We start from the raw sequence: 72,089 nt of genomic DNA, 5'->3' as shown, positions 1-72,089 counted from the left end.
AGACTGACAACAGCAATCTATGGAGAGACAACTCCCCTGGCAGGGGACTTTTTACAAGTTCTTTATTTTAAGTGCTACGAGAGTGCAACCTGCATTAAATTAAAGCTTGTGACTTGGACTTTCAATTTTTACACATTTTCCACCCAATTGGGCGACTTTTTACAATTTCTACATTTTAAGTCCTCAGCAATTTGTACACAGATAGCGCCTGAGAATTATATTGTTACTAACACCCACGCACGCACCCCCACCCCACACACGTAGGACTAAACAGACAGACCGTATTATATCATAATTGGAAATACCAGCGTGAAGCGTTAAGGCTGTTCCAGTTAAATTACATACCCATTGACACCTTTAATACGCTTTACGACGAATGTATTCCGTTAAAGAAATGTACTGGTAATAGAAGAAAAGAACCAATATCGCCATGGATTACGAAGGGATTGTTAAAAAGTATTAACAAAAAGAATATGTTATATAAACAATACATTCAATCTCCAAACGACAAACAATTTCAAATATTCAAAACATATAAAAATAAGTTGCAAATGCTTATTCGAAAATCAAAACGCAAATACTTCTTTACCAAGTTTGAGCATGCTAAAAATAATATGAAGCAAACATGGAAAACAATTAATAATATTATTGGACGAGGAAAGAAACAATCTGCACAGAGCAAATTTAAAGCTGAAGATGGCAGTTCTATTACCAATCCTAAAGAAATATCAAATCAGTTCAATTACTTTTTCGTAAACATAGGCCCTAAGCTTGCATCAAATATCCAAAACACAGGAAAGCAATATTTCGCTTATCTCAATGAAAACAAGACCAGTAATATGTATATGAAGCCTATTGTTGAATCCGATATTGTAAAAATAATTGATAAATTCGACATAAACAAAGGTGGAGGTTATGACAATATTGGCAATCTAATCATTAAAAAAGTGTGTAATGAAATTGCCAAACCTCTTAATATGATATTTAATTTGTCTATATCTACTGGGATTGTTCCTGATAAATTAAAAATAGCAAAAGTCATACCATTATACAAAAAAGATGATGCCGAGGCATTCTCAAACTATCGTCCAGTTTCTCTCCTACCGTGTTTTTCAAAAATTCTTGAAAGGTTGGTTTTTAACAGATGTACGGATTACATTGACAATAAGCAAATCCTTAACCCCAAACAATTTGGCTTTCGGTCAAAACATTCCACCTTTATGGCTATAGAGCAAATGGTAGACAAAGTTACTGCAGCAGTTGAAAGAAACGAAACAACTATTGGAATATTTCTGGACTTATCAAAAGCCTTTGATACAATCGATCATAACATACTCTTACATAAATTAGAACACTATGGCTTTCGTGGTATTGTGTTAGAATGGTTCAGAAATTATCTAAGTAACAGAAAACAATATGTTTATTATAATTCTTATGAATCAGAATCACACGATATTATATGTGGTGTTCCACAAGGATCAATCCTGGGGCCACTTCTATTTATACTCTATGTTAATGATATAACTAATGCATCTAAAGTACTTGAATTCGTCCTTTTTGCAGACGATACCACCATTTTATACTCCCATAAAAACGTAGAACGCCAGACAAACCTTGTTAATGAAGAGTTAAAGGAAGTAAGCAATTGGTTTAAAGCTAATAAATTGTCAATTAATGCTACCAAAACAAATTACATGATACTTGGCACACCCAAAATGACATCGATGAACCAAGACCTGCAAATCACACTAGATCACACGGCTTTAGAAAGAGTGCATCAAACTAAATTCCTTGGTGTACTAATAGACGAATGTCTCACTTGGAAATGTCACATAGATTGCGTATCTAGAACAATTTCAAGAAATGTCGGTGTCATGAATAAATTGAAACATTTTGTTCCAAGTCGTATTTTATTTACACTTTATTGTACGTTAATATTGCCTTATTTGAATTATGGAGTACTTTTATGGGGAAATACATGTAAAACTTACTTAAATAAAATTGTAAAAATTCAAAAATGGGCTATTAGAACTGTGGCAAACGTTCACTATAGAGACCACACAGTGCCATTGTTTGCTAATTATAACATATTAAAAGTTGAAGATATGTACACACTGGAATTAGGTATATTCATGTACAGGCACTCTATAAATGAGCTGCCCTGTTCATTTGATAATTATTTTACCAAACGTTCTGACATACATAACTACAAGACACGATATGTAAATGACCTAAATCTAACCAAAAAATAAGAAAGTCTTTTCTGATCATGCTATACGTACAAGAGGTCCCATTCTTTGGAATTCTTTAGATAAAAATCTGAAAGCTTCAAAATCTGTTAAACATTTCCGTAATCAATTCAAAACAAAACTGATCTCTAAATATAATTAATCTTTTTCGTGAGCACCCCCCCCCCTCCCTTGTCTTTTTGGTTATGTTATGTAATGTTGATTTATTTTGTTAATTTCATTTGATTTCAGGAAAGGCTAACTTTCAGACCTTTTTGGTCTTCCAGCCTTTTCCTCCATATGTACCGTGTTTTTATATATTTTTTTGTAATGTCTTTGATTTTTATGGAAATAAAATATGAATGAATATGAATGAATGAATGAATTGGCTGTTCCATTTAATTTACATACTCCCTCTGAAATGCCCCCCAAAAGGCTGTTCCGTTTAATTTACATACTCCCTCTGAAATGGCTGTTCAATTTAATTTACATACTACCTGAGTAAGAGAGACTGACAACAGCAACCTCATACTCCCTCTGGAATAGTTTCCCTAATCATATTGCATAGCCTCACTGTGAGTAAGAGAGACTGACAACAGCAACCTATGGAGAGTAAGAGAGACGACTCCCCTGGGAGGGGACTTTTTACAATTTCTTAATTTTAAGTGCTACGACAGTGCAACCTACATTCAATTAAAGCTTGTGACTTGGATTTTCACTTTTTACACATTTTCTGCCCAATTGGGCGACTTTTTACAATTTCTTTATTTTAAGTCCTCAGCAAAATAAAGACTGTAAGTTTGGGTACACCGATAACATGCGGGTATAGCCGTATTTGTGTACAAATATATAGCCTTCTAGTTATACCTGCATGCAGCGCATGCAGGGTATCTTCCCATTCTGTGGTTTCTTCTCCATCTCCTTCTCCTCCTTCTCCTCCTTCTCCTCCTTCTCCTCCTTCTCCTCCTATCAAACACATCATTCTGTCAAGGCTAGCGCTAAAACTACAAGGGCCCCAGGGTCCATATGTGATACACTTATGGGCCCTACCCCGTAGATGTGCCTTTTGCCCATCGCGGCCCCAGAGGTCAAAGGTCACGGGCCCCAGGGGCCCCAAATGTAAAAACACAAACCATGCTGTTTCTCATCAGATGGAGCAACCTCAGGGCCGTGAGTTGGTACACTGATAGCCCCAGGGGTACTCTATAAATACAAGTATACATGAGCCCCATATGTTATATATTATGGGCCCCAGGGCCCCAAATGTTAAAAAATAAGGGCAACAGATTGACAAGCCTAGCTCTAAAGCTACAAGGGCACTAGGACTCATATGTTGCACATGTATAAGCCCTAAATTGTAGATGTGCCTTTTGCCCATTTTGGCCCCAGATGTACAAGGCTAGAGGCCCCAGGGGCCCAAAGGTTAAAACAAAGGGCCGGCTGTTTCTCAGCAAATAAAGTAGCTACAGGGCTCAGATTTGGTACACAGATAGGTCTTCAGTATTATATTGTCATATGTATATATGAACCCCATATGTCACATAATATGGGCCTCTGGGCCCCAAACGCTAAAACATAGGGCCGGCCGTTACTCTGGAAATAAAGCAGCTTTAGGGCTTAGAGTCAGTACACATATTGCATCTTAAAATCACATTGTTATATGTATATGTGAGCCCCATATATTACATTATATGGGCCCCAGGGCCCCAAACGCTAAAACATAGGGCCGGCTGTTACTCAGTAAATAAAGCAGCTACAGTGCCCAGCTTGAGTCTACTGATAGCACTAGAGAATTAAACTTCAACATATGTCCATGGACCTCATAAGTCAAATATTATGGGCCCAGGGCCCCAAATGTTAAAACAAAGGGCCGGCCGTTTCTCATCAAATAAAGCAGCTTCCGGGCTCAGAATTTGTACACAGTAGCACCTGAGAATTATATTGTTACTAACACCCCAATACCCCCCTCCCCACACACGTAGGACTAAACAGACATACCCGTATTATAATTATTAATATAATAATTGGAAATACCAGCGTGAAGCCTTAAGGCTGTTCCAGTTAAATTACATACCCATTGGCTGTTCCATTTAATTTACATACTCCCTCTGAAATGGTCCCAAAATAGGCTGTTCCGTTTAATTTACATACTCCTCTGAAATGGCTGTTCCATTTAATTTACATACTCCCTCTGGAATAGTTTTCCCCTAATCATATTGTATAGCATCACTGTGAATAAGAGAGACTGACAACGGCAATCTATGGAGAGACAACTCCCCTGGGAGGGGACTTTTACAAGTTCTTTATTTGCACGAGAGTGGAGCAAATAAGGACTGTAAGTTTGGGTACACCGATAACATGCGGGTATAGCCGTATTTGTGTACAAATATATAGCCTTCTAGTTATACCCGCATGCAGCGCATGCAGGGTATCTTCTTATCCTTGGGTTTCATCTTCTTCTCCTCCTTCTCCTCCATCAAACACATCATTCTGACAAGGCTAGCGCTAAAACTACAAAGGCCCCAGGGCCCATATGTGGTACACTTATGGGCCCTACCCCTGCAGATGTGCCTTTTGCCCATCTCGGCCCCAGAGGTCAAGGTCACGGGCCCCAGGGGCCCAAATGTAAAAACACAAACCATGCGTTTCTCATCAGATGAAGCAGCCTCAGGGCCGTGAGTTGGTACACTGATAGCCCCAGGGGTACTCTATAAAAACAAGTATACTTGAGCCCATATGTTATATATTATGGGCCCCAGAGCCCCAAATGTTCGAAATAAGGGGCAACAGATTGACAAGGCTAGCTGTAAAGCTATAATGGCACTAGGGCTCATATGTGGCACATGTATAAGCCCTAAATTGTAGATGTGCCTTTTGCCCATTTTGGCCCTAGATGTTCAAGGCTAGGGGCCCCAGAGGCCCAAATGTTAAAACAAAGGGCCGGCCGTTTCTCAGCAAATAAAGTAGCTACAGGGTTCAGATTTGGTACACTAATAGGTCTTAAGCATTATATTGTTATATGTATATATAAGTCCCATGTGTCACACAACATGGGCCCCAGGGCCCCAAACGCTAAAAAATAGGGCCGGCCGTTACTCGGTAAATAAAGCAGCTACAATGCCCAGCTTGAGTCTACTGATAGAACTAGAGAATTATACTTAAACATATATACATGAGCCTCATAAGTCAAAAATTATGGGCCCCAAGGCCCCACATGTTAAAAACAAAGGGCCGGCTGTTTCTCATCAATTAAAGCAGCTTCTGGCTCAGAGTTTGTACACAGATTGCACCTGAGAATTACATTGTTATATGTACATATGAGCCCCACATATTACATAATATGGGCCCCAGGGCCCCAAACGCTAAAACATAGGGCCTGCCATTACTCAGTAAATAAAGCAGCTACAGCGCCCAGCTTGAGTCTACTGATAACACTAGAGAATTATACTTTAACATATGTACGTGGGCCTCAGAAGTCAAATATTATGGGCCCCAGGGCCCCAAATGTTAAAACAAAGGGCCGGCCGTTTCTCATCAAATAAAGCAGCTTCCGGGCTCAGAATTTGTACACAGATAGCACCTGAGAATTATATTGTTACTAACATACACCCACCCACCCCAAATACGTAAGACAGATCCGTATTATAATATTATATGATGGTAATGGAAATACCAGCGTGAAGCGTTAAGGCTGTTCCAGTTAAATTACATACCCATTGGCTGTTCCATTTAATTTACATACTCCCTCTGAAATGGCCCCAGAATAAGCTGTTCCTTTTAATTTACATACTCCCTCTGAAATGGCTGTTCCATTTAAATGACATACTCCTTCCGGAACAGTTTTCCCCTAATCATATTGCATAGCTTCACTGTGAATAAGAGAGACTGACAACAGCCACCTATGGAGAGTAAGAGAGACGACTCCCCTGCGAGGGGACTTTTTACAATTTCTTTATTGTACGTGCTACGACAGTGCAACCTACATTCAATTAAAGCTTGTGACTTGGGCTTTCACTTTTTACACATTTTCTGCCCAATTGGGCGAGTTTTTACAATTTCTTTATTTTAAGTCCTCAGCAAATAAGGACTGTAAGTTTGGGTACACCGATAACATGCGGGTATAGCCGTATTTGTGTACAAATATATAGCCTTCTAGTTCTCCTTCTCCTTCTCCTTCTCCATCAAACACATCATTCTGTCAAGGCTAGCGCTAAAACTACAAAGGCCCTGGGGCCCATATGTGGTACACTTATGGGCCCTACCCTGTAGAAGTGCCTTTTGCCCATCTTGGCCCCAGAGGTCAAGGTCACGGGCCCCAGGGGCCCAAATGTGAAAATACAAAGCACGCCGTTTCTCATCAAATGAAGCAGCCTCAGGGCCCTGAGTTGGTACACTGATAGCCCTAGGGGCACTCTATATTTACAAATATACAAGAGCCCCATATGTTATATATTATGGGCCCCAGGGGCCAAAATGTTACAATATGGTGCAACAGATTGACAAGCCTAGCTCTAAAAGTACAAGATCACTAGGGCTCATACATGGCATATGTAATGACCCTAAGTTGTAGATGTGCCTTTTGCCCGTTTTGGCCCCAGATTTACAAGGCTAGGGGCCCCAGGGGCCAAAATGTTAAAACAAAGGGCCGGCCGTTTCTCAGCAAATAAAGTAGCTACAGGGTTCAGATTTGGTACACAGATAGGTCTTTAGTATTATATTGTCATATGTATATATAATCCCCATATGTCACATAATATGGGCCCCAGGGCCCCAAACGCTAAAAACATAGGGCCGGTCGTTACTCAGTAAATAAAGCAGCTACAATGCCCAGCTTGAGTCTACTGATAGCACTTGAGAATCATACTTCAACATATGTACATGAGCCCCATAAGTCATATATATTAATGCAGGGCCCCAAATGTTAAAAAACAAAGGGCCGGCTGTTTCTCATTATATAAAGCAGCTTTATGGCTCAGAGTTGGTACACAGTTTGCACCTGAGAACTACATTGTTATATGTACATATGAGCCCCATATATCACATAATATTGGCCCCAGGGCCCCAAACGCTAAAACAGGGCCGGCCGTTACTCAGTAAATAAAGTAGCTACAGTGGCCAGCTTGAGTCTACTGATAGCACTAGGAAATTATACTTCAACATAATTATGTACATGGGCCTTATAAGTCAAATATTATGGGCCCCAGGGCCCCAAATGTTAAAACAAAGGGCCGGCCGTTTCTCATCAAATAAGGCAACTTCCGGGCTCAGAATTTGTACACAGATAGCACCTGAGAATTATATTGTTACTAACACCCACACACCCATCCACCACACACACGGAGGACTAAACAGACAGATCGTATGATATCATAATTGGAAATACCAGCGTGATTCGTTAAGGCTGTTCCAGTTAAATTACATACCCATTGGCTGTTCCATTTAATTTACATACTCCCTCTGAAATGGCCCCAAAAAACGCTGTTCCGTTTAATTTACATACTCCCTCTGAAATGGCTGTTCCATTTAATTTACATACTCCCTCTGGAATAGTTTCCCCTGAATCATATTGCATAGCCTCACTGTGAGTAAGAGAGACTGACAACAGCACCCTATGGAGAATAAGAGAGACGACTCCCCTGGGACTGGGAACTTTTTACAATATATTTATTTTAAGTGCTACGACAGTGCAACCTACATTCAATTAAAGCTTGTGACTTGGACTTTCACTTTTTACACATACAATTTCTTTATTTTAAGGCCTCAGCAAATAAGGACTGTAAGTTTGGGTACACCGATAACATGCGGGTATAGCCGTATTTGTGTACAAATATATAGCCTTCTAGTTATACCTGCATGCGAAGCATGGACGGGTATATTCCCATTCTGTGGTTTCTTCTCCATCTCCTTCTCCTCCTCCTTCTCCTCCCATCAAACACATCATTCTGTCAAGCATAGCGCTAAAACTACAACGGGCCCCAGGGCCCATATGTGGTACACTTATGGGCCCTACCCCCGCAGATGTGCCTTTTCCCCATCTCGGCCCCAGAGGTCAAACGCCACGGGCCCCAGGGGCCCAAATGTAAAAAACACAAACCATGCCGTTTCTCATCAGATGAAGCAGTCTCAGGGCCCTGAGTTGGTACACTGGTAGCCCCAGGGGTACTCTATAAATACAAGTATACATGAGCCCCATATGTTATATATTATGGGCCCCAGGGCCCCAAACGTTAAATATATGGGGCAACAGATTGACAAGCCTAGCTCTAAAGCTACAAGGGCACTAGGGCTCATATGTTGCACATGTATAAGCCCTAAATTGTAGATGTGCCTTTTGCCCATTTTGGCCCCAGATGTACAAGGCTAGAGGCCCTAGGGGCCCAAATGTTAAAACAAAGGGCCGGCTGTTTCTCAGCAAATAAAATAGCTACAGGGCTCAGATTTGGTACACAGATAGGTTTTCAGTATTATATTGTTATATGTATATATGTACCCCATATGTCACATAATATGGGCCCCTGGGCCCCAAACGCTAAAACATAGGGCCGGTCGTTACTCTGTAAATAAAGCAGCTTTAGGGCTTAGATTTAGTACACAGATTGCACCTGAAAATCACATTGTTATATGTACATGTGAGCTCCATATATTACATTATATGGGCCCCAGGGCCCCAAACGCTAAAACATAGGGCCGGCCGTTACTCTGTAAATAAAGCAGCTTTAAGGCTCACAGTTAGTACACAGATTGCTCCTGTAAATCACATTAATATATGTACATGTGAGCCCCATATATTACATTATATGGGCCCCAGGGCCCCAAACGCTAAAACATAGGGCCGGCCGTTACTCAGTAATTAAAGCAGCTACAGTGCCCATCTTGAGTCTACTGATAGCACTAGAGAATTAAACTTCAACATATGTCCATGGGCCTCATAAGTAAAATATTATGGGCCCCATGGCCCCAAATGTTAAAACAAAGGGCCGGCCGTTTTTCATCAAATAAAGCAGCTTCCGGGCTCAGAATTTGTACACAGTAGCACCTGAGAATTATATTGTTAATAACACCCACATATCCCCGCCCCACCGTACACACGTAGGACTAAACAGACATATCCGTATTATAATTATTAATATAATAATTGGAAATACCAGCGTGAAGCGTTAAGGCTGTTCCAGTTAAATTACATACCCATTGGCTGTTCTATTTAATTTACATACTCCCTCTGAAATGGTCCCAAAATAGGATGTTCCGTTTAATTTACATACTCCCTCTAAAATGGATGTTCCATTTAATTTACATACTCCCTCTGGAATAGTTTTCCCCTAATCATAGTGCATAGCCTCACTGTGAATAAGAGAGACTGACAACAGCAATCTATGGAGAGACAACATCCCTGGCAGGGGACTTTTTACAGGTTCTTTAAGTGCTACGAGAGTGCAACCTGCATTAAATTAAAGCTTGTGACTTGGACTTTCAATTTTTACACATTTTCCACCCAATTGGGCGACTTTTTACAATTTCTATATTGTAAGTCCTCAGCAATTTGTACACAGATAGCACCTGAGAATTATATTGTTACTAACACCCACGCACGCACCCCTCCACCCCACACACGTAGGACTAAACAGACATATCGTATTATATCATAATTGGAAATACCAGCGTGAAACGTTAAGGCTGTTCCAGTTAAATTACATACCCATTGGCTGTTCCATTTAATTTACATACTCCCTCTGAAATGGCCCCAAAAAGGCTGTTCCGTTTAATTTACATACTCCCTCTGAAATGGCTGTTCCATTTAATTTACATACTACCTAAGTAAGAGAGACTGACAACAGCAACCTATGGATAGTAAGAGAGACGACTCCCCTGGGAGGGACTTTTACAATTTCTTTATTTTAAGTGCTACGACAGTGCAACCTACATTCAATTAAAGCTTGTGACTTGGACTTTCACACGTCACACATACAATTTCTTTATTTTAAGTCCTCAGCAAAAAAGGACTGTAAGTTTGGGTACACCGATACCATGCGGGTATAGCCGTATTTGTGTACAAATATATAGCCTTCTAGTTTGGTTTCTTCTCCTTATACCCGCATGCAATAGCATGCAGGGTATCTTCCCATCCTGTGGTTTCTTCTCCTCCTCCTTCTCCTCCTTCTCCATCAAACACAGCATTCTGTCAAGGCTAGCGCTAAAACTACAAAGGCCCTGGGACCCATATGTGGTACACTTATGGGCCTTACCCCGTAGAAGTGCCTTTTGCCCATCTTGGCCCCAGAGGTCAAAGGTCACGGGCCCCAGGGGCCCAAATGTGAAAATACAAAGCACGCCATTTCTCATCAAATGAAGCAGCCTCAGAGCCCTGAGTTGGTACACTGATAGCCCTAGGGGTACTCTATTTTGCCAAATATTCATGAGCCCCATGTGTTATATATTATGGGCCCCAGGGGCCCAAATGTTAAAATATTTTGCAACAGATTGACAAGCCTAGCTCTAAAAGTACAAGATCATTAGGGCTCATATGTGGCATATATATGGGCCCTAAGTTGTAGATGTGCCTTTTGCTCGTTTTCGCCCCATATGTAAAAGGCTGGGGGCCCCAGGGGCCCTAATGTTAAAACAAAGGGCCGGCCGTTTATCAGCAAATAAAGTAGCTACAGGGTTCAGATTTGGTACACAGATAGGACTTTTAGTATTATATTGTCATATGTATATCTAACCCCATATGTCACATAATATGGGCCCCAGGGCCCCAAACGCTAAAACATAGGGCCGGCCGTTACTCAGTAAATAAAGCAGCTACAATGCCCAGCTTCAGTCTACTGATAGCACTTGAGAATCATACTTTAACATTATGTACATGAGCCCCATAAGTCATATATATTGGGCCCCAGGGCCCCAAATGTTAAAACAAAGGGCCGGCCGTTTCTCATCAAAGAAAGCAGCTTCCGTGCTCAGAATATGTACACAGATAGCACCTGAGAAGTATATTGTTACTAACACCCACACACCCATCCACCCCACACACGTAGGACTAAACAGACAGATCGTATTATCATAATTGGAAATACCAGCGTGAAGCGTTAAGGCTGTTCCATTTAATTTACATACTCCCTCTGAAATGTCCCCAAAAAAGGCTGTTCCGTTTAATTTACATACTCCCTCTGAAATGGCTGTTCCATCTAATTTACATACTCCCTCTGGAAAAGGGACTTTTTACAATTTCTTTATTTTAAGTGCTACGATAGTGCAACCTACATTCAATTAAAGCTTGTGACTTGGACTTTCACTTTTTACACATTTTCTGCCCAATTGGGCGACTTTTTACAATTTCTTTATTTTAAGTCCTCAGCAAATAAGGACTGTAAGTTTGGGTAGACCGATAACATGCGGGTATAGCCGTATTTGTGTACAAATATATAGCCTTCTAGTTATACCCGCATGCAATAGCATGCAGGGTATCTTCCCATCCTGTGGTTTCTTCTCCTTATACCCGCATGCGAAGCATGGACGGGTATATTGCCATTCTGTGGTTTCATCTCCTTCTCCTCCTTCTCCTCCTTCTCCTTCTTCTATCAAACACATCATTTTGTCAAGGCTAGCGCTAAAACTACAAGGGCCCCAGGGCCCATATGTAGTACACTTATGGGCCCTTCCCCGCAGATGTGCCTTTTGCCCATCTCGGCCCCAGAGGTCAAAGGTCACGGGCCCCAGGGGCCCAAATGTAAAAACACAAACTATGCCGTTTCTCATCAGATGAAGCAGCCTCAGGGCCCTAAGTTGGTACACTGATAGCCCCAGGGGTACTCTATATATGGGCAATTCCACGGTAACTCGTGCTACACTTTATGGCGTCCTTTTACATACTTTGTGCTCCAGCTTTTAAATTGATTTGATTGGAATCTGTATTTTTTGTATTTTAATACCCAACATTCAAGGCTAGATCCTCATAGTATTGCTAATTCAGGATATCAACTTTTGTATGTATGGGACAGCTGTAAAAATCGGTAACTCGTGCTACGAGCAGAGGACATGCTTAAAAATCACTCAATTTTATTTTGATGGTGTGCTAAAACAAAAAACACTAAAGCCTTATTGATCATATGATAAGTAATTGCTATAATAAGGTTTGTTTTGGTATACCTTAAAAAGTTGTGCCCCTCATAGTTTTACATTGACTGGCAAAAAACATGGTAACTCGTGCTACGGTAACTCGTGCTACAGTTTGTCCGGCCATATATAAAATGGTATTGTTCATCTAAATGTCAAATTTTTTTTGATAACAATTCCAAATTGGAATCTGTATTTTTTGTATTTTAATACCCAACATTCAAGGCTAGATCCTCATAGTATTGCTAATTCAGGATATCAACTTTTGTATGTATGGGACAGCTGTAAAATCGGTAACTCGTGCTACGAGCAGAGGACATGCTTAAAATCACTCATTTTTATTTTGATGGTGTGCTAAAACAAAAAACACTAAAGCCTTATTGATCATATGATAAGTAATTGCTATAATAAGGTTTGTTTTGGTATACCTTAAAAAGTTGTGCCCCTCATAGTTTTACATTGACTGGCAAAAAACATGGTAACTCGTGCTACGGTAACTCGTGCTACAGTTTGTCCGGCCATATATAAAATGGTATTGTTCATCTAAATGTCAATTTTTTTTGATAACAATTCCTCAACAACTGGTGTAATGATCAAATAACTCAATCTATGTACAAATAACCCCCCAAATAACCCATCTATGCACAAATAACACTATTCAGTGTATGTACCAGCATACAATGTACCACACACATTACATACAAACATCCCAGCCTTACATACGCCTTGCTTGATCCTGTTTGGATATTTTATTCTAGGGCTTAAATTTAAACAGTTAAATTGAACAGTCAACAATTGATAAAACTTTTACTTCCATGTTATTTGACTCTAAATTCCCTCACAAAACTTGTAATGTTCATGGTTATTTGCTCTGTAAGTTTTTAAAAATTGCTTTCTGAGTTATAGAATGTTTGGTCATCTTTTGGTTGAGACCATTTCCTGCTTGGTGCAAATACTCTAGTTTGCCCGATTTCAATCACTTCACTAAGCTGGAAAATGAGCCTCATTACACTCAACAACAAACCAATTTCCAATACAAATCTCAGAACCACACACATCTCAGTATCACCAATGTCACTGTGGCTGTTAATCTCAGGATTTCCAGTATCTATTTTGTTTGTTTGTTTTATTTCTTCTTTTGCCTCGGTTACTCATTCAGTGGATGTTTAAAGGTATCCTCTGTTCTTCCATGAGGCCCATATTAATTGATTGGTTCTTAGGCTAGATCCTAGGGGGTGGAGGGCTAAAAATTTTGGTTGCATCATTTTGACCAGGTATTGATAGTGGGATATATGCTAAATAGCATGTTTTTTTTAGAGAGACTGTACAATGTAAAGTATTTGAGCTTTAAAAAAAAAAAGGACTTTATTGGTGTGTGCAAAAATTTGGTATAAATAAATTTACACTATTTTGTCACATGATCGGGGTGGAAACTGGCTCCTTGAATCTTATCTCTATCTTTGCCTTCCATATTTTTACTTTAATTTTCCTGCGACAGGAGGTCACTTTTCTCTTTAATTTTTGGCCCCCACACATGTGTGGTTGCCTGGTTGTTTGTTTGTTTGTTTCTTTGTTTGGCTGTCCGGGCGGAAGCAAATTCATTAATCCACTGTACAGCTCCAACACAATAACTACAAACTTGGTACCGGTATGGTGATATAATAATGGTGGCTTGATGTGCTGTGTAGTTTTGTGTTATGTTATTTGCATATTTATGAATATTAATGAGCTTATTTACAAATTTTGCCTACATTTTCATTAATCCACTTTGCAGCATTATAAACACAATAACCAATCAACTTCAAACTTGGTTTGGTTGGATATGGTGGCCTGATGTGCTGTATAATTTTGTGTCATGTTATTTGCATATTTATGAATATTAATGAGCTTATTTGCATATTGCATTTTTTTATTTTTATTTACAAACCTTTGTTATTTACATACTTGTGTGTGGGGGTGTGTGTGCGTGCGTTTTCACCTACGAACGAGGACACCCACTTGACATTTCACTTATAAACTGCAGACACACACAAAAACGAGGACGTCCTCGTTTTTTTAACGCTTGCAGAGGGCGCTATACAGCTCAAAATTGCATGGGGGTAGGTCCCCAATGCCGGTAATATGTCGAGGTCCTCGGTCAGTCGATTAATTGTCATGTTTTCACACAAAAGTCCACGGTTATAATGTGAAAATTCAAATGTATAAGGTCCTCGGTTTTACTGTTAAAAGTTAGATGTCCTCGTTTGGCGGTGGATACGAGTAGGGGTGTGTGTGTATGGGCACCTTAATTACGAACTGCATAATTCTAGTTTGTCATGGGGCAGGCTGCCCCCCCCACACTGGCTACACTGCTGCTAGAAAGCTGTTACCAATATCATGGTCACATATAAATGCATATTCATGTAGTTGGGAGATCCTCTATTGCTGCCAAGTGGTAGATTTTGCATTACCTTTGCTGGTACAGGGGGAAGTGGGCTATGGTAACTCGTACTACATCGGTAACTCGTGCTACTGGTAACTCGTGCTACAGTTTTTAATGGGTTATTATTATGTGATGGATAGTGTTTTGTATATTAATTTGGCCACGCGTTTTGAGCTCGCCACCCAAAAATGGTGGTTTTGTTACGCTTTTCCAAATCAAGACTCGTTCAAATTGTTATATCTCTGCTTAAACAAAAGGTATTGTAGTGTGTTTGGTGTCATGTTGTAGCTAAATGAGTGACCTAACAGACCTCCAAAGGAGAATTGTTTATCAGCTAAGATAGTGGAGTTAAAATTTTTTGAGTTAAGAATGGCCGAGGTGGTTGTTGCGGCGGTGGCGGTTGTGGCGGTGGCGGTATGTACAAAGTCTATGAGAAATATAGATTTTGTGTGTGCATGTTGAATCAACTGATCATATCTTTGCATCCATATGGGCTACAGGCATGGTTAAGAGCTCTTGTGAAAGGTTATTAATTATGCAAATTGTTTTTAATCATTTTGAACTCTTTATGATTGGTTTAGTCTATAAAATACAAACCTTTACGTACAAAACTACCCGTTTTCATACTAAACACTGTAGTAAGCAATGCGGATGTCTTCAAAATCTAAAAGTTGCTGTAAATATTTAATAACTTATCCTATCATAGTCAAAGTATACATTTTCTGAGAGGAAATTTGATGAGGAATCTAAATATGGACTTACTTTTTCTGTATTGGTTAGGGGTAAAATGTTTCAGTTCAAAATATGTTGAATTGTAAAAAAATTTGAACATATTTTGGGACACCCTGTATTCTGAGATTACCAAACAGCTGTGATTTTTCTTCTTCCCCAGTCAGTAGGACCCCCCTAACCTCTAACCAAATCAATGTTGTTTACTTTCAGTTTATAACTGCAAGTTAGTAATAAGCAATGCATTAAGTGACCCATTTTTTATTTGGAATTTTTGTATTCCACCCTGTATAACTTCAAGGTCACCCTGTACAATGAGTTGAAATGTGTATATTTGAATTGCTTATGCCTTCAGCTTTTCAAAAATGTATACTTTTGCTAGTTTAGGGTTGATAGTTGTGAAGATATTCTAATTTGAAACTTGATTGGTGTAAAAATTCATAATATTTGTGATGTAACGCTAAGGGTGGTGAGTTCAAAACACACGGCCATTTCTTATTTTTACTCAAGGCACTACTAGTAGAAGGAAAATAATAAGTGGCATCAATTAAATTGCCAACATTTTGAAAATATATACAAAAATGCATCTTTCGGTAACTCGTGCTACGCCATATTTAGTGCTATGAAAACGCAATGAAAGAAAAAAAAAAGTTACCAATACCATGGTCACATATAAATGCATATTCATGTAGTTGGGAGATCCTCTATTGCTGCCAAGTGGTAGATTTTGCATTACCTTTGCTGGTACAGGGGGAAGTGGGCTATGGTAACTCGTACTACATCGGTAACTCGTGCTACTGGTAACTCGTGCTACAGTTTTTAATGGGTCATTATTATGTGATGGATAGTGTTTTGTATATTAATTTCTTATTTTTACTCAAGGCACTACTAGTAGAAGGAAAATAATAAGTGGCATCAATTAAATTGCCAACATTTTGAAAATATATAAAAAAATGCATCTTTCGGTAACTCGTGCTACGCCATATTTAGTGCTATGAAAACACAATGAAAGAAAACAATTAGTGGGGGATTATTTAAAATGTGTTGGATGTTTCTTGAAGACCATATTTCAGAGATATAAAATGTATCAAATTTAAAAGAAAAGTGCCCATGTTTAATAAAATAGGCCCACTTGGAAAATATCTAAGTTGAACAGGAGTTTTTCACTTAAAATACACTCTCCAAAGAAACTTAAAAAAAAAACCCAAAATGTTAGAAAAATGCCGAAAAAAGCTTATAACTTGAACCTTACATCTGTTTGGAATAATGTAAAAGTTAAAAGCAATATATATTGGCAATTTCATTTTTTTGAGTCATGTCCACTTTTGCTTGGAATTGCCCATATACAAGTTTACATGAGCCCCATATGTCATATATTATGGGCCCCAGGGCCCCAAATGTTAAAATAAGGGGCAACAGATTGACAAGGCTAGCTCTAAAACTATAAGGGCACTAGGGCCCATATGTGGTACATGTATGAGCCCTAAGTTTTCAATGTGCCTTTTGCCCATTTTGGGCCCAGATGTTAAAGGCTAGGGCCCCAGAGGCCCAAATGTTAAAACAAAGGGCCGGCCATTTCTCAGCAAATAAAATAGTTACAGGGTTCAGATTTGGTACACTAATAGGTCTTAAGCATTATACTACTATATGTATATATGAGCCCCATGTGTCACATAATATGGGCCCCAGGGCCCCAAACGCTAAAACATAGAGCCGGCCGTTACTCTGTAAATAAAGCACCTACAATGCCCAGCTTGAGTCTACTGATAGAACTAGAGAATCATACTGTAACATATGTACATGAGTCTCATAAATAAAATATTATGGGCCCCAGGGCCCCAAATGTTAAAACAAATGGCCGGCCGTTTCTCATCAAATAAAGCAGCTTTAGGGCTCACAGTTTGTACACAGATTGCACCTGAAAATTATATTGTTATATGTACATGTGAGCCCCATATATCACATTAAATGGGCCCCAGGGCCCCAAACGCTAAATCATAGGGCCGGCCGTTACTCAGTAAATAAAGCAGCTACAGGGTTCAGATTTGATACACTAAACGGTCTTCAGCATTATATTGTTATATGTGTATATGAGCCCCATGTGTCACACAATATGGGCCTTAGGGCCCCAAACCCTAAAACATAGGGCCGGCCGTTACTTAGTAAATAAAGAAGCTACAATGCCCAGCTTTAGCCTACTGATAGAATTACAGAATTATACTTCAACATATGTACATGAGCCTTATAAGTCAAATACAATGGGTCCCAGGGCCCCAAATGTTAAAACAAAGGGCCAGCCGTTTCTCATCATATAAAGCAGCTTTAGGGCTCAGAGTTTGTACACAGATTGCACCTGAAAATTACATTGTTATATGTACATATGAGCCCCATATATCACGTAATATGGGCCCCAGGGCCCCAAGCGCTAAAACATAGGGCCGGCCATTACTCAGTAAATAAAGCAGCTACAGTGCCAAGCTTGAGTCGCTTGATAGCACTAGAGAATTGTACTTCAAGATATGTACATGGACCTCATAACTCAAAAATAATGGGCCCCATGGCCCCAAATGTTAAAACAAAGGGCCGGCCGTTTCTCATCAAATAAAGCAGCCTCAGGGCTCAGAATTTGTACACAGATAGCACCTGAGAATTATATATATTGTTACTAACACTCCCACCCCACCCCACACACATAGGACTAAACAGACAGATCCGTATTATAATATAATAATTGTAAATACCAGCGTGAAGCGTTAAGGCTGTTCCAGTTAAATTACATATCCATTGGCTGTTCCATTTAATTTACATACTCCCTCTGAAATGGCCCCAAAATAGGCTGTTCCGTTTAATTTACATACTCCCTCTGGAATGGCTGTTCCATTTAATTCACTCCCTCTGGAATAGTTTTCCCCTAATCATATTGCATAGCCTCGCTGTGAATAAGAGAGACTGACAACAGCAACCTATGGAGAGCAAGAGAGACGCCTCCCCTGGGAGGGGCCTTTTACAATTTCTTTATTTTAAGTGCTACGACAGTGCAACCGACATTCAATTAAAGCTTGTGACTTGAACTTTCACTGTTTACACATTTTCTGACCAATTGGGCGCCTTTTTTACAATTTCTTTATTTTAAGTCCTCAGCAAATAAGGACTGTAAGTTTGGGTACACCGATAACATGCGGGTATAGCCGTATTTGTGTACAAATATATAGCCTTCTAGTTATACCCGCATGCGAAGCATGGACGGGTATATTGCCATCCTATGGTTTCTTCTCCTCCTTATACCCGCATGCAATAGCATGCAGGGTATCTTCCCATCCTGTGGTTTCTTCTCCTTCTCCTTTTCCTCCTTCTCCTATCAAACACATCATTCTGTCAAGGCTAGCGCTAAAACTACAAAGGCCCTGGGGCCCATATGTGGTACACTTATGGGCCTTACCCCGTAGACGTGCCTTTTGCCCATCTTGGCCCCAGAGGTCAAAGGTCACGGGCCCCAGGGGCCCAAATGTGAAAATGCAAAGCATGCCATTTCTCATCAAATGAAGCAGCCTCAGGGCCCTGAGTTGGTACACTGATAGCCCTAGGGGTACTCTATATTTACAAATATACAAGAGCCCCATATGTTATATATTATGGGCCCCAGAGGCCCAAATGTTAAAATATGGTGCAACAGATTGACAAGCCTAGCTCTAAAAGTACAATATCACTAGGGCTCATATGTGGCATATGTATGGGCCCTAAGTTGTAGATGTGCCTTTTGCCCATTTTGGCCCCAGATGTACAAGACTGGGGCCCCAGGGGCCCAAATTTTAAAACAAAGGGCCGACCGTTTCTCAACAAATAAAGTAGGTACAGGGTTCAGATTTGGTACACAGATAGGTCTTTAGTATTATATTGGCATATGTATATATAATCCCCATATGTCACATAATATGGGCCCCAGGGCCCAAATGTTAAAACAAAGGGCCGGCCGTTTCTCATCATATAAAGCAGCTTTATGGCTCAGAGTTGGTACACAGTTTGCACCTGAGAACTGCATTGTTATATGTACATATGAGCCACATATATCACATAATATTGGCCCCAGGGCCCCAAACGCTAAAACATAGGGCCGGCCGTTACTCAGTAAATAAAGTAGCTACAGGGTTCGTATTGTTACACAGATAGGTCTTTAGTATTATATTGTCATATGTATATATAATCCCCATATGTCACATAATATGGGCCCCAGGGCCCCAAACGCTAAAACATAGGGCCGGTCGTTACTCAGTAAATAAAGCAGCTACAATGCCCAGCTTGAGTCTACTGATAGCACTTGAGAATCATACTTCAACATATGTACATGAGTCCCATAAGTCATATACATTGGGCCCCAGGGCCCAAATGTTAAAACAAAGGGCCGGCCGTTTCTCATCATATAAAGCAGCTTTATGGCTCAGAGTTGGTACACAGTTTGCACCTGAGAACTACATTGTTATATGTACATATGAGCCCTATATATCACATAATATTGGCCCAGGGCCCCAAACGCTAAAACATAGGGCCGGCCGTTACTCAGTAACAGTGGCCAGCTTGAGTCTACTGATAGCACTAGGAAATTATACATAACTATGTACATGGGCCTCATAAGTCAAATATAATGGGCCCCAGGGCCCCAAATGTTAAAACAAAGGGCGGGCAGTTTCTCATCAAATAAGGCAGCTTCCGGGCTCAGAATTTGTACACAGATAGCACCTGAGAATTATATTGTTACTAACACCCACACACCCATCCACCCCACACACGGAGGACTAAACAGACAGATCGTATATCATAATTGGAAATACCAGCGTGATGCGTTAAGGCTGTTCCAGTTAAATTACATACCCATTGGCTGTTCCGTTTAAATTACATACTCCATCTGAAATGGCTGTTCCATTTAATTTACATACTATTTACTCTGCAATAGTTTCCCCTGAATCATATTGCATAGCCTCACTGTGAGTAAGAGAGACTGACAACAGCACCCTATGGAGAATAAGAGAGACGACTCCCCTGGGAGGGAACTTTATACAATATATTTATTTTAAAAAGGCATTTCGTGATCCAAAGCCTCATCCCCCCACTTTTCTCAAAAAAAGTTGAGATTTTAACATCACTGGAAACCTCTGGCTACATAATGTTTATGTACACAATATTTCTTGCAGATTATTTCGTTTAGCAAAGATATCGTGAAATTTGAATTTCGTTCTGGTGCACCAGAACAAAATTACAACGCATTGTCTATGGAGCAGTGTAATACACATAATCATGCATAACTCGCGAACGCAAAATCGGAATCAACTGAAATTTTGGGAACAGGTTTTTTTCGTGGATATCTAATAAAAAATGACATAAATAGAGGATGCTAGGATCACGGAATACTCCTTTAGGTGCTACGACAGTGCAACCTACATTCAATTAAAGCTTGTGACTTGGACTTTCACTTTTTACACATACAATTTCTTTATTTTAAGGCCTCAGCAAATAAGGACTGTAAGTTTGGGTACACCGATAACATGCGGGTATAGCCGTATTTGTGTACAAATATATAGCCTTCTAGTTATACCCGCATGCGAAGCATGGACGGGTATATTGCCATCCTATGGTTTCTTCTCCTTCTTATTTTCCTTCTCCTATCAAACACATCCTTCTGTCAAGGGTAGCGCTAAAACTACAAGGGCCTCAGGGACAATATGTGGTACACTTATGGACCCTACCCCGTAGATGTGCCTTTTGCCCATCTTGGCCCCAGAGGTCAAAGGTCACGGGCCCCAGGGGTCCAAATGTGAAAATACAAAGCACGCCATTTCTCATCAAATGAAGCAGCCTCAGGGCCCTGAGTTGGTACACTGATAGCCCTAGGGGTACTCTATATTTACAAATATACAAGAGCCCCATATGTTATATATTATGGGCCCCAGGGGCCCAAATGTTAAAATATGGTGCAACAGATTGACAAGCCTAGCTCTAAAAGTACAAGATCACTAGGGCTCATATGTGGCATATGTATGGGCCCTAAGTTGTAGATGTGCCTTTTGCCCATTTTGGCCCCAGATGTACAAGGCTGGGGGCCCCAGGGGCCCAAATTTTAAAACAAAGGGCCAGCCGTTTCTCAACAAATAAAGTAGCTACAGGATTCAGATTTGGTACACAGATAGGTCTTTAGTATTATATTGTCATATGTAGATATAATCCCCATATGTCACAAAATATGGGCCCCAGGGCCCCAAACGCTAAAACATAGGGCCGGTCGTTACTCAGTAAATAAAGCAGCTACAATGCCCAGCTTGAGTCTACTGATAGCACTTGAGAATCATACTTCAACATATGTACATGAGCCCCATAAGTCATATATATTGGGCCCCAGGGCCCCAAATGTTAAAACAAAGGGCCGGCCGTTTCTCATCATATAAAGCAGCTTTATGGCTCAAAGTTGGTACACAGTTTGCACCTGAGAACTACATTGTTATATGTACATATGAGCCCCATATATCACATAATATTGGCCCCAGGGCCCCAAACGCTAAAACATAGGGCCGGCCGTTACTCAGTAACAGTGGCCAGCTTGAGTCTACTGATGATATAGGTTACAGGTTTATGGTATTTTTTCATGCGCATGATGTAAATCATAGGTTCCAAATTGTGTTCTATTTTGCAACTATCATTGCCATAAATTATGATTAATGAACCCACATAAATCAAACATCAAATGAGAATAATCGAGCTTCTATTATTCAAAAGGGCTAAAAACAGGAGGGGGCATATACAAGATGACACAATTTCAAAATATTCTGCATTTTACAAATGTGACACGATCTGGTCCATGGGGCCAAAGGAGGCATTTTTGACAATTGAGTTACTGTAATTATTATGTCATACAATAGGCTATCATTTATAGAAAACACCAGAGGGCTAGCATACTTGGTTCTAAAATTTTTTGATATCTATTTTCTTATGTATTTTATTGTTTTTTACTCCATATTTTTACCTTTATCTCAGTTTCAAATTTGCCGTCTTTGGCCCCCCATTGATATTATAGTCCCGTTGCTATTGTTATAAAAATTTATTTTCTCATAATCTCCATTCGCCATCGTAGTGGGACGTCAAAATCGATCGTTTCCAGGTCAACTGGTTCATGCTCTCTGTGTTCGGAACCACGATAAAAATGATCACATCATAAAGTCAATTGGTTACAAACCATGCGTGAATAAGTTACTAAAGCTGTGTTCACACATGCACTTTTTACCGGTATAATTTTATCTAGGCTTATGTCGATCGAATTAAATATTTCAGCTAATCCCTTAGCGCGTCCACATTTGTCGGCAATAGCGCTATACGCTGTCGAAGTTACGTAATAATCGGATTAACTACCATAGCAATAGGTGAATCGTGCTGATTACTTGCACCTGTAAGATTAGTATCTTTGAAAAGACCAGTATTGTATTCAATCTATATGTTCAAAATTGTTTTCACCTATTGCTTTGGTAATTAATCCGATAAATTGCGTAACTTCGCCAGCGTATGTCCGACGTGTTATGTCCGATAAGCCTATTACCGGTCATAAATCCCTCCTTTCTACATGACCATCATCAGAAAATTTAACCCGATTTTAAATTTTTTCACTGAAAATTCACTTTCAATACTGGGGAAACATAAAAAAATTGGCTGGAGTTGGAAACGCCCCACTTTAGAAAAATTACAGACAATGCGGTAGGTATGTCATGCAAATTCAAAAGTTCCAAAATTCAGACCAATTTTGTATTTTGTGTAGGTTCTTTTATTATTATTATTATTATTATTATTATTATTATTATTATTATTATTATTATTATTATTATTATTATTGTTATTATTATTATTATTTTAGTTTGACAAAGTAGTCACATTTTACAGTAGACTTAGCTCTATATCGCAGTTTATACATGTAGGCCCTACATGGTGGACATCTTTGAAAAATGACAAAATAAAAAATAACAATGACTCCCATCATCATGCTATTTTTTTCCGGGGGTCCCAAATTTGCAAAAGTCGGCTTCAATAAAATTGCGACCTCGTCTATTTCGTCAGCAAAGATTTTATGCCCCCCCCCCCCACCGTTTGCACCCCCCAAACAGGCATCAGTCTTTTGGAATAAAATAAACACACTATCTGTAGTCATGTTGTGTTGTGACTCCCTACACTTTGGTCATCTAAAATATTTTATGACACCCCCTATTTTTCTTTCCGTATATTTGGGACCCCCAAAATCATCATATAAAATCCAATTACATGCCTTTCTGTTATCATGCTTATGGCTTAATAAATGTCATCTCCATCTACTTCCAGGGCCATACTGCCCCCCCCCACACTGAGCCCTCTGGAGGGTTTACATTTGCTACCCCCCCCCTAAAGACTCGTGTAGGTCATCCCAATAAGGATGGTCAATTGCTCCTGCGCCTGAACTTTTCACCCGATCATGGAGGGTGCGATGGAGAGTTTTCAGTGCCTTTATCTTAGCATGTATCTGCTCCCCCGACCGTATGGGGAATCCCCCTTGTCATGTAATAGCGTGGCTATCTCCTCCCAAAGCTTTTTTTTTATCCCAGAAATACTTTCCGTGTCTCTCCAAATTTGGAGGATAGCCAATGTTCCCTTGTCATTCCAATTGACCCCTCTATTGCGTTTATTTATATTAATATTTGCAGCTGCAGCCATGATGACATCATGCAGTAAATTACTCTGCTCAGTGGCGTAGATTTCTTTTTTGACATTGGGGGGGGGGGCTGGAGTTGGAAAAAAAATCAAGTATAGTCAATCCAGCACCTTTTGGCGACAGAATAAGTTTTCAGTTCAATTGTGCGCGAAGCGCGAAAAATTTTGCTATTTTGAAGCTAAACTGATGAAATAATGGTGTAAAAGTAGAATAAATTGAAGCGCGCGAAAATTTGCACTTTTGGGGCAAAAACCGGGGGGGGCACTTCAATTTGAAATGGATATAGGTGTAGGGCTGGCACTTTCGCACTAAGGGGCATTCGGTGAGAGCAAAATGTAAAAAATATGGGGTCATTGGGTGAGAGCATGATTTTTGGCATTCGGTGAGAGCAAAATGTAAAAAATATGGGGTCATTGGGTGAGAACATGACCTATTTTTGAAATGGAATCTTTGGGTGAGAACCGAAAAAGCGCCACAGAAACCGCGAAAATCGAATTTTTAGTTCTAAATGGCTTCAAATTTCATTGTTTTTTCAAAATAAGTAACAAAATCAGTGATAAATGAAAGTTGCTGCTCAAATTGAACTTGTAAGGGTCTTTGGGTGACAGATCAAATGGAAAAATAGGGGTCTTCGGGTGACAGAGCCGGGACAGAGCATGTGTTCGTAAAAAATATGGGGTCTTTGGGTGACAGCGATGCTGAAAAAGGGTCTTAACAGCCCTACATACGCGTCACCTCCAAAGTTGAAGTGCCCCCCCCCAAAAAAAAATGGGCAAATATGAGGTTAATTTGGTCAGAAACCCATTATCAGGGGTCAACATGGGGGGTGATTGTATGGACCATCCCCCTGGCAAAATATTGGGGATTTATCCCCCCCATCCCCAGGATCTACGCCTATGACTCTGCTTAAAATTTTGCGCGAGTGATATACTCACAGTTATATCCGACAGCCCAATAGTGCTGCATGTCCACACGTAATTACTATTACCGGACGTAACGTTTCGATCGGTCTTAACAGCATTTAACCCTGGTCATCTTCAGCCTTAAATTTTCGGATTTAAAGCACATTACGTCGGATATAGTAATTTTTTTTATATCCGACGCTCATTCACACTGCCACTTATATCCGATACTATTACCGACGTAATTTAAGTCCGACTGTGTGAACAAATTGTCGGATTTAAAGCAAATTACGTCGGATGTAGTTATATTACGTCGGATATAGTTAAATCCGACGCTAATTCACACTGCCACTTATATCCGATACTATTACCGACGTAATTTAAGACCGGTAATAAGTGATTTAAGTCCGACTGTGTGAACACGACTTAAAGGTGGGCGTACACGAGGCAATTTCAATTGCAAGGCCCATTACTTAGTTGGTGAGATTATGTGCTCACTGACCATGAAGCTGAGCAATTGATCAAAATACAAGAAGAAATGCTGGGCCTTGCAATTCCTTGAGCGTGATCATAGGTTTGGGGATATACTCAAAACATAAGTAGTGGTTAATGATTTTCGTAATCATATCAAAATGGCTCATGTGTTGTCCTGAAAGCAAAATATTGCCACCCTCTCCTGAATATCTGTACAATTTTCCATAAAGAAAAGGCTAAGGAAAACTAAGATTAAAAGGGCTAAACACCACCACCAACAACCACATAGGCATACAAGTGTATAATGTACATTATCATGTTGTGGATGGTGAATCAAGCCGGACCCTAGACTGCGGAACTCAGTCCTCAATGTCCAATGATAGTCAGTCACTTATCTTTTGGTCGTTATATGACTATCATTTGAGGACTGAGTTGTTACCATACATCTTCTGAGGTGCAGTTTCAGACAATAGCTCGGGATTATAGGGGCAGAGGTTCCCGGTGGGTTCAGTCTTCACTGACAATGTGTACGCATGATGGTTCCAATTAGGGGTACTTTTCAAGAAATGTCCTCGGAATTTTCGAGGACAAAATTGTTCGCGATTGTCCAAATTAGGGGTGTTTTGGAGCAAAATTGTCCTTGAAATGAAAAATAGGGTGTATTTCTAGGACTTTCGTCCGCGTTTTACTGCTACAGTTTTCGTTATTGTCCTCATTTCCCTGTGAAATAGGGGGAAAATTTAAAAGCGTCCTTGAAATGGTAAAAATAGGGGTATTTATTTCGAAAAAATGTCCTTGATTCCTCGTGATAAGGGGGTGAAATGAAAATGCATCCTCAAAATGATAAAAATAGGGGAGGTTTTTGGGGGCAAAATTGTCCTTGATTTCGCGCAAAATAGGGGGTAAAATTGCTGCAAATGTCCTCGATTCCCCGTGAAATAGGGGTCATTTTCAAATCCTGGAACGGTCATACGCCCTACCTTTAAATACAAACTGAACCCACCGGGCAGAGGTTATCTTTTGAATTCTTTCATGACCACTGAAGCATAGTCAACCCTGTCAAGGACACTCGGCGTGAATTGAAAGACATGTCACTCGCCACAAAAGAATGTCAAAGGTCATACGACACCAATTTGGTGTACTTCCGCACCTCGGAATATGATGCTTAAAGTCTATGTCTGGCTGGACCCTACACATTCACAAATGAATGCAGTGACCAGTCGGTGTTCACTCAGCTGATTGTGTTCAAATTTGAAAATCTCCACGATATTGAAACTGAAAGCTTGCATGTCAGATGATGCTCAGTATGCTCGTAAATGTTGCATAAAGAATTATTACATACAGAATTCCAGCTGGCTTAAAATCTTTCTCACACAGATTAATGTTTTTGGAATACTTCCACGGAATTATAATGCAAAGTCTAAATCTTTTAAAACTTCAACATTGTCGCATGGTATCAAAATCACACTCAAAGCTGTAAGCACTTGATCATTGTCTTTCTTGGCTCAAATGTTCTTTAGAAAGTTAAAAATATAATATATTTGCACAACCTAAAAAATTAAAGTTGGAAAGCTTCCAATTGGAGAAATCAAAGTTTTCTCGGACAAACTTTTATTCGTCTTCAGTGAAAGCATGAATAGCATAACACCGTAGGATTATAAAATAGATAATGTGGACTAAATTTAATGAGATACACAAACTTTAGGAAGCGGTGAGCGAGTATGAAAAAAGTGCCTGTTGATCAAACTTGGAATGAACTGCATTGATGCGCGCATTATGTAATTTTTATTTTTTTTGCAACCAGTAAACCGAATCAAATAAAATTTTCGTATGTGATGCACAATAAAATAGGCTTTGCGCCGCATTTTAAATTTTGTGATTCTGATATCTATTTCTCGACTTCGGTTCAATTTTATTTACTCGGTAATTCTGGGACACCCCGTATAGCCCAAAAAAGGAAATAAGTTCTTTTGGTTCCTGTTGTTTTGGAAACTCTTTAATTGCTCATGTCTTTGGAACTGGTTGTTCAATTTAAATGGGGGTTTCTGCAAAATGCAGCTTTGCAAATATCTTATATGAAACTGAAATTTTAATATTTTCGAGTTCCCGACTGATTTTGTCTGATTGCATGACATTTTATCAACATTTTATTAAACCTCCCCCTAAAACACTTTTCGTCACTGGCTCAACAGATAACGCAATTCAATGTTATAGCAAGGCGAATGTGGAAAATCTGTTAAAACTACCTATCCAAGCACATTTTTTGACCAAAATGTAGGTTTTAAAAGTCAAAACCTCAAGTGTTCTTTACAATATTTTTCATATTTTATGTCATTAAATGAAAAAGCACACTTATATTGTGCATATACTAGAGTCACTAGAATGAGCAATGGTCAATTTTCTTTATATTGCAAATCTTGTGCAAAAAGTAAATGAACTATGACTTTTAAAAAAGAGCGCTTACAAATTTATATGATATACTTGTTAATTTCATCTTGATGGTGTGACGGAAAAAGGCTGAAAAAACAAGGTAAACTACAAAGAAACAATAGTCATCAAGGTTGCCCTCAGGGCTACATAGAAACAAAATAATGCCATCAAGGTTAAACAAATTAGCCCCCGATAGAGGGCACGGCCGGAAGAATGAGGGAAATTGCGGGGTAAATATTTAAGGTAAAAGTATGCAATGGGTGACGAGCTGTCTGTAAGTAATTAATTTGTTTAATTAACAAATAACATTGCCATAGCAGCTTATAATAACCTAAATCAAGTTTTCAAAAACAAGAATGTAACGCTCAAAAACAAACTGAGAATTTTCAACACGTACGTAGAAAGTATCTTCTTGTACAACAGCGAACTATAAAATGGACAATAAAAAAAAATCAAGCGAGGAAGAAATTGACACTTTCCAAAGATCTCTTCGGAGAAGGCTATTAGAGATTAAATGGCCAAAGACAATTTCAAATCAAGAACTTTACGAGAAAACCAAGGAAACAAAATGGAGTAATAAAATCAAGAAAAGGCGGCTCCTTTGGTTAGGACACCTCCTGAGACTACCTGATGATACCCCAGCAAAGCAAGCTCTTCAAGAATACGAACGACACGTAAAACGACTAAGAGGGAAACCAAAAACTACGTGGATATCAGCAATTCAAAAAGAGCTGAAAGAATCAAAGAAAGCGACTGAACTTTCGAGAGAGAGACCTACCTGGAATATACGGAAGTAACTAAGGGCCACGTGAGTTCGCTTTGTAACGCAAGAAGTCAGGATCTTGTGATCACAAATCCCGACTTCTTGTGTTCCTGACTTAGCCAGTTTGAAATAAAGAGATAGTAAAGATATCAAAATAAAGAAATAGTTAAGGTTGGTCTGAACCCTGGAATTATGGAAACTTTCGGGCCTCATAACTTCTAAAATGTTGGTCTAAAGTATATAAAAGTATACATATTTAGAATGGCAAAGACTTGATAAGTTCATCTGTGAGGTCAAATTTGGGCCAAAATTGCACTTTTGGCCCAAAATCCCCAAAATAACGGTTTTTGGCCCACTTCTTTTTTGTGCACCGTAACAAAAAATTTCTTGGGCCAAATTTATTTTTTTATTAATTTTTGAAAACTAGATCAAAATATCTAGGACCCGTTTTTTCATTTTTTGGAATTTCGACTAACTTCGAGAAATTTGCGCCAAAAATGGTAAAAAAATGCCGATTTTTCAAAAAAATCATGAAAAAGCCTGATTTTGGCACAAATTTCAAATATTTTTGGTGAAATTGGTCAAAATTCAAAAAAATGAAAAAACGTGTCCTAGATATTTTGATATAGTTTTTAAAAATTAATAAAAAAAAAAAAATTGGCCCAAGAATTTTTTTGTTATGGTGCACAAAAAAGAAGTGGGCCAAAAACCGTTATTTTTGGGATTTTGGGCCAAAAGTGCCATTTTGGCACAAATTGGACCTCACAGATGAACTTATCAAGTCTCTGCCATTCTAAATATGTATACTTTTTTATACTTTAGACCAACAATTTAGAAGTTATGAGGCCCGAAAGTTTCCATAATTCCAGGGTTCAGACCAACCTTAAGACAACTCAGGATCTCAAGAACTCATGAAATCTGTTCAATTTTCACGGCGTTAGTAGTTTAATTGTAAGCCCACCCACTTTAGTTATTTCGAGACTTAAAGTCAAGAACTCGTGAACTCAAGCCACGCTTGAGTTCCTGAGTTCCTGACTTCAAGTCAGGAACACAGGATCACGAGATCCTGACTTCATGACTTTAAAATCAGGAACTCGTGAACTCAAGCCGCGCTTGTGTTCTTGATCCTGTGTTCCTGACTTGAAGTCAGGAACTCAAACGTGGCTTGAGTTCACGAGTTCCTGACTTTAAGTCAAGAAAATAGGATCTCGAGATAACTAACGTGGATGGGCTTACAATTAAAATACCAACGCCGTAAAAATTGAACAGATTTCATGAGTTCTTGAGATCGTGAAGTCAGGAACACAAGAAGTCGGGATTTGTGATCACAAGATCCTGACTTCTTGCGTTACAAAGCAACCAGCATGGCCCTTAGTTACTTCCGTAGGAATAACTTTATTGATGGCGCTATGTCAAACTGCTGACGAGAAGCGTTAATGATGATGATGATGTTGCCATTCAAAAAACCTGTATAAAGATAAATACACTGAAAAACAAACTTGACAAGAGATGGCACTATCATCATGTCACTGCACTAAAATGATTTAAGACCAGATGTAGAATGATTCATATGATCATTTTAGTGAGATGACTAGGTTGGTAAAAAAGTATGTTGGTAAAATAAAAAATGACTTTTGTATAATATGGTTCAAGGCTTATTTTATGACTCGCAAACAGCCGCTGCGGCAGAAGCTAAACCCGTAGTGACAATTCTAATAATATCAAGTACGTGCCTAGGGGGCTTTGCTGTTCGACCTCCTCCTGATTGCAACCACTTAACGAATCAGCCATTTTGGGTGACTGGGTGTATTTCAGCCGGTATTTCAGCCCTCAGCCAACCCCAGCCATTTTGGGTGTATTTCAGCCTTCAGCCAACACCCGTTCCCCAAACCCTACGATCCATGCCTCAGGGGTTAAAGGTTTCTGTTCACGCTCTTAAATATAAGAAAATGACGATAGTTACCGATACTACACAATTTGTTTTGGGCGCATTTCTGAGAGATAAGTATTGTATTTAGATCTAAGCTAATCATGAGGTCCAAAGTGCATTTTTGTGTTCTTCACGTCGTGTAGTACGTCGTGTTATGCAAAGTAAACAAAAGCCAGAAATTTGTATCACTTTCATTCAATTTGAACACACTGACTTTCACATTACAATGTTCTTTTTTCATTTTACTTACCATAACACTACATAATATTCAAAGGAATACTAGTGTAAAAATCTTCAAGAAATGGCAACTCTTCGCGTAATCTTTAACTTCATTCTATTTCTTTGTGGCATTGGACTTATAATCGGCGGAGCAGTAGTCAACAACCATCTAAGTGACTATAGCTTTATAAACGTACATGGTGGCAAAGGCGTTGCAGCAACCCATATCACACTTGGCGTTGTTGTATTACTAGCTTCACTTTGCTTTTTCTTTACTGATCTTATTGAAGGCGACAGTGAGAAGAAGCCATTCGTGAGTTTTCTACTCTGCAATCAAATAGCTTTGATCATTATACTTATGGTTTTGTTGATCACGAGTATAGTTGGATTTACAAAGATGGCCGTTTGGGAAAGCAATATCGAAGAATTTATTGAAAACTTGATGCTTAAGTATGATACCATTCCCTCATTTCAAATATATAGTTTTGGTTTCTCTTTTGTTCAGAAACCAAAAATCAAGGGATTAAAAAGTAGAGCTGATCTGGTCTGCATTCATAACACTATTATGCTGGGAGGACACAGTATAGGGTATATAACCAGAAGTATACAATAGCTTATTGTGCTAACATAATTATTATCATGATTGATATCGGAAATCTATCACGCGGACGACAGTTGATGCTCTCTGTCGAAGTAGGTGGCATATTACACTCACGAGTTCTAGGCCTAGAAATCATATACATGTGCGTATATTGAAGGATGGGGCGGGGTGGGGGATTTGTTTGTTTGTATGAAACATAAACGATGCATGGAGATGATTTGATTATGAATTAGTTTATTATCCCCGGGAAGCACAACCCCTCTTTAAGAGGGGGCTCCCCTCCCTATATAACCACATCTTCCCTAAATTACCCCTTTCCCCCTCCTCCTCCCCTACATTCGATATCTTCATCTCGAGCTCTCCTCCCCGTTCTCTTTCACTTCCAATGCTCTCTCCCATCTGTTTCTCTCTCTCCCGGCCCATATCCCCCTTGCCCTCCACCCCCCCCCCCCCCCCCCCCCCACACCCCCCCCCACACACACACACACCACACAATCTATTCTCTCCTCTATCTTCTACTTTTGCAGTAAAATTGCTTCAGTAAAAGTCATTAGGTTATTAGAGGTCATATAATGGCCTTCCATCGATTCTGGTACATGGGATTAAGGACACGAATCGATTTTGTTTATAGCACCTATACAATTACAATAGTGGCCTCTTTTGTAATGTCGAATGCAAATATTTCGATGGTCTATATTTTTTCACAGGTGAATTAGTCTAGGCTTATTCGGTTTTGTAAACCACGTCTTTCAATGCAGATTACCATGCTCGATTTCTCTCCTCGTGAATATTGCACTGCGAAATTTAAACATTTCTTTTGTATACTTAGAGTAGGTTACTTCAAATCAAAAAATTTTACGATCCACACCACTTATAAGAAACTGAAACCAAAACCGAAACTGACTGACACAAATGTTCGGTTTTAAACAAAAGGTAGAAACAATGAGTTCGATATCTTATGATTCAAGTGGTTAGGCAGGACAATAGGAAACCACGTGACCAAAACCAAAACCAAAACTAAAACTATATATTTGAAATGAGGCAATGTTCGAATGAATATACAGGTGGACAAGATTCAACATCAGTTAAAGTGTTGCGGCTACAAAGGCTACACGGATTGGTTTGCTTCATACAAGTGCGACACCGAATCATCTGGACCGCATTGTGTCCCAAAATCGTGCTGTAAGACAAACTTTGATTTATGTTATTATACGAATGTATCAGCAGTTTCTTTGGAAGCGGGGAAAACTATTTACACAAAAGGATGTGCTAAAATTTTGACTGATGGAATCATGGATGGTATTAGATCAATTTCGGTATCGGGAGTTATGACTGCTGGTGTTTGTTTAATTGATATAATGATAACGACCATAGCAATGATTACTAGTATGTGAGTCAAAATAGTTTACGATGATTATTTTCCGGATTATTTTAGCCTCTTCAGCCTTTAAGCTGAGAAGCAAATCCTGAATTCTGGATTGGATACTTTAATAAGTTCCTAAGCTTGTCAGATATTTTTCTCTCGATCAAACAGAAAGGGCGACAACATCGAAAGTTTTGTATTCTTACCCTAAGGATTAAAATTGTCCCATGTTTTGTGATTGTGAAGTTTCACATTATTGCTGCTTTGTGTTATTTTTCTTTACAATAATATCCCATAGCAGAGGATGATTTACGGAAGCCCCATCATGCACTGTAAAAGTGTTATCATTAGAGTTTCAACTGCCACTTTACTTTTCAAATCCCATTGAACTCTGTGCAAAAGATGTTTTAGAATTGCCCGTGTGTCATTATTACTTGGTCGATTTCAGATCTAAAGTGATGTATGCATGAAGGATAATTCACATCTTCTGTAGATAACATAAAATGTGAAATCGACCAACTTTTTGAAGGTGTTTTTATTGTAAATATATCTGTCCAAATTCAAATTTAACCATGCACGTGTGTATGCAGTGGGCGGGCAGTGGTGTCATGTTCACTCACACAGCTGTGCTAACCGCAAGACTTGCTGGGAAGTGCTTAAATCATCCTCTGATCCCATAGCCATCTTGTGGGATTTAGACTGAAAACTTTTGAAATTGTTACTGGAGATGACGGTTACAACATGACTAAGAAAGAACAGTAGTAAGTCGACAAAGTGACACTTTGTGCATCTGACACATGTGATGGTACTAGACAGTAGACACCTAATTTATATTATTATCATTATGTTGTACAGTCATGGACAAAAGTTTGGAATATTTTTATTTTGGTATCAAATGCAGTTTTCAATCATATTAGGAACAGATTTATTGCTCTGGAGTAGTGCTCAGTTGAATTTAATTGAAAGTTATGAATGTCATTTGATGTTTACATCACATAGTTTGTCAATTAAACAAAGAATTACCCGAGGAAGCGCATTATAATGGAAGGATCACACAATCGCAACACTTTTTGTCGGTCTCTTTGTATCACAAAATGAAATTAAAGATACTAGAAAACTTTATTGTTAAAACAACAACTTAAACTCTCACTGTGATTTGTTCAGGTAAGTCTCTTGCTTGAGAAAACGCATCTCAATATTTGGTGTCTCCACCCCTTATCACCTCAAGGTCATTTAGGCAACGTGACATTCCCTCGTCCAGGTTTGCCAAAGTCCCTTGTGGAATATCTCGCCAGCAAGCAATGAGGGCGGGTCATGTTCCTGCAGGGTGATTGGTTGGTTGTCCATGTTACCTATCCTGCGGGATACTTCTGCCCATAAGTTCTCTATTGGACTCATATCCGGGCTCAAAGCCGAGCAGTCCAGATGTTCTACATTCTCATTTTCAAGGAATTCCCTCACGCGTAGGGTTCTGTGCGCCGTGTTGTTGTCATCTTGGATCACGAAATTGTTCCCGAAGTCTGTTCTTGCAAACGGAAGCATAACTGTATCAAGAACATACAGGTATTGGTTCTGGTTCACGTGTCCTTCTAGCATGTAGAGTTGTGATTTCGACCTACTGTGAAATGTTCCCCATACTGTGATTCCACCACCATCTCCCTGGACTCTAGGAAGGATACAATCCGCAAGCAGGGCTTGACCAACCTGTCTTCGGACCTTTAATCGGTCATCTTGTCTGTAAAGGAGGAACCGGGCCTCTTCACTGAAGATCACATTACGTCAGTGGCCTAATGTCAAATCCCTATGTCGCTGTCACCAAAGCAAGCGCGCATGCCGATGTCTTTGCAGAAGTATCGGCTTTCTTATTGCTCGTTTTGCGCGAAAACCTGCACTAACCAGTCTATTGCTCACAAGTTTCCTGGTAACAGGAGCTTTTATGGACCTCAGCCATTCTGTTCGTAGCCGTGTTGCAGACTCCGTGCGGCCATTGTGGCAAAGTCTCAGGAGAGATCGGTCTTCCCTGGCGGTTGTCTTTCGGGGCCGACCTGACCTTGGTCTAGGTGTAGTAGTTCCGGTCTCCCGACGTCTCTTCAAAATTTTAGAGACTGCATCTTATGTAATTCCTAAAGCGACACCTATATCCTTCTGTTTGTAGCCGCGATTACGTAAGTCGATGACTTTGGCGCATAAATCAGCACTCAACTCGTACCCTATGATCAGAAATATCGTATACAACAGACAGATGCAACAAAATAAAGCTGGTTTCTTCACACCGTAATGCAAAAGCCAATGTAACCTTATGAATCATAGCGCTAAAATAACTGCAAAAATGATGCCCGATGGTTCATTGGTCAGGCATAAGAAGACTTTGTCCTACACTAGGTATTGTGTGATATGGAATGGTACCTAAGACCTTGGCAGACACCCGTGATCCATTTTGCATGTCTTACTGGTCATTGAAGGTAAGTAATCTGCACTTAAAAACAGGGTTATGCAAAAAAATAAAAATATTCCAAACTTTTGTCCATGACTGTAATAATAAAACCGTTAGAGATCTGAATGATTCGGTTATTTCTAAAACAAACAAAATAAAGTGTGAGTAAAATATTATTATTCTTTAGAGACTAAATGTGTAATGAATAACGATTTACATCGCTATTTACAAACCTTCCTTGCTTGAACAAATTAAGTATACATTCCGTGTATTGTTTATTATATCAACATTAGTTATTTATAAGTTACATTGAGAAGTACCTGTTTGATTCTTTTTTTTATTACCGGCTTTTTCATAACAAATTTGCTTGTTAATGAGAATATAACTTAGTTAAATACATTATAATGTGTTTTTGAAATAATGAGTACTATAGCTAAGGTAATAGTAACAAATTAGTTCGATCTTTCGATCGACATTCGATGCTTGGTAGATCCTTGTTATTTATGCACTTTTAATTCCAAAGTTAGTCACCTGAAAAATAATACTTGTTATGAATCTTGGTATGTATTAATATATGAATTTAGCATTAATTCTCATTAATTAAATGTTAGTTCATTAATAACTAGCATCGAAGCAGCATGGACGGCCCATCCAAAGATTGAACAAATTTGATTCTGGCGCCTTACTTATGATATTCCTAAACCAAACACTGTAATTTAAAACAGTCTCTTAGTGAATCGGAATTTATTGAATGATAACCAAAAATCACCAAAACGAAATGTAACGTAGGTATGCAGAAAAGAGTTGTATTAGCAATAACAAAGTATGTGCAAAATGATTTGTCAATGGCATGTCGCCTTCTTGAAATATCACCAAAATATCAAATTTCGGAAAAAAGCGCCCCAAAATTTAAAACAATGATGAACCTTCCAAAATTGCGCTGTGATTTGGGATTCCTCGTCCCTTTCTCTCTCTACTTTAAGTTTGCCCTTTACCCAGCCCTTTAAGCAATTCGCAATGTTATCAATTATAAAAAAAATAATCCAAAAACTCTACTTGCAAAGTGCCTTCTCAGTTGCTACTACTGTATGTTGCATACTTATACTTACCATATCCCTGTACTTACTACATATGATTATTGCTCAATATTGATTATGCCATGTTCTGATATTTTTGATTATAAATATTATGTTCATGTCATATTTACTGTGATAATTTGTAACATGATTTGAATGGGTTTCCGTGATTAAATAAAGATTATACTACTCTATTTTACTACAATCCCTCTTTGACACAATACTTATTCATTACGCCATATCCTTCATTTTATATCATAACTATACTTTATCTAAAATTGAATATTCATACGAAGTGGTATGTACTAATTACAAGAATTTTTTAACGTCAACACTACTTAAAATGGAGCGCTTTCACAGTACCAACTGCGGCCTTAGCCGGATGTTATGACTCTGATGATTTATGGATTGAAAAAACTTGGATGACGTCATGTTTGTAGATGACGTCAAAGGTATTTTCCTTGTCCCCTTGGACCCATAAGACCTATCGTTTCAAGCCGGTGTTGTGACTTATAATCTTGCACGAGCATTTTATCACCTTTGATAGGAAATGAACATCACATCATTAATACGCAGGTCTTTAATAAGCTCAAAGACTTAAAAGTAGAGCAGTTTCTTGGAAAGTGACGAAACCTGGACAGCAGAAAATCTTGAGGTGGATGACGTCATTAAACACCACATAATTATTTTGTGTTTAGGGAGAAATACTACCAACAGAAAGATGGATGCACAATGGGCGGCCCTTGCAATCTCACGGTGGCTAACGCGTATATGGAGTATTTTGAAAAGCGCGCTTTGTCATTCGCTCCTTATCCAGCGCGCATGTGGGTGCGTTATGTCCAGACGACGGTGGACTACATTATTCAATGTGGCAACAGCCAAAAGCGTAAACAAAACAGACAATATGACGGCAACACTGCATGCACGATGGACGCAATTATTTTTTCCCGGAGCCAAGATCCGATTTTAGCTCTATTGGCCGGGTGGCAATATATTTCCCAGTGCAATATATACATTTTCACATGAAAATAAATAATTTTAAATTCAAAGAAAAAAGAAGAAGAAAATTTTTTAATCATCGCCGGGGATGGGAATCGATCTCGGGACCCTCTGCGTGGGAGGCGAGATCCGTAAACACTAGACCACAAAAACTCATTGATACACATAGGGGAAATTTTCAGTATATATCGTAACATATCGTGCGTTATTCGTACAAAATTATTTTTAAAAACAGTACTTACAATGAGGTTCACTGGCGAACCTCAACGGATTTAGACTGATAAAATAGTGCTTAATAACATACGTACAGTTTTGGAATAATTTGAGACATTTTTGTGTTTACGTGTAAAACCAATGACGACGTCAAAATTGAGCCAATCTTGGCCGCCCCCCCCCGTTATGTCGATGACATATTCTGCGTCATAAATACTTTGCAGGTGGATGAATTCACTGATCACATAAATTCGCAAGACGACAACATTAAGTTCACCAGAGAGGAAGGTCAAGATCTTTAGAAACCCTACTCACACTGACCAGTATCTATTAAGTTTCGCGTCACACCACCCACTAGAACACAAATTAAATGTGATCAAGACCTTGTTAAATAGGACTGAAATTGTTACGGATTCGGAGGATAGAGCTGAGGAAATCGAACACGTTAAGGGAGCGCTCTGAAACTCTGGGTATTGCGACTGGACATTTTTAGAGCTCAGGAGAAGCGTGGGAAAACCAGCTTCACGTGACGAACCGGGTAGCGAAACTTCCAAGGGGTTCACAATAACTGTACCCTATTTTGAAGGAACTTCTGAGTAGCTTCGTAGAGCGTTTAAAACAGCAGGCGTCCCAAAGCTTTTAAAACACACCGCACACTCCGGCAAACACTCGTATCTCTGAAAGATAAAATAGACAAATTTAAACAGTCAGGGACCGTCTATGAGATCTCCTGTCTATGGCCATGTACATTGGTGAAACAGGTAGAAAGTTGGAAAACGGCTATCTGAACATAAATTAAAGGCTGCCGGTTCCAAATCTGCTGTACATGAGGAGTAATAATTCCCATCAAATAGACTGGGAAACATAACCCAAAGAATTTTTCAGAAGAGTCCTGGAAGCCATTCACACCAGGAAAAAAGGACCGAACTTAAACAGAGACACTGGACTGGACTTAGATCCAGTTTGGGATAACCTTCTCACGGCCAGATCTTCAGGGGGTCGAGGAAAACACATCTACAAACGTGACGTCATCCAAAGTTGTCAAGCCATAAATCATCAAAGCCATAACATCCGGCTGAGGACGCAGTTGGTACTGTGAAAGCGCTCCCGCTAAGCGATCAAATTTCAGTCGTGTTGAAGTTTAAAAATTCTGATAATTTATACTTTACCGTATCTACATAGGCTTTACCACATCAATGGTTTGCGTTATATTTTGTGCCTTTTTGCCAGTAATAATGTGTTATTGGAAAGTTCTGCCAATTCTTGAAATCTTCAGAATGATAGGTTCTGTAATCTAAGAGCTCTTCCATACATTGTATGGCAATTGGATCAAACTCATAGTCCAACTTATTGACAAATAACTGCGGGGTTCTGTAAAAATACTTCAGATAACCTGCACCAAAGCAACAGAGCGCGTGCCTGTACTTACCAATACACTTTGGACGGTCCACGAACTTTGTGTTAGACGACCATTTACGAAAGCGAACGTTGCAGTCATAAGAAGGTTTGACATGACCACCCGGAGCATATGGCAACCTATTTAATGAAGGTGTGTAATATTCATCGGAAACATCTACATCCTTTAACCAATATAGGTATTCCTTAGCAACTCGGTCGTAAATTGTGAAGTTGGCAAATTCTCGAGTTGCTGCAATATAAGTGTCTCCAATATAGATTGTGATATTGTGTGGTACTGCTGATTTAATGTTTTTAAATCGGCTTCTCTCATACGCGGTGCCACTTCTTTCGTAGCCTTCTATACAATTATGATTATCATATGCTTTCAACTGTTGCACTATCTCAAAGTTGGTTTTCAAAGGAAAATCCATGCCATATAGATTTAATAGATACTTCCATTGAACTGAGTGGTTTAATAAATCTTCTACACAATGTAGATCTGCCAATAGAAGTGAATAGGATCCCCATCTGGCATCTTCAAGTTTAGAAGCGATGAAAACATTATCGAAACACTGTGATAAAGTCCGAATTGCTTTGTGAAATTGGGGTGGTGATTTTTTTGTCAATGTGTATACAGTAGACATTTTGAGGTTGGTAGATTGCTCGCAATAGTCGTTCTACCTAAATATAAAATAAGCAACAGTCAGTAAGGAATTAGATATATTATTTCGAAACAACGTACGATTGAGTTATAATGATCTGTACCCAACTGAACTATTTTCTTCTAGGATCTTGAATTCCCTGAATAAAAATTTAATCTGCACGGCTGCTCTCATGACCATTTCATAAAGATATTCAAATTGGTTGCTTGAATTTTAAGATTATTAGCTACTTTCGTGTAAAACGTACGCGTAGCTGTAATCGTTGGACAAGGGGATGGATATAAGGCGAATTATGGGATGGTCAAGTTACTTAGAGTTAGCGGACAATGGCAAAAGGCGAGTTAGATCACAATGGCATTAAAAAGCGAGTTTTGGGAAACCCTCCAATCAGACCTGGTGCCCCCAATCATGACCGGTGCTCCCCAATATGATGACCCACGCTACGGCACTGGTATCTGCACCCTTCCCTTTTAAACGTGGAGTTTTTCAGGGCGATCCTTTATCCCCAATCATTTTCTTGGTTGCCTTTGAACCCCCCATTAAACATCTGAAGACCCGTGAAGAAACTTTCGGCGATGATTTTGATGGCTGTCGGTACATTACCCTGCCATTTGCCGACGACTTCTGTCTAATAACATCAGACAAAAGGAGGCACCTAAAGTTAATAAATTAATGAAATTCGTGAAATCGATGAGCTTGGCCCTTAAACCGGTCAAATGCAAATCGATTTCCATCTACAGTGGTTAATCAGAGGCCTGCGCTTTTGCAATTGTGATGAGGTGCTCAAATCTCTCAAGGATGCCAATTTTCCAAATTCCTTGGTAGTAACATCACTTTTGAAGGTAAATCTAAGGACATTCATGAAATTGTTAAAACAACATAAATATGGTGCGTGACGAGTTTGAACTAAACATCTATACCCAATATGCTACTCTATCTATAAGATACATGCTTACTGTGCATGAACTCACCGACACTCAACTGGAAAAACCTCAACCATTTCCATACCAATACTATTAAGGCTTTTCTGGGTTTCCCATCCAAAGGTCCGACACGAGCATTCATCAATAGCCTTGATGGGCTTGCCTTTCTACGTATTTCCGATATATATTAAGACTTGCATACTTGTAGTCAAAATGGGTTTTGACTCACCACTAATTGCAACAGAATTTTTTTCACTGTTATGAATGTTAGAGATGTCCCCTGAACAGCATACAAAAAGTATACTAAAATATACTTGGTGGAAATGTAGTTTTTTGGGGAAAAAGGTCATACAGGGGTCAAATTTCAAAATCACTCCAATCATTTAAAAAACTATATCAAATTATTCCTCTAGTCATAAGGATTCAGAAAAAATATAGTTTGCCATATCTGTGATGTACGGTTCTTGAGTTATAACCGACAAGGTCAAAGGTCAAATATTGGGTTCAACAGAGGTCAAAAAACTAAAAATTGTCTGATTTTAACCAAAATGGTCTCAAATTGTTCGGCTTGCAAACATAATTCATTTAAAGAATATTTGCTCTGTTTAGGTTGTTTAATTACATGCGTAACATCGAAAACTAGGTCGGGGTCAATAGAGTTCAATGGTCAATGACCTCTTTTACCCTGCTACCTAGGTAACGAAACATCAAAGATATGGCACACTATTCTTATTTTGGAGCGTTTTTAAAGGACGAAAACATTGAGACCATTTTTAAGGAGATCGGAGTATTTTTTCAAAGTTGATCCACGTGGAGCCCAAAATTTGACCTTTGACCTTTTTGCTTATAACTTGAGAATGGTACATCACAGATATGACAAACTATACTTTTTCTGAATCCTTAAGACTAAAGGAATGCTTTGGTATAGTTTTTAAAAAGATTAAAGCAATTTTGAAATTTGAACCCTGTATGACCTTTTCCCGCCAAAAAATACCTTTCCACCAAGTATATTTTAGTATATTTATGGTATGATGTTCAGGGGACATCTCTAAAATGTATAAAAGTGAAAAAAAATCTGTTGCAATAGTGGTGGGTGACACCACTAATTTGCTTAGATTGACTGGACTATTGGCCTATAGTCGTTGTATGGTTAGCGGATAGTCGTGTAGTCCATGCATTAAAATGTTAGGTTGACAGGGAGTCAAAATGGAAGCGGAAAAAAAGCAAAAAATGGTTCAATACAATCAGTGTCGCCGAGAGCCGTTACTCTAGGGTCAAATGAACGCGGGGCCCCTTTGATCAGCGATGGCGGTGTGTATGTGGGTGTGTGTGTGGCGGGGGGGGGGGAGGGGGCAGGTTGGGGGACAGCTGTGGCGTAAATTTGTGGGGATAAAAAATGTGGGGATCCTTGAACACATGTTGAAGCGGAGCGAAAGCAGCGTGTTTAGCTGCTATAATGATCAAATATGAACATTGAATGATTGGAATCTCTGTGTTTTGTGCTTTCCAGCAATGTAACTTTTACATACCTGTAATTGGTAGATTAGAAGGTATAATCATTCATCCATAGTGCAGTTATACTGCACAGCAAACATGATTCGACCTTTGCAATACTTAAACCTGGTTAACAGGAAATTTCTCCAGCAAAATCAATCGATAAAATCTAGCCCAGCCAAGTTATGGACATATTATGGGAGTTGTTTTTGCTGTTATTTGTCACTTACATATCAGGGAGGTATGAACATTTGCAGATGCCCTACCTACTCAGTTTTTAGCCTACATGTAATATATACATTATTCTTGATTGACAGCAAGTACAGAAAATATCCGTCAAAATGTTCTAGAATTTCAGAGAGTACAAACAATAACAACTAGATGGCACAGTTGTGTTTGACCAAACACGAATATCTATGGCCGGCCGTGACCACACCTAGCCCCCTTCCCCTATTCACAAACTTTGGTGGGCACCACGTGAAAGCCCTTGTTTTAAGCTTTCATTTGATATACATGTAATGCTTATAACACTAGATTGGTCCACAATCTCTCTAATACCCTACCAAGCCTTCACTATCTTTTATACCCCATCAGACCATCACTCTCTCTAAAACACCACCAGACTAGACCACACTCTCTCTAATACCCCACCAGACCCCCACTCTCTCTTATACTCCACCACACAATCACTCTCTCTAAAACACCACCAGACTGGACCACCCTCTCTCTAATACCCCATTAGAACCTCGCTATCTCTTATACTCCACCACACCACTCTCTCTAAAACACCACCAGACTGGACCACACTCTCTCTAATACCCCACCAGAACCTCGCTCTCTCTTATACTCCATCAGACACTCATTCGCTCTTTAACACCACCAGCCTGACACATACTCTCTCTAGTACCCCACCAAGCCTTCACTCTCTCTTATATTCCACTATACACTCACTCTCTCTAAAACAAGACCAGACTGGCCCACACTCTCTCTAATACCCTACCAAGCCTTCACTCTCTCTTATACCCCATCAGACCATCAATCTCTCTAAAACATCACCAGACTGGACCACACTCTCTTTAATCCCCAGCAGACCCTCATTCTCTCTTATACTCCACCAGACACTTACTCGCTCTAAAACACCACCAGACTGTCCCATACTCTCTCTAATACCCTACCAAGCCTTCACTCTCTCTTATACCCCATCACACCCTCACTCTCTCTAAAACACCACCAGACTGGACCACACTCTGTCTAATACCCCACCCCTTAACCAATCACACCCCTTGTCCCATTATGACAACCTTTTGAGGTGGTCCAAGGAACCAAAATCAAAATGTCTACAAATTCCCTTTTAAGGGAGTTTTTGTCAAGTGAATAGTTTCCTTGACGTGCGATTCAGATTCTTATCATTGCAAACACAGGTAGCTAACAAAATACTACCTAATGCACTGCACTGTGTTAATAGGTCGTACCTATTTCGCTTTTTAAAGCCTTTAGACTTTGACCTCTGGGGATGCGGCTAATATAGAATACATCTAGGGTCATGGGTCATCATTGTACAAAGTATGATCTCTGAGGGCGCTATAGTTTTATATACACATATTGCTCACTGTAGCCCATGACCTTTGACCTCTGGGGTCGATGTTAGTTCATAAAATATCTAAGGATCATGGGCCATTATTGTACCAAGCATGAACCCTGAGGGCGCTATTGTTCTTGAGCTAAAGCGGTTAAAAAATTACACATATTGCTCCCTGTAGCCTGTAACATTTGACCTCTGGGGTCGTGGCTACTATAAGTTACTTCTAGGGGTCATGGGTCATCATTATACTAAGTATGAACCCCGAGGGCGCTATAATTCTTGAGCTAGTGATGCTTCAATTTTGACACATATTGCCCCCTGTAGCCCATGACCTTTGACCTCTGGAGTCGATGCTACCCAGGAAATTTTTAGGTGTCATGGGCCATCATTATATCAAGTATGGGCCCCGAGGCTACTTAAGTTCTTGAGCTAGAGGAGTGCAAAGAAGTGGTCTTAAGGAGAAGGAGACGACGGAGGAGAAGACTAACTAGATGCCACAGTGATGTGTTTTACCAAACACGAATATCTATGCCCGTGACCACACCTAACCCCCTTCCCCTATTCACAAACGAACACTTGGTGAGCACCATGTGAAAGCATTTGTTTTCAGCTTTCATTTGATATACATGTAATGCTCATAACACCAGACTGGCTCACACTCTCTCTAATACCCTACCAAGCCTTCACTCTCTTTTATACCCCCATCAGACCATCACTCTCTCTAAAACACCACCAGACTGGACCACACTCTCTCTTATACCCCATCAGACCCCCACTCTCTCTTATACTCCACCAGACCATCACTCTCTCTGAAACACCACAAGACTCGACCACACTCTCTCTAATACCCCACCAGACTCTCACTCTCTCTAATACCCCCACCAGACCCTCACTCTCTGTTATACTCCATCAGACACTCACTCGCTCTAAAACACCACCAGACTGACCCATACTCTCTCTAATACCCCACCAAGCCTTCACTCTCTCTCTCTTATACTCACTATACACTCACTCTCTCTAGAACACCACCAGACTGGCCCACACTCTCTCTAATACCCTACAAAGCCGTCACTCTCTCTTATACCCCATCAGACCATCAATCTCTCTAAAACACCACCAGACTAGCGCACACTCTCTCTAATACCCTACCAAGCCTTCACTCTCTCTTATACCCCATCAGACCCTCGCTCTCTCTAAAACACCACCAGCTTGGACCACACTCTCTCTCTAATACCCCACCCATTAACCAACCACACCCATCATGACAACCTTTTGAGGTGGTCCAAGGAACCAAAATCAAAATGCCTACACATTCCCTATTCAGGGAGTTTTTGTCAAGTGATTAGTTTCCTTGACGTACAAGGGAACATTGGCTATCCTCAAAATTTGGGGAGACACGGAAAGTATTTCTGGGATAAAAAAAAGCTTTGGGAGGAGATAGCCACGCTATTACATGACAAGGGGGATTCCCCATACGGTCGGGGGAGCAGATACATGCTAAGATAAATGCACTGAAAACTCTCCATCGTACCCTCCATGATCGGGTGAAAAGTTCAGGCGCAGGAGCAATTGACCATCCTTATTGGGATGACCTACACGAGTTTCTGGGGGGGTAGCAAATGTAAACCCACCAGAGGGCTCGGGGGGGGGCAGTATGGCGTAGATGGAGATGACATTTATTAAGCCATAAGCATGATAACAGAAAGGCATGTAATTGGATTTTATATGATGATTATGGGGTCCCAAATATACGGAAAGAAAAATAGGGGGTGTCATCAAATATTTTTGATGACCAAAATGTAGGGAGTCACAACACAACATGACTACAAATAGTGTGTTTATTTTATTTCAAAAGACTGATGCCTGTTGGGGGGGTGCAAACGGTGGGGGGGTTGTACAATCTTTGCTGACGAAATAGGGGAGGTCGCAATTTTATTGAAGCCGACTTTTTGTAAATTTGGGACCCCCAAGAAAAAAAATAGCATGATGATGGGAGTCATTGTTATTTTTTTTATTTTTGTCATTTTTTCAAAGATGTCCACCATGTAGGGCCTACATGTGTAAAATGCGATATAGAGCTAAGTCTACTGTAAAATGGGACTACTTTGTCAAACTAAAATAATAATAATAATAATAATAACAATAACAATAACAATAACAATAACAATAATTGGTCTGAATTTTGGAACTTTTGAATTTGCATTTTTCTTACATGACATACCTATCGCATTGTCTGTAATTTTTTCTAAAGAGGGGCGTTTAGTGAATTTTCAGTGAAAAAATTTAAAATCGGGTTAAATTTTCTGATGATGGTCATGTAGAAAGGAAGGATTTATGACCGGTAATAGGCTTATCGGATATAACACGTCGGACATACGGCTGGCGAAGTTACGCAATTTATCGGATTAATTACCATAGCAATAGGTGATAACAATTTTGAACATATAGATCTCTGATTGAATACAATACTGGTCTTTTCAAAACTACTAATCTTACAGGTGCAAATAATCAGCATGATTCACCTATTGCTATGGTAGTTAATCCGATTATTACGTAACTTCGACAGCGTATAGCGCTATTGCCGACAAATGTGGACACGCTAAGGGATTAACGGAAATATTTAATTCGATCGGACATAAGCCTATATAAAATATTGTAATAAGTGCATGTGTGAACACACCTTCAAGGATATAATTCTGTTCTCCCTCCTTTTCTTACATCTTCTCTGATATGTGCTAGCAAAGAGCTTTTAAATAGAAATAGAGTCGCAATAGATTATATAATCTTTTGTTCGTTTGATGCCGATTAGAAGTTGCGACAGGCTATTCATAAAAGTGGTACCATTGTTTCGAATAAAGGGGTTCCGCCATTAAATTGGTCACTGATCCGGCATCATATTAACGCTCTACACAACAGGCGAGTATCAATAAGTGACCACACTACAGTCATGTGTAAGGGCAGTCATGTGTAAAGTGGTACCATTGTACTCGCGTATCCCAAATGTGTGCTTGTGTGGGTCTGGAGTCTATTAGGAGGCCTTAGCTGTCGATGCAATCATCTTTACCACCCACCTGACGTTAGGCGTTTCATTTAAATAAATTGAATGCTCTCGCTGATCGATTACACATTAGAATGTATGAAGGCTGCCATCTATATATTACACTATAATGGTAATCGCTATACGTATACATGTAAGTATAAGTATAGGCCTATAAAGGTTGTTTTTAGGAAATTTCCATTTAATTTTATTTTAAGAAGGAGATTGGTATAGAAATAGTGGCGTACCCAAAGAGGGGAGGGGGTTGGGGAGGGGCAGATTCACCTCTGTGAGAAGTCTTGGGAGGGGAGGAGGAGGAGGGGATATGGAGAATGAGAGAGGGCTGGAGGAAGGGAGAAATAAAAAGATATAATAAAGACAAGTAAATAAATAGAAATATAAGGAAAATGATGGGAATGAGAGAGGGAGGGAGGGGACAATGAGAGCGAGGGAGTGATAAAGTGTAGGCCTAGGAAAGAATAAGTACAGAGAAGGGAAAAGAAAGGAATGATGAATACATTTAATAATAATTATTAGGCCTATATAATAACTAAACACATAACAGCACTGGGCAGCCATTCGATGATGTCAATGCCTTTATTCGTTACGTAATTAAAACGCCCAGTCAGATGTATTTCACACCTACCAAACACAACTCACCCAATTTCGCAAACTGGACGTTGAATGTACACTCTCATGAATATTGATTGGCAACATTTTCCAATATGTCAGCGCTCTAATCGGAAACAATAGAACAATAGACCCTGCAGAGCGTTGTGTGCTAGTGTCATTGGTTATTGTTAAAAGGCAATAAGGTGTGTAATTGCAATATTTCCTCTGAATAGGAAAGACTCTCTACATCGAACTATGGATGCTGATGGTTCGCAATACTGTTATTTAAGTATTTAAATCGAAATGGGCCTTTACCTACAAATCCGTATAATGAGACCTTCCAAAATAATGGTACCCAACTTCTACCGGCTTATTTTTAAAGTGTTGAGAAAACCCCTCCAATTTCAATAGAATTTAAGGTAAACTCTCACTCAATGCTTTGGAAACACAAAAATCCCGTTAGGTCTCAGCAAATGTTAACAATTTTCTTTCATGACTTTTTTTGAAAGCGGATATTTTTTCAAATAAGTAACAAAAACTGGGTGTCTAAGTTAATTGGACAGACAGTAGACCATTTTTTCCACATGGATAGCTAGCTGTTATCATCAGAACAGGTTATTGGTGGATTTGCTAGGGTCAGAGGGATTAGAGGGCTGATATATTAAAATGGTCTACTGCAGTAGACTAGGGACTACGTCGAAAGACGGCGTGACAACGCCATGGTAGTAGTAAGGGTATGATTACAGACGTTTGACTCGAAAACTTTGAACGTTCGACCTTGAATATCGATGAAACGAGCGAGTGTCTCAGAAGTTGAACGCCTCATAATATTTACGGGCCTCATAATATTTTCGATACGTTAAATCGATATCATAACGTCCCCAAAACGGAATTTCTCTGATTTGAATGTCCCTAGTAGAGCGCGGTATACTCCGTTTGTACATTTCCCATATGTTGGGGTATTGAATAGTGAATATAACGAACCTTCAAGGATCAATTTTTTCAATTTGGGCGTAATAATTTACCCTCTGCTCGCTAGAGAGAAACGCTAGTATTTCGATGAACCACCTTCCCGGTAGTTGATCGTGACGAGTCGAACGTTCTAACGTCCGACGCTGAACGCTTAAACTTCGAGCGTAGAACGTTCATAGTTCCAAGGTCGAACGTCGATGGTCGGAACTTTGAACGTTTGAAATTTCAAGGTCAAATGTTCAAAGTTTCGAGTCGAACGTCTGTAATCATACCCTTACTACTCATGATTTTTATAATTATTTTTTCTATTATTCTAGGCCATGCATATTTATTGTCCTCATTTTGGAAGATTTCGACATTAAAATTTCAAATTTAAGTCACGTTTTTGTAGCAGGTCAGCAGGACGATGTGGAAATGTTGCCCATGATTATCTAGCGCGAATACAACTCTGGTTAGTTTAGTTGGAAGGAGGGCCTAACGTGCACCCTAGGTCAAACTTTTTTTCTGAATCGTTATGACCAGAGAAATACTTTGCCCTAGTTTTTTCTGCCCAGGGGTGATTTTTTCACAATTTGGGTGTGTTGGAAATTTGTGATGTTTTGATCATTATGCAACCTTTAAATCACTTATTTACTGTCATGTCAATGCACAGTTTAGTTAGATGTGAAAGTTGGAACAAAATATGGATATTCCGAAAACGAGTCTAACTTAAGACCAGGTTAATTAGTCCCGACTCGGACTTAAAACTCAGGCCTATGTTTATATTTCATTACACTTGGACTAATTAGTCATGTTAATTAAGGGATCTAAAATGAGCGTTTATTGCGTTTCGACAGTATTTTCTGTGGGACATTAGAGCACCTCAGACCTATCGAATTGCATTCTGAATACGAAGCATGTCTTTCTGATATCAAATAATTTTCATTTTTTGAAAATCACAATATAATACAAATTTTATGACAAATTATAAAAATTTGATATTTTTCAATTTTTGATATATAACAGTCCTCGAAGTAAATTATGGAAGGGAGGAAAGTTGACGGTCAATTGAAAATTTTGACCTTTCATATTGAAGATATGGATTTTTCCCCAAAAGACCTAATTTTTTTTTGTTGTTGTTTTGGGTAAAAATCCATATCTTCAATACGAAAGGTCAACATTTTCAATTGATCGTCGGCTTTTCATCCCCTTACATACACTTTAAGTATAAATCATCAGATTTATAAAGTTTACTTCAAGTACTGTTAAATATCAAAAATATCAATTTTTATTGATTTGCCATAAAATGTGTATTAAATTGCGAATTTCAAAAAATCAAAATTATTTGATATCAGAATGACATTTTTCGTATTCAGAATGCAATTCGATATGTCTGATGTGCTGTAATGTCGCACAATAAATACTGTCCAAACGTTCATACCCCAGCCCTATGGATGGCGGATACCTTCAAAATACGCCTATGAATACGCCTAACCTTAGACGTCTAAGATGCATTCTTAGGCGTCTAAGATGCAATCTTAGGCGTCTAAGATGCAATCTTAGGCGTCTAAGAATTTCGCGGTTGGCTTAAATCAACGAACCACAGGACCGGAAATCCAAAACAACCAATCATCTTAGGCGTATTCAATTATTGACCAATGAAATCTTAGACGCCTAAGATTTTACACGCCTAAGAATTCTTACACGTCTAAGATTGATATTTTAGTGATGGACGGTATCACCAATGTGATAGCTCCCAAAAGCACCTTGGAAGACTACCAGCTAATGAACCGGAATAGAGTTTTTAATGTATATAACCTACGGGTACGTTGCACTCCTTTATGGGATAGAGAGACAAAATACCGATTTGGACATTCATCAGTTCCGCTGGACGTCCTGCTACCCCCCTTCACCCCCCTCTCTCACATCCATCTATATTACTGCTTTGTACTAATGAACCGGAATAGAGTTTCAAATGTAATAGCTGCCATTTGCAACATTTCAATAAAATATACTTATTTTTAACCAATAACACTAGAAAAACACCTACCGTAACTACATGGAAATGATGTGATATCTTGGGTTAGCTTAGTAGCCATCAGGCAAGTAATACAGAACATCAACACTTTACAATGAGGGGATGTGCTGCAATAATACTAGGTGTTTTACAAAAGGCAGCTATTACATTCTAATGCACTTACGATAGTGTAGCACTCTGCCGACGGTATATAACCTACGGATACGTTACACTCCTTTATGGGATAGAGAGACAAAATACCGTTTTGGACTTTCATCAGTTCGGCTGGACGTTCTGCTACCCCCTTCACCCCCTCTCTCAATCTTTGAAATTGCGTCTATAGAATCTCTGGGAACACTCTCTGCCGATAGTTGTCGAACTACATCGTGTATAGTACGCCTGATCTCAGCGAGAAATTGTTCAGATTGTGTGACCACCATTTTTCAAGTGATACCGGCCTAAACAGCGCCCGTCGTACGTTTTGATCGAATTTGCGATACCGTCCATCACTAGTCACGGTCGAATGGTCAATCTTGGACGTCTAAGAAAATCTTAGGTGTGTAAAATCTTAGGCGTCTAAGATTTCATTGGTCAAAAATTGAATACGCCTAAGATGATTGATTGTTTGGAATTTCTGGTCCTGTGATTCGTTGATTTAAGTCTACCGCGAAATTCTTAGACGCCTAATATTGCATCTTAGACGCCTAAGAATGCATCTTAGACGTCTAAGATTGCATCTTAGACGTCTAAGGTTAGGCGTATTCTTAGGCGTATTTTGAAGGTTTCCGCCATCCATACAGCCCTTAAACCTGCGTCTAACTTTGACCTTGTATCGTAGCACATATCACAAGGAATTTTTTGTAAAGTATTGTTACAATTTAATAATGGAAGGCTAATTGGGAGGCTTACATGCTAAGCCATTAAATGTGAGTCATGATGCAGTCATGTCTACAGTAGAATTCATCTCGACCTTTGCAGGACTTAAACCCCATTAAAAGCTATTAAACCAAGATAACACTCATTGAAACAGCTCAACTGATTAAATCGGATCTTCTCTGGTTGTGCACATGTGTCTGTTTTTGAATGTGCGATATCGCAATAAAGCTGGTATTATAGCTTCAGTTGGGTAACCGATTATAAAGGAAACGGAAGGACACAATGGTATGTGGACCTTTGTTCACGAAATGAGACAATGCCCTGCTTTTTGTTAACCAGTATTCTTGAAAATGAGCAACATAATGATTGTTGACTTAACACAGTTTGGAAATAATTTCTTCATATTTTTGGTGTTATTTGTCGTTTACATATCCTTCCTAAAACACAAAAGTGCGACCCTCTCCAAACACCTAAATTAGCTAAAAATTTAGGACATGTTACAAAACTATATTTTCTAGAATTTCATAGAATAATTTAAATGTAGCTTTCGGTCAAATCTCCATTCAATTAACACGGGGAGTTGGCTAGCTATGCCTTGCCCTCACTCATATTTTACAAAAGTGCGACCATTTCTGAACATCTAACCCAGCTGTAATTTTAGGTCATGTTAGAGAAATATATTTTCTAGAAGTTTGGAGAATAAATTAAATATTGGCTGGTTATTTTTTACACAGTGATGTTAACTAGGCAAGTGTCCATTCTTCCAAACATACATCATTTGTAGAGGTCACGCGTCAATGGTGAGAGCACTGTGTATTGTGTATAGGAAAACGGACAGTAACTGCAGTATGTGGGTAATTGTGGCACTAAAACAATAAGCATTATTCACCTCTGGCTGTATTATTTTTTTGTGTGTTTCCGAGCTTCGCCTCTGAATCCCATGACGTGCGGTGTGATATGCTCGCTTTGATTCTCGACGTACGCGCTTCGCAAGCTTTCTACTAATAATATATAGCCCCTGATTGACACAGTTGGTCAGAAATATGTAAGGAGTGAGGGAATGATTCAGGTCTCTATCCACTAGTCCTAAGATTCACTAGTCATAAAGGGCGCTAGTCATAAGGTTCGCTAGTCCGAAAAGTTTGCTGATACCCTATAAACCCTAACCCTGAACCCTTACCCTATAAACTATAACCCTTAACCCTTACCCTAAACTCTTGTCCTAACTTTCGGAATAACGAACCTTTTTAGGGGCTATAATTTTCTTCGGAAGATGGGGTCTCAAATTTACAAAAGGTCGGTGTAAATAAAATTGCAACCAAAAATTTTTTATGACCCCTCCCCCACCACCGATACACCTTACCCCTAGACAGGCTAAAACCAGTCTTTTTGAATAAAATAAAACACTATATGTGGTCATCTTGTGACTCCATACATTTTGGTCATAAAAAAAAATGATGTAGCCCCTTATTTTTTTTAGACCTGCGAATTTTTTTCGGACTAGCGAACCTCATTGTTGGACCAGCAACCATAGGACTGGCGAAGGGTCCCCTTTTCACTAATGTGGAATGTTAGGCCTAAGTGTCATTTCTTATACGGTTGCCTGGGGACAGTGGCTTATTTCCCATTTCACATATGAAGTTTAAAGTTACAGAAGAAAAGGCCACGTAATAATCACAAAAATATGACATTTAAGTCTACAATTTATAAATAATTTAAAACAAATCAAGCTTACCTTGAATAACTTCAATATTTCAAAACATGGATGACAAGTGTAATTTTGTCTCATCTATTCTTCTCATCTATATCATGCTCAAAAACGTTGCAGAAATTACTTTCAGATAAACAATGCTGAAAACCAGTCATGACGTAATATATACAGGGTGTATCAAAATAATTGGTAACCATAGGTTTTGAATTGGTGTCCACTGGGAGTGTTCATTAAAATGCCTGTATCTTTCAAATGTATCTTCCAAACGGATCCTCTTAAAATGACCCGAAGTAAGAATTTTATAGTTATATAGTTGTTATTTTGCACAGAGTCAGTGACGGCGCCAGGGACATACACTTGCCCCCAGTTTCCCCCAGTAAAAACCCCAAAATTTTCGCTTTAGCAAGTGATGGGTACCAATCATTTTGATACACACTGTACCGTAATTACTATGATATGGCAATATGGTATGATAAAAGCACTAGCAGGTGGTCCTCTTTAATGGTTTGTTGTAACTCACATTAAGCCTATTAGTATTACCAAAACGACCATCATGTGCAAATTATGATAAATTTACTAATTATAGTGTATATATCATAGCTCAGTGGTAGAGCGCGGTGACTAGTAATACCGAGGTCGTTGGTTCGAGTCCTCCTGTCAGCAAAGTTCATTTTTGTGATTTTCATGCTACACTTCGATTTGTTCAAATTTCTTTCGGCTATTATATATATGCACATATGGATATGCTCATACAACTTTCCACCTAAGGTGATATCACCTGAGGTGATATCACCTGAGGTGGTCGCATATTACTTAGCCAAAATATCAACTCTGTTGTGTTAGCGCTGTGCAGACTGTTATGTGCGTACTGCCAGCTTGGTGTTTGAAGTTTCCGGTTATATTTATTTTATCCCCGAGATTTTATAATTTATCGAAGATCATAATGATGTAACAATTATGGGTTATGGTATAATTATACTATAATTATTTTCAGTTCTGAGTTTTATTAAAAATAATTACACCATTCATTACTAGCTCAATAGGCTGTGAAGAGTAAAATACGCAACGCTGTGGATCTGGCCTGATTTCATAGGGAGTGAGCGTAATTAGTGGAAAAGCAGACTCTGATGCAGACAGTACAATACGATTAAGTACTATACTGATGGTGCCACAGCACAGTGCACAGTGTAGGGTCGATGATAATTAGATGGGCCAGTTATATACAGCAACAATCACAACACGTAATACGTCCATTTCGACCCCCTCCCCTAAAACATGAAACTTAATCACATGAAACTTGATAATATGTCTCATTTTAACCACAAATCTATTGCAAGTTGACCAACTTCACGGCAGGTTTGACAATAATCCGCAAAAACAATTATAGACCAATGATAATGCTTCCATGCGATTTAAGGGTAGACGAGGTATTGTTGGTCGAAGCAACCTAAAAATTTACATTTCCTAGATCGATATATTATTGAAAATTAACACCTTGATGTTTTGCAAAAGTTCATTCTACAAATCGTATACTTTGCAAACTTGCTTAATTTATTGTGGTTAATGAGTTATGTTTTACAAAAGTGTTGTTGTTTCAGCGCTCTTTACAACGCTCTTTACAACGTAACTCAAGAACCGCAGCACCTATAAAAGTATCTCTGTGATATTTTAATTCTTCTACACGCTCGCTATGAATTGAGCAATGCAGTTTTTGCCAAAGCTCACTACCATTCGTAAGATGCTGTGAATTACCAAATCACAACAGTTTAAAATAATTAATAACCTTAAGGGTCTTTTAATGCTAAAAAGTTATTAACTACCCACCAATGTCTATGATTCAATCAAAAAACAAATATTTGAAGCGCCCTGCAGAATGTCACACCAGTCATGTTTCGCTAGGAAGGCTTAACCCCTTCGCTGAATTATTATATCAATTGTAATTTAATTTTATTTGCTACTTGATTGTTTTCTGAAACCCTGTTGGTTTCTTTCTGATGCATATTAAAAACACTGCAAACTTATCATGATGTTGGTAAGTTTAGTCTGTGTACGTGTCATTTGGCAGGTAAAGTTTCCAAACATACTAATTTGTTGATAATCACATGCACCTGACATGCTGAATCATCAGTTTTACCATCGTATGATTGAAAAATATTTGTTTTGCATACGTGGTTTGTTTAATCACATGAAACTTAAATTAAATTTCATAATCACCGTCGCACATGTTGTGATTACAATCCCGGTATTGCTTTTCTAGTTTCATTTCATTTATTCATTCACAGCCGTTTTATTCCAATTTCCTTTTGGCTACTAGTCTGGTTAAAAAGCCGATAAAAACCCAATGGTACAGTCCACAAAATGGCCTTTGGGTGTTTTTTTTTTTATCTGTGAGACCTATACTAATCGAGAATCAGTGCGTTGCCACCGGGACACCATTTTGAACTAAAAGACCACAAATGGCCCTCTATGGTATCAAAGCGGTCACTGACGCATTAAACCTCGTCCTTTAGAAGGTGGTGGCGGTAGGGAGGAGGTTGCAAACCAGTTATTATTATTTTTTTTTCATACGGCATACTAGAACTCTCATGTTATACCCTAATGATGATCGTATGTCCATCCTGTGCAACATTGTGTTTATTTTAGTGTTTAAGCTAGCAAGTTTCCCGGGTTAGGGGCGGCCATCAAAGTCGACCATACAATTCGGTAGGGAAGATGAGACAAGCCATAAGTTTTTAGAGTAAAATCTACTATTTATATATTGCTCTTGTGAAATACTTCTGAACAAGGAGGTTGCTAAAACTGTAATCATGTCAGGAAACGGACCCAGATAGCAAAACTACGTTGGCCCAACGTTGGTCCAACGTGGGTGAACTGACCTTACTACGTTGGGCCAACGTTGCTTTTCGACGTTGGCCCAACGTGATTTTGGCCGGGCAGCCAACCACTACAACGTTGGGCCAACGTCGATCCAACTTTGACCCAACCACAATACAAATGTAATTTGCGACGTTGGGCCAACATCAAATCTTTGATGTTGGGCCAACGTTATTTGACCAACGTTGATCCAACCATTAGCCAACGTTGATCCAACCATTGGCAAACAAGCCCAATGAGAAAAAAAACCCGAAAAATATCAGTTACTTATGTATACTGTGCTTACTTTTAAGTCTCAAATTACCTGGCTCTCTATTTTACAACGAAGACAAATTAACTACCTTAAATTTACACAAGTCACTTACCTTAGTACCTACCGGGATTCAAACCAGGGACCTTCTGTTTATAAGCCTGATGCTCTACCAATTGAGCTAACTGGGATTACATAGTTGAATAAGTGTTTGAAGTTAATATAAGCTATATTTTCATGACTAAACCTGCCAAAGTGCATCTTTTTAGGGATATTGATCAAAGTTACTGTGAATATTGATAACATTTGCTATAAATGTTTGTGCGACGACATTGGCCCAACCTCCACGTAACAACCGTCACTTTGCGACTGGCTGGCTTCGTTGGTGCAACGTTGGCATACCAACTATCATTTTAAGTTTGGCACAACATCATCGGCGTACCGTCATTTTAAGTTTGGCTTGCTATGTTGGCTCGACGTTGGCATATCGACCATCATTTAAGGTTGGCACAACAACGTTGGCCCAACGTTGGCATACCGACCGTCATTTTAAGGTTGGCTGGCTATGTTGGCTCGACGTTGGCTCGAGGTTGGCATACCGACCATCATTTAAGGTTGGCAAAACAACGTTGGCCCAACGTTGTCATGCCGACCGTCATTTTAAGGTTGGCTGGCTACGTTGGCTTTACGTTGGCATACCGACCATAGTATAAGGTTGGCATAACAACGTTGACCCAACGTTGGCCTGACGTTCCCATACCAACCATGACTAAAGGTTGGCATGTCAATGTTGGTCCAACGTTGGCTTGGCGTCGGCTTACCGACCGCGACCATGCCGACCATTGCCAACGTTGGGCCAACGTTGTCTTGCTATCTGGGGAAGTCGTGTTCACACAGTCGGACTTAAATCACTTATTATCGGACTTAAATTACGTCGGTAATAGTATCGGATATAAGTGGCAGTGTGAATGAGCGTCGGATATAACTATATCCGACGTAATGTGCTTTAAATCCGACAATTTGTTCACACAGTCGGACTTAAATTACGTCGGTAATATTATCGGATATAAGTGGCAGTGTGAATGAGCGTCGGATATAACTATTATAGTTATATCCGACGTACATGTAGTGTGCTTTAAATCCAACAATTTAAAGCTGAAGATGACCAGAGTTAAGAGCTGTTAAGACCAGTGTTGTAGTCAAGACCTCTATGTCCGAGACCGAGACCGAGACCAAGACCTGCCCGTCCGAGATCGAGACCGAGACCAAACCTTCCGAGACCAAGACCACCCCTTCCGAGACCGAGACCTTAAGTTCCGAGACCAAGACCGAGACCAAGACCTTGGTTTAATCCCCTGGGTACTCAAGTTTGGTTTGGGTAGGGGTGTGCCGCTGAGAATTTGAAAGGGAACTCATAATTGTACCAACTGTTTTTTGGACCTGCAGTTAACACTTTTTGTCTTAATTTTTTTTCCAAATTTTGGGAAAATTTCAAAAATGTTGGCGATAGTGGAGGCAAAATTAGGCCAGTGTGTGCAGGGTCAGAAACACCAGTGCGCAAAGCGCACAAAATTGAGCGATTTTACCATATTTGGGCACAAAACACACTTGTTTTCGTGCTGAAAAGAAGATGCACACTGCACAGGGCAACTATTTCTATTTGTTCATATATTTTGCTTTTGTGGAGAATGTTCCCCTTGCAAAAGTTAAGTGGGATCCTCGCTTTCACCACCTGCCCACCTATGTTTAATCATGAACTGAAATTGGAAGCTCACATCCGAACAAGCTCACTTATGATTCATTTATACTTTTTATAACTTTATAAAATGATTTTTATATCTTTATTCTTAACAATTTCTTCAACATTCATTGAAATTTAGGGTAAGGAATAAATAATGAACAACAACAGAAAATCATATCTTTTTCTTCAGGTCTCGACAGGTCTCGAACAAAAAAACGTTCGAGACCGAGACTTTTGAGGTCCGAGACCGAGATCTTTTGAGTTCCGAGACCGAGACCTTGATATCGAGATCGAGACACTACAAAAAAGGCCTCGAGATGGTCTCGAGACCGAGACCTGGTCTCGAGACCTACAACACTGGTTAAGACCGATCGAAACGTTACGTCCGGTAATAGTAATTACGCGTGGACAGCACTATTTGGCTGTCGGATATAACTGTGAGATATCACTCGCGCAACATTTTAAGCAGAGTAATTTACTGCGTGATATCATTATGGCTGCAGCTGCAAATATAAATAAACGCAATAGAGGGATCAATTGGAATGACAAGGAAACATTGACTCAAAATTTGGAGAGACATGGAAAGTATTTCTGGGATATAAACAGTGGCGTAACTAGACATTTTCATTTGGGGGGGGCAAGCGGGGGCAAACATAATAAACGCGGGGGCAGGAATCCAGCACCTTTTGGCGACAAAAGAAGTGTATGGTACCAATGCGCGCGAAGCGCGCGAACATTTTTGGCATATTGAAGCTAAACTGGTGACATATGGTAAAAAAGTGGAATAATTGCGCGCGAATTGCGCGCGAATCGCGCAAAAATTTGTGTTTTTTAAGGTTAAAATGACCAGATATGAGGTTAATTAATAACTCTCAGAAGTAGGCCTACTTTAACTTTTTCATTTGGGGGGGCAAACAGGGGGCAAGGGTTCAAAATGGGGGGGCTCCAGCCCCCCTGCCCCCCGCTGGTTACGCCACTGGATATAAAAAGCTTTGGGAGGAGATGTTTTGCCTCGTTATTCCGAAGGGTCGTTTTTCCAAAGGTTCATTACTCCGAATTAACGATGAGGTTCGTTATTCCGAAGGACCGTTATTCCGAAGGCTCATTACTCCGAATTTACAACAAGGTTCGGTATTCCGAAGGGTCGTTATTCCGAAGGGTCGTTATTCTGAAGGGTCATTACTCCGAATTTAAAACAGGGCTCGTTATTCCGAATTTACAACTAGGCTCGTTATTCCGAATTTAAAATAAGGCTCGCTATTCCGAATTTAAAACTAGGTTCGTCATTCCGAAGGGTCATTACTCCGAATTAAAAAGTAGGCTCATTATTCCGAATTAAAAGCAGGGCTTGTTATTCCGAATTTACAACTAGGCTCGTTATTCCGAATTTAAAATAAGGCTCGTTATTCCGAATTTAAAATAAGGCTCGTTATTCCGAATTTAAAACTAGGCTCGTTATTCCGAAGGGTCATTACTCCGAATTAAAAAGTAGGCTCGTTATTCCGAATTTAAAACAAGGCTCGTTATTCCGAAGGGTCATTTCTCCGAATTTAAAACAAGGTTCGTTATTCCGAATTTTAAAAAAGGGTCGTTATTCCGAAGGGTCATTATTCCGAATTTAAAAGAAGGCTCGTTATTCCGAATTTAAAACAAGGCTCGTTATTCCGAAGGGTCATTTCTCCGAATTTAAAACAAGGTTCGTTATTCCGAAGGATCATTACTCCGAATTTAAAAGAAGGCTCGTTATTCCGAATTTAACACTAGGCTCGTTATTCCGAAGGGTCGTTATTCCGAATTTAAAATTAGGCTCGTTATTCCGAATTTAAAACAAGGGTCGTTATTCCGAAGGGTCATTATTCCGAATTTAAAAGAAGGCTCGTTATTCCGAATTTAAAACAAGGCTCGTTATTCCGAAGGGTCATTATTCCGAATTTAAAAGAAGGCTCGTTATTCCAAATTTAAAACAAGGCTCGTTATTCCGAAGGGTCATTATTCCGAATTTAAAAGAAGGCTCGTTATTCCGTTGGTCCCGACCGTGTCTTTTTTTTTAATTTGCGTTGAATGTGCTAGTAAAACAGTGGTTATAAAGAAAATGAACAGTATAACAAGTAACATGCAGATTGCAGAACCATCTCAAGAGTTAAACCAGTAAAGTGCTGTGTGTTTTGACTTATTACCAGTCTTCAAATTGTCAGTTTCAAGTGCAATATCTGTAAAAAAAAAAATCCGACCAACCGACCCAACTGTTTCATAAGCCTCTATGGACAAACAAACATTTTTTGGGCCTTAATTTGGTAACTAATGGGCATTACAGTTAGTAATATCTAGCTTAGGCAACAAGTTGGTTTTTTTAGGAAAAAATCTCATTGGCTAAAGGGTCTACCAATTTTACAGACCAAATGAACAAAATTAAGCTCCAAATTTCGTATTTTCATAAAATGCTAACCTAAAATTTTATAAATCACCATACTTTACCATACTACTTCAAACCAAATCTCTGTGGCATTTGGGTCAATGCTTTGCATCACATGCACTGCTTGCTACGTGAAGATATCATCAACAAACTGTCGCAATAGTCTCAACTGTGGTATACCACATTGTAAGACTAATTTGACAGTTTTTTGAAGATATCTTCGGAAATACACTGAGTTGGACTGTGGACTGTGGACCGCTGTACCCTCGCCACACTGCGTTCCCTGTGTGCTGGCGTGGTACCAGCGCGGTACCAGCATGGGTACCCGTGAGGGTTCCCGGCTGTGTACCGCTGTATGCGTGGTTCCAGCGTAGGTGCCCGTGAGGGCTCCCGGCTGTGTACCACTGTACCCATGCCTCACTGCGATCAAGCCGTGCGTATGGGTACCCCGCTATACCGGCTGTCCCTTGGCTAGAGGTAATAAAGTAATAAACCAGTTGTCATTCCCCCTCTGGGATTGCAAAATCTAAACTTATTTCCTTTTTGTTTTTCTTTGATATTTTTACTCGGAAAGTACACTTTTTTTTGATGGAGGTGCATCGCACCACCTGCACCTAACAAAAAGTTCATTTGATGATCAAGTTAAACATTGTTGCAAGACATAATATTTCCACAATAAGGCTGTTAAAGTTTATTTGGGTTATATAAGGCAGAAATTATTCGGATTTTGTTACTGCAGGTGTCATAAAAGTGTCAACTCACGCTCGCGTAAGTTCCAATAAGCGTGCCGTGTACCAGTCATGCATTTATACGCAAAGTAACAACTAGTGTAAGCATTGTGCCCATGCAACTGCGTGCATGTTCTATAATCTATATCAATGAATCTTATTTTTTCCACCTTACAAGCGGAACAAACTTTACATTAAGTCTATGGGAAATATGCAGGTTCAGGGCATTTTAATTCCAATTTTAGTCAGTTAATTTATCACAATTTCTCTAAATGCATGTTTATATTTATCTAATTTCTGCATTCAAGAACAAAATTAATATTGGACCAAATCCCGTTTTGTATATGATTGCCCATACAGAACATTTCAAAGTGGAACGTGAAGTATAGTCTATGGTGTGAGCATGTAAGAATACTATTTCTTTTTCCCTTTTTTCAGAATACAAATTATGATGTAAAAAGTTCAGCACCATCAAGAACCTGGCTATAATGGAGGATGAGCCATATGCAGCTTTCCTTCTTCTTATAGAAGAATTTGAGAAGGGGAAGTTAAAGGGGCAGGTGGTGAAGACAGGGGACACAGACACCCCTGACCTCGAGAGGTATCTCTACAAATTCAGAGGTATGAAGAAATTGGATGTCCGTGAACAATTGTACTACCTGCAACAAGTAGGACAGAAGAACATGGGAATAGACGTATTGAAGAGCGAAATAGAGAATGACACATCTGTGAGGCCTGTCCAAAGGGCAATCATGGCAGGATGTCACTGAAACATATGGAGACTTGGTGCGTCGTGAGGTTCTCTTAGGCCTCACAGATCCTACCCTAAAACCTAAAAAGGGAACAGGAAAGGGAACAGATAAGGTAGCTATACCAGAACGACTAAAACATTACATAGATCATGAGCTGCTCAACAGTGCCGATGCAGCATTAATCTCCTCTGCAAGAAAGCTAGTTCGAGGAAACATCTTTGATGAAGGATCATTAGCAGCAATGCACCTCACCTTCATCAACATGTTAGAGGTATGTAGTATAATGGGCCCAAGAATGCTAGTTTATTTTTACCAAACAGTTTTACCAAAACAATTACCAAGCAATTTTCTGTTATCCGTAGGTTAATTTGAACTCTGCATCAAGTACATTCAAGTCCTGCTGAACAATACAGACAAAAAAAAATGTGACTTCTTTGCTTGCAAATAATATTGGACCACACAACAAAATAACGCATAAAAAATACGACATAAGTAAGTAAAGTATGGACCCCAATTCTTGGATTCCATGTGATCTTAACATCTAGGAACATTGGTATTTGGCCTTATAATATATGCTGACCTTTATACAGACCTTATACAGATTAAACAGAATGGGTCTAATTTGAGCTTCATGCATGCATGTGCAGTGAAACCTTAATTGTTAAACACTTTCAATTTGTGTTATTATGAATTTTGTTTTGTTAGGCTATTTAAATACATGTACATGGGCATTTAAAAACACTTTGTGTAATTGTGTTAAGGGCTGGGGTATGAACGTTTGGAAAGTATTTATTTTTGGACATTAGAGCACATCAGACATATCGAATTGCATTCTGAATATGGAGAATGTCTTTCTGATATCAATAATTTAGATTTTTGAAATTCGCAATTTAATACACATTTTATGGCAAATCATTAAAATTGATATTTTGATATTTAACAGTACTCGAAGTAAACTTTATAAATCTGATGATTTATACTTAAAAAAGTATGTAGGTGGGATGAAAAGCCGACGATCAATTGAAAATTTTGACCTTTCGTATTGAAGATATGGATTTTTTTTCCAAAACACCAACAAAAATTAGGTCTTTTTAGGAAAAAAATCCATATCTTCAATATGAAATGTCAAAATTTTCAATTGACCGTCGGCTTTTCCTCCCAGCTACATACACTTTAAGAATATATCATTAGATTTATATAATTTACTTCGAGGACTGTTATATATCAAAAATTTGAAAAATATCAATTTTTTATAATTTGTCATAAAATTTGTATTATATTGTGATTTTCAAAAATGAAAATTATTTGATATCAGAAAGACATGCTTCGTATTCAGAATGCAATTCGATAGGTCTGAGGTGCTCTCATGTCCCATAAAAAATACTGTCGAAACGTAATAAACGCTCATTCTAGATCCCTTAACGAGGTTCCGCTGTAATTTTATGATAACCTAACTGAAAATGAGAGCAAAGTTCTGGGGTCTCTGACTGGAATAAGGGAGAAGCACATACTCTAATAATGTGCATGTTTTTTGACTGATTAGGTCACTTAGCACATGTCTAATCATAAACAAATCCTGTTTACCATAATGTAGATGTTAGAGAAATACCATTACATGTAACCATGTCAATAAGCACAGTATATGTTGAATTTGAAGTTTTTGTATACAATAATACCAAAACTGGCATGGAGTTAAACTTATTACTGTCATTCCACTGAGGCAATAATTTGGTTTTAAAGAATGCTTCCCTAGCATAGGAGAAGAGAGTTCACACTGAGCTGATTAATATGATGATTGTTTTTAATCATGATTTTGACTTTTATAAGTTTCCTAAGCAAGTCTACCAACTATATATCTATGAGTTTAACTAAGTTCAGGCTGATCATATCTGACAAAATGAAGTAAAACATGTGTACACCTAAGTCTGTGGTGCATACCTGTTGCACAGAGTAAAGCAAGTAAACGGATGCGTGCACTCATATGCAGCCTCTTGTTTTGTTTTGTTCCATCGAATCTAATAGTTTTAGGTTAACATAATTTTTATTCATAAGTTGTGTGTCTTAACTACTTACTTGCAGATGGAATGGAGTAATGAAAGGTTACAAAATCTAATTACCAAGGTGAAAGCAGGCAACAGAAATGAGCAAAACTTTCTGTTCAACATCTTGGCAATCTGTAAGATGGAGAATAGACAGGGGGTAAAGGACATATGCAAGGCAGAGGGGGCCACGTCAACAAATGACATATTCTACTATGTCAATAATACCACAACAGGTGAGTTTTTTGCCAACTAAATTTTTAACGTGGTCCACACAGTGGGCCATTAATATTATTATATAAGCAAGTCCTTGAATGCATCTTTCTGTTATCTGATTGTATAGATTCATGATTTTTTCATGTATAAACATATATAAAATATTTTTGAACTAAGATTATACTGGAGAAAATGTAATATCAATGTAAACACCCTTACTGAATATTGAGGTAGCTTGACATCTGAAAAGTGCTACTTGATTGATCTATACTTTGATGTATAAACAAACCTTTTAAGAAAATAATAATGCTTGACATTTTAAACCCCAGACATTGGCCGCATTATGGTGGTCAGTTTACGAGTCACGAGTGTGTACATAAAGTTAATATGTAACTTTTACTTTCTTGTCGTTGTTGTTAAATGGGCCTTATGGAAAAAATGCAAGGAATACAATTTTGAAATCCATCAGTCAATGGGAAATGATGTACGCCGGGATCGCCTGAATCAACAAAATCGCACTGAGACACTTCTATACATCCATGGATAACTAAGGCTTGTGAAATGCATACTAGCCTTGATTTATAAATAAGGTACTAAATGGAACATGCACGTCTGCAACAGAGTGTGTCTTGATGTATCACATGATCATGGTGCTGCATTATATACATCTACAAGACTTAACGTGGTCCACACAGTGGGCCATTAATATTATTATATAAGCAAGTCCTTGAATGCATCTTTCTGTTATCTGATTGTATAGATTCATGATTTTTTCATGTATAAACATATATAAAATATTTTTGAACTAAGATTATACTGGAGAAAATGTAATATCAATGTAAACACCCCTTACTGAATATTGAGGTAGCTTGACATCTGAAAAGTGCTACTTGATTGATCTATACTTTGATGTATAAACAAACCTTTTTAAGAAAATAATAATGCTTGACATTTTAAACCCCAGACATTGGCCGCATTATGGTGGTCAGTTTACGAGTCACGAGTGTGTACATAAAGTTAATATGTAACTTTTACTTTCTTGTCGTTGTTGTTAAATGGGCCTTATGGAAAAAATGCAAGGAATACAATTTTTAAATCCATCAGTCAATGGGAAATGATGTACGCCGGGATCGCCTGAATCAACAAAATCGCACTGAGACACTTCTATACATCCATGGATAACTAAGGCTTGTGAAATGCATACTAGCCTTGATTTATAAATAAGGTACTAAATGGAACATGCACGTCTGCAACAGAGTGTGTCTTGATGTATCACATGATCATGGTGCTGCATTATATACATCTACAAGACTTTGAACTCATTTCGCTTTACAATGAAAATATGAACATATCAATATTGTTGTGATAGGGCATATAATTTTAAATGGGAATTGATTATGAACCCATAATGGCATCATGCTTTTGAATTATGTATAGTAAAAGAATGCCAAATGTTCATTTTACTTAAAAACGTTATTGGCAAATGATGTACTTTAATTGACAACAGAGCCTAAATTTATCTCTTCAACAAATGACTGCGACAGAAACTCAGGCACAAACTCAATAACAAGCTTTATTTGTTTGTATATCACATGACTGATGGTTTACCTCTGGTTAGACAAAGCCGTCAAACCACAGTCTAAAAAGTGGTACCAAATTAAATAGAGTTTTAGGAGATCATATATTTCTTAAAAATAATATTTCATTGAAGCTGACTTTCTTTTCATATTGCAGAAACTAGTCACCTGCTAACTAATGCAGTGGGGTGTGCTGTGGTGGCAGCATTCACTAAGGAAAGTGAGGTGAATATGCCACTAACCACCGAGCCAGGGAAGCATAATTTTTGGGAGGTGACAGCAGGGAAGAGGGAGAAGGAGTTGGAAGGAAGGTGTGACAGTGAGGCGAAGGTACCAATTGATCTTCTTGAGGATCTCATCCTCCAGTTTTCATTTGAAGGCCAGCGGGTTTTAGATCCTGATTCACATACAGGTAAGCATCTGCAACATGAAACTTGTAAATTAGCGCATATTAATTAAACATGCAAGATTTCTTCCCCCATGGCAATACGGCAGCCAGTGCAAGGATTTTGTTTGCGAAACAATAATATTGATGGGAGTATTAATACATTGCAGTTTTGTATTGGTCTCTGGTGTGTTTGATATTATTAGGGATGTCCACTGTCAATACATTTGCTGTTAGAATGGTTTCCCATTATGTGCGCACTCACAATGTCTATGCAAACACAGCTCTATGCAGTAAGTCCCAGACAAGGTAAATGGTATGTAGAGTACTTCCATTGGCCCAATTTAGACCTATAACAGGGGGATTTAAGAAATTCTTGATTCCACCAGAAAACATAACCAAACTCTTTCCTGATTGGTCAGTAAATAGAGAGGACCTTCCTTTATCACAGGATCAACTTTTTTTAAAGAAAAATTTAATGAGATGAGAACTACAACAGGTTGAAGTGACACCATTCTGTGCATCAGGTATTGTAACGCAATTATCTCCAAATTTAGAATGATTCAGATAAGCGAACTTACACACTCATTAAAGTTAACTATTTTTGAAGACAAAATGTACAGGATGTTAAGAAATTAAAGAATGTTTAAGCCTTCCAAAACCCATCTTAAATTATGCACTTCTGACCACCATGTCTATTTTAGATATGCTACCCATCATGGCTTCCATGCACACACAGTATATTGCTCAATGTAGTAAAGATAGCTTTTGAGTTGGAGCAAATTTCTCAAATTGGTCAGTAAATAGAGAGGACCTTGCTTTATCACAGGATCAACTTTTTTTTAAAGAAAAATTTAATGAGATGAGAACTACAACAGGTTGAAGTGACACCATTCTGTGCATCAGGTATTGTAACGCAATTATCTCCAAATTTAGAATGATTCAGATAAGCGAACTTACACACTCATTAAAGTTAACTATTTTTGAAGACAAAATGTACAGGATGTTAAGAAATTAAAGAATGTTTAAGCCTTCCAAAACCCATCTTAAATTATGCACTTCTGACCACCATGTCTATTTTAGATATGCTACCCATCATGGCTTCCATGCACACACAGTATATTGCTCAATGTAGTAAAGATAGCTTTGAGTTGGAGCAAATTTCTCAAATTGGTAGTGATTAATGTTACCAAACTTATGTCATGATGAAATATAATCATTTGTGAAGATAAAATGTGCTGACCTTAAATGATTGAACAATGTTTAAGACTTCTGCTATTCATTTGAAATAATGCACTTATTGTTCAGCTCCTTTATGGAGATACTTTCCATATCTCTGGAATGAAACGTCTGTTTCTTTCATCAATTCCCAGCCAATAAGTTAGGTCCGAATCAATTTAAAAGTACTTCAATTTTTAGTGGACATGCCTAATATTATGTATTCTTACAGGTGCCATTGGGATAGCAGCAACAGCTACTAAGCGATGTTCCTGCACATATGCGGAGGGGAATAATGCCATTGCGGTGGAAGACAGATGGACGAGGTTCGATCAGTTCTGTACTAAACTAGAGAGAAAGAGTGCATGTAGCACAGATGGTGTTAGTCCTGCTGATGATGATGAAACTCAATAATTGTCTCAAGATCTGAGGAGTAAACCTGCTGATCACCTGTTCAGATCATGTTCAGATTTAGTAGGTAATTGGCATGATAAATGGGAAGATCTTCAGACAAAAACATATAAAGTTCAAGCTTATAGACATTATTTCCAGATATGATTGGTATATGGTAGCGTATGAGGTACAGATACAAAAGCGGGAGTAGCTATAGCTGTGCCATTGGTTGCATATAGGCCTAATTCCGTCCACAAGCTTTGTTCCTGTACCACAACTACTTTTATGACTTCATGCAGCAGCTATTCATTATTATATTCATTCATTCATTCATTCATATTCATTTATTTCCATAAAAAACTGACATTCACAAAAACAATCAAATTAAAAATTTACAGAAAACAACACATTATGGAGGAAGAGGATAGAAGGCCAATAAGGCCAGATATATCGCCTCCCCCTAGAAATTATAAAGTTACAAATAACATTTATACAAAAAAAAATCAATCAAACATCACATAAAAAAGGAATCACTAACCAAAAGACAAGACAAGGACGGTGCTCAAAGATAATATATTAAGTATATTTTGAGATTAACATTTCTTTTAATTGATAACGGAAATGTTTAATAGATCTGGAGTTTTTCACAAAAATACCTAGTGAATTCCAAAGGATGGGGCCTTTAGTACGGATTGCGTGATCAGAAAAACTTTTTGTTTTTAGTCAAATTTAAGTCGTTTACATGTCTTGTCTTGTAGTTATGTACATCAGAGCGTTTGGAAAAATAATTATTAAATATAAGAGGGAGTTCATTAATAGAATACTTGTACATGAATGTACCCAAATCTAGTGTGTACATATCTTCGATAGTTAAGATGTTATAGTTTGCAAACAACGGTCCTGTATGTTCTCTGTAGTGACTGTATGCTATCGTTCTTATAGCCCACTTTTGGAGTTTCATTAATTTACTTAAGTAAGTTTTACAGGTATCACCCCATACAAGTATTCCATAATTAAGATAGGGCATTATCAAAGTACAATAAAGGGTATGTAAAATACGTTCTGGTACATAATGTTTTAGTTTGGTCATGACACCAACATTTCTTGACACTGTTTTTGAAATACAATCTATGTGGCTTTTCCAAGTGAGACATTCATCTATTAACACACCAAGAAACTTGGTTTGTTGTACTCTTTCTAAGGTAGTGTAGTTAAGTATGATTCTCAGATCATTAATTTGTGTCATAGTATCATGTAGTTTGTTTTACTGGCATTAACAGACAATTTATTTGCTCTGAACCAATTGCTCACTTCCTCTAGTTCTTTGTTTATAAGATTGACTTGCTTTTCTATGTTTTCATGTGAATATAAAATTGTTGTATCATCTGCAAAGAGGATGAAATCAAGTATATTAGATGTATTAGTTATATCAATTCTGATGAATGGCAATTATAAGATACATATTGTTTCCTGTTACTTAAATAACTTCTGAACCAGTCTAAGACAATGCCACGAAGGCCATAGTGTTCTAGTTTGTGAAGGAGAATATTGTGATCAATTGTATCAAATGCTTTAGACAAGTCCAAAAATATTCCAACAGTCGTCTCGTTTCTCTCAACCGCGAAATTTATTTTATCTACCATTTGTTCAATAGCCATAGAGGTTGAGTGCTTTGGTCTAAAACCAAATTGTTTAGTGTTAAGGATTCCTTGAGTATCAATATAATCCATGGTAGGAGAGAAACGGGACGATAATTTGAGAAAACTTCAACATCTTGTTTTTTGAAAAGTGGTATGACCTTAGCTACTTTCATTTTATCTGGAACAATTCCGGTAGAAATAGATAAATTAAATATCATATTAAGAGGTTTGGCAATTTCTCGACTAACTTTTATGATTAGATTGCCAATATTGTCGTGACCACCACTCTTATTTAACTTTAACTTATCTATAATTTTGATTATATCAAGTTCAACAATTGGTTTCAGGTACATACTCCCAGATATGGTATCATTTAGATAATCAAAATAATGTTTCCCTTTGTGTTGAATGGTTGAAGCAAGATTAGGACCTATATTTACAAAAAAATCATTAAATTTATTTGAGATATCTTGAGGATTGTTGATAGTATTGCCACCTTCATCTTTAAATTTACTTTGAGTCGATTGTTTTTGCTTCGTCCAATAACATCATTGATTGTTTTCCATGTTTGTTTCATATTGCATTTAGCATGCTCAAACTTAGAGAAAAATATTTTCGTTTCGATTTTCGAAGAAGCATTTGTAACTTATTTTATATGTCTTAAATAATTGACAATTTCTAGCATTAGGTGATTTAATATATTGTTTATACAATAAATTCTTTTTATTAATACTCTTAAGTAAACCTTTGGTGATCCATGGTGCTATTGGTTCTTTTCTTCTATTACCCGTACATTTTTTTAATGGGATACAATCATCATATAAAGTATTAAAAGTATCAATAAATGTATTATAATCATCATTTGCATTATTATTGTCAAGAGTTTCGTCCCATTTAACCTCTGACAGTCGTTTTTAAACTTAGATACATTAACATCACTATGAATTCTTTTGTAAGTTGCCTTATTCGTTTTTTTTTCATTTCGTTTATGTATTTCAAGATTGGTTGACAAAGTAGTTGGAAAATGGTCACTTATGTCTGTAATCAAAATTGTCGATTTGATTATATTTTCATTGGTTGTCAGAATATTGTCAATAATTGTAGCTGATGTTGGCGTAATTCTAGTTGGTTTAGTAGGCGTCAATGAACATGAGTAAAGAAGTTCAAGATAATCATGAGTGGGTCTGTGACTATCTACCTTTAGTAAATCAATGTTGAAATCACCCATTATATAAATCTGTTTTCTGTCTGATGTTAATTTGTTTAAAAGAGGGTCAAAATCCGTCATAAAGTCATTTATTGAATTGTGAGCCCTGTATAACACACCGACTACAGCATTTTTAGAAGAATTACATTCAATTTCTATAAAACACGACTCATAATTAGAGTGGGCATGACAAAGGTCTGGCCTAAGTTTATACTCAACTTTATCAGAGATATAAAGGCACACGCCTCCTTTACCTCGTCCAATCCTGTTCATATATTCTAAATTGTAGCCAGGAAGATTATACAAATTCGGAGGTGTGTCTTTCAAATGTGTTTCGGAAATACCAATAACATCGAAATCTTGATCTAGCGTATTAATACATTGTTTAAATTTAGCGAAATTTTTGGATAAGCTTCGAATATTAACATTTAACATGTTAAAGTTTCCACTACTTGCTTTCGGATCTGAACAGAACTGTGTAGGGGTAAGATATGAACAATCGTGTATATCGTCGTATGTACTACATCACTATAGATCTTGCTCGAATTACAATCAAATGTTAATGGATTAAATACCATGTCATTATATTTTTCTAGGTCTGTATCTGTTAAATTAACGTGGTATGCTTGGTTTAAGTTGTCAGCTTCTGCTTCGATATCAGAATTATCGCTATTATCAATGGGTTCAATGCATTTCGAGCAGATCCAATCCTTTGGATTTAGACATTTTAATTGTTTAGGCTTTAATAAGGTACATTTTTTATGAACGTAACCGTTACAAATTTTACATGATATATCCTTGTGACATTGTTTTACAATTTTTGAGCACTTAACACATACATCCTTAATATTAACAGACATAAGAGAAAGAAAACACCAACAATATATAACTCTTACCAATTTCTAATACAAAATGTTAAAAAAGATAAAAAATAATTGCAATTAAAGTTCTTTGTTAATTGCAAACAAATCAAATAAGGTAGAAACCATCTGCAATCAACGAAAAAAGTCCTTGGAACGCTTGGCACACTCTGTCGAAATTCCGTGCAGAATTTCTTATGTTCATGGAATTGACCTATATTGTGTTTGGGAAGAAACATGACATCTACAACAATGATTTACCCTTCCCCTCTCCCCATCAAGCAATGTTGGAACACATTGGGGAACCGCTGAAGACATTGGCATTTCTCAACATTGTACGGGGGAGAGGGGTGACAGTTTTCCGTTATTTACACGCAAGCGTTCCAAGACTTTTTCCTTGATTGTCTCTACCGAATGCAAAACATTTCATCTAAATTTCGTTTTTGTTTCATAACTCAAAAACGGAATGTCGCATGAGCTTCAAATTGCACATGATTTGAGAGTGGATTATATGCTTTGTAATCATAATAAAATTGTTGCTAAAGAATTTGGTGTATTTAGGGAGTGGTCATTTTAAACACCCCCTATGCTAAATTACTCACGTTTCTTAATCATGGCTCTAAAATGCTCTAAAATGTCGTTTTTGTCCATAACTCAAAAACAGAATGTTGTATGAGTTTCATATTGCACCAGATTTGAGAGTAGATAATATCCTTTTGAATCATAATAAAATTGTTGATGAAAATGTTGGGTTATTTAGGAGTGGTCACTGAAAATACCTCCTATGCTAAATTACACAAGTTTCGTAATTATGCCCTCTACTGTAAAAAAACTCAAAAACACTACAAATACATTTTTTTACAATATCACCATGTTTTGCAGCATGTTTCCAAAATATTTTCAATGTTATTAAAACTTAAAACATTT

At 38.5% G+C, this 72,089-nt stretch overlaps 1 protein-coding gene across 1 annotated transcript; it reads right to left on the bottom strand.

Annotated features, from left to right (window-relative positions):
* Positions 1-37,788: 37,788 nt before the first annotated feature.
* Positions 37,789-40,616, bottom strand: LOC140150201 (N-acetyllactosaminide beta-1,6-N-acetylglucosaminyl-transferase-like). The gene is given in 3 exon segments (XM_072172206.1): positions 37,789-39,624; positions 39,626-39,685; positions 40,587-40,616. Coding segments are annotated over 3 exon segments (915 nt in total). The 3' UTR covers positions 37,789-38,799.
* Positions 40,617-72,089: the final 31,473 nt, after the last annotated feature.

Source organism: Amphiura filiformis, chromosome 4, assembly GCF_039555335.1.
Source record: "Amphiura filiformis chromosome 4, Afil_fr2py, whole genome shotgun sequence".
Lineage (NCBI taxonomy): Eukaryota > Metazoa > Echinodermata > Ophiuroidea > Amphilepidida > Amphiuridae > Amphiura > Amphiura filiformis.
Note: the sequence above shows the minus strand (reverse complement) of the source record. Positions and strands in the feature narration are given on the sequence as shown.